We start from the raw sequence: 72089 nt of genomic DNA, 5'->3' as shown, positions 1-72089 counted from the left end.
ATTAGTCATATTTTAGTCATCTCAAAATGTGATCTTTGTCTAGTTGGGGCTTTGCTGTGGTAGATACAGATCTATCAGGTGACGTCCTGTTGATTTGGGGACATTTCTAGGATATGTCCTGTTGATATCATGTCACTTCCTGTCAATTTGGGGACATTCAGGGGTCACTTCCTGTTGAGTTGGGGACATTTCGGGGACACTTCCTGTTGATTTGGGGACATTTCAGAGACACTTCCCATTGCTATCAGGTCACATTCTATTGATTTGGGGACATTTCAGGGTCACGTCCTGTTGATATCAGGTCACTTCTTGTTGATTTGGGAACATTTCCTGGACATGTCCTGTTGATATCAGGTCACTTCCTGTTGATTTGGGGACATTTCGGGGAAACGTCCTCTTGATATTAGGTCACTTCCTGTCAATTTGGGGACATTTCGGGGACACGTGCTGTTAAGATCAGGTCACTTCAGTTGATTTGGGGACAATTCAGAGACACGTCGTGTTGATTTCAGGTCACTTTGTGTTGATTTGGGGACATTTCTGGGACATGTCCTGGTGATATCAGGTGGCTTCCTGTTGATTTGGGGACATTTCGAGGACACTTCCTCCTTCATATGAGGTCACTTTTTGTTGATTTGGGGACATTTTGGGGACATGTCCTATTGATATCAGGTCACTTACTGTTGATTTGGGGACATTTCGGGGACACTTCCTATTGATATCAGTTCACTTCCTGTCGATTTGGGGACATTTCAGGGACACATCCTGTTGATATAAGGTCACTTCCGTTTTATTTGGGGACATTTCCTCGACACTTCTGTTTGATCTCAGGTCACTTCCTGTTGAATTGGGGACATATCTGGGACAGGTCCTGTTGATTTCAGGTCACTTCCTGTTGATTTGGGGCCATTTCGGGGACATGTCCTGTTGATATCAGGTCACTCTCTGTTGGTTTGGGGACATTTCGGGGACAATTCCTGTTGACATCAAGTCATTTCCTCTTGATTTGGGGACATTTCAGTGACATGTCCTGTTGATATCAGGTCACTTCCTGTTAGTTTGGGGACATTTCAGGGACACTTTGTGTTGATATCAAGTCATTTCCTGTCGATTTGAGGACATTTCAGGGACACTTCCTGTTGATATCAGGTCACTCCCTGTAGATTGGGAGACATTTCGAGGACACTTGCTGTTGATATCAGGTCACTTCGTGTACATTTGGGGACATTTCAGGGATATGTCCTGTTCATATGAGGCCACTTCCTGTTGATTTGGGGACATTGTGGGACACTTCCTGTTGATATCATGCCGCCTCCTGTTGATTTGGGGACATCTCGGGGACACTCCCAGTTTATATCAGGTCACTTCCCGTTGATTGGGGGACATTTAAGGGACACATCTTGTTGATATCAGGTCGCTTCCTGTTGAATTGGGGACATTTCGGGGACATGTCCTGTTGATATCAGGTCGCTTCCTGTTGATTTGGGGACATTTCAGGGACACGTCCTATTGATATCAGGTCACTTCCTGTCAATTTGGAGACATTTCGGGGACACATCCTGTTGATATCAGGTCACTTCCAGTTTATTTGGGGACATTTCCTCGACACTTCCGTTTGATCTCAGGTCACTTCCTGTTGATTTGTGGACATTTCTGGGACATGTCCTGGTGATATCAGGTGGCTTCCTGTTGATTTTGGGATATTTCAAGGACACTTCCTCTTCATATGAGGTCACTTTTTGTTGATTTGAAGACATTTCGGGGACATGTCCTATTGATATCGGGTCACTTCCTGTTGATTTGGGGACGTTTCAGGGACACGTCCTGTTGATATAAGATCACTTAGTCTAGAGTTGATACATTTTGGGGGCACTTCCTGATGCATCAGGCCACTTCCTGTCCATTTGGGGACATTTTGGGGATATTTCCTTTTGATATTGGGTCACTTTCTGTCGATTTGGGGACATTTCAGGGATATGTCCTTTTGATATCCGGTCACTTCCTGTCAATTGGGGGACATTTCGGGGACACGTCCTGTTGATATCAGGTCAATTTCTGTTGATTTGGGGATATTTCGGGGACATGTGCTGTTGATATCAGGTCACCTCCAGTCGATTTGGGGACATTTCGGGGACAGGTGCTGTTACAGGTCACTTCCCATTGATTTGGGGACATTGTGGGACCCGTTCTGTTGATATCAGGTCACTTCCGGTTGATTTGTGGACATTTCGGGCATACATCCTCTTGATATCATGTCGCTTTCTCTTGAGTTGAGGACATTTTGGGGGCACTTCCTGTTAAAATCAGGCCACTTCCTGTCAATTAGGGGACATTTCGGGGATATGTCCTTTTGATATTAGGTCACCTCCCGTCGATTTGGGGAGATTTTGTGGACACGTCCTGGTGATATAAGGTCACTTCCTGTTGATTGGGGGACGTTTAGGGGACATGTCCTGTTGATATCAGGTCACTTCCTGTTGATTTGGGGACATTTTAGGACATTTCCTACTGATATCAGGTCACTTCCTGTTTAATTGGGGACTTTTCTGTCCCACCCCTACTTGAAATTCCAATTGGTTTTGCCCAGCATTGAAACAAGCTGAAAATCACAGTAGTACTCTAACCAAATAACTAGCCGACACATAGCATCGTAAAGAAGGGCAACAAGAATTACTGATAGTCTTTGGACTACGTGAGCCTGAAAAGTCAAAGAATTAATGGCTTTGGAGGAAAAAGTATAAGGAGGACAAACCGAACCTTTCCTCCAAATGTATATTTGACAATGTACTAGAAGATGTGCCGAGATGACGGAAATAAAAAAGGGTACAAGGGAAGAAGACAACTTTCCTAAAGTGCAATTTATCATTCTGGCGGCCTGGAAACAAGCGTGACATTGCCGCGGCTCTACAACATTATTTTGTTCTCTCGCTCCTGCCAACTCACTTTTCGCTCCATTTCAGTTTAGTGCTGCGACTGGATCCTAGGAACTGTAAAATAGCGCGTAAGGAAGATCCACTAGTGCTCGACTAAATAGCTTTGTTGGTGCGTAAATATAGAAGCTGGATGAATTAGGATGTTCGATCATTTTTGGGTTGTTGACGCCAATGCTGCAGTCAGGCATGAAAACAAACCCTTATTGTTGTTTGTTGCTCAGGCTCACCTGATCAAGAGTTGGAGTATGATTAGAATGTGGGGGCGGCTGGGAACGCTTGGGTGATGTGACAGTTGCCTCCCCACCGCCTTACCGCACGTCTTTTAATGTAGCACATACATTATACTCCTCGGGGGAGCTTCGACAAGGGGCGGTTGGATGTGCGGCTAGGTAGAACTTCCATGCGGCGGTCCCACTAACCTCAGCCGGGCTTTGCTATTTTAATGCATACACTGCATTACCCTCCCCACACAATCCCATCACGGTGCTGGGTAATGGCTGCCAGTTGAGGACCTGGCAACCATAGTAATAAGGCGGTAGGTAGGTCCCACACTTTACTTTATGGAGTGGCTCCCAGGGCAGGGCCTCATTTTCGCTGAGGCCTCCAGTTGCGGAGGGGTCCGGGGTGTTTTGGACACATTGTGGCTTCTTGGCGCTCTCCTGATTCCGCCTACCCCTCTTTTCTCTACCCAGGTAACCTCCTTGAGCCCCGGCGCAGGTTGCTGGCTGAGTGCCGGTGGGTCGGCGGTGTGTTGCCCAATCTGGGCGTGGATCCTGTCCTGCCACGGGCTGAGCGGGCCGTAGGTGTCCCACGGTATATCAGTTAGGGGTTGCGGCAGTGGTTGGTGGAGCGGGTGGGCGCGGAGGCCGGTGGCGCATCCCCTCATACCTTCCCTGAAGGCCGGTTCATGGGGGCGCGGATGTTCTGGGGACCACCCTGGGTCAGTGGTGGCCCCCTGCCAGAGCTGCGGAAGAAGGGATTGGCCCGCTTGCTCACTTCGCCCCCGGGATTGGCAGGGGAGGGGCTGTGGCCCTGGCGTGGCCCCTGCGCAGCATTTCCACTAGTCTGCAGGACTATCACAAGTCTGATGGGATTCACACAAGACTGGGTGCTATTTGACTCACTATAGTGAAGAAACTGTCAGTCCCAGGACTAGTGATCAGACAGCACAGAATAGGATGTCAACATATCCACGCGTACAAGTGATTCACATAATACTGGGTTCTACACCTCACATTGCTGATTTGTGTACGCTCCACCCCGCCTAATCACATCTCTTTTTGACCCCCTTCCCCACCCCCCACCCCCTCCTCCATTCTGCGCAGCATTTCCAGTTGTCTCCAGAACCATTAGAAGTCTGATGGGATTTACACATGACTGGGTGCAATTTGACACACTATAGTAAAGAAACGGAGCCAGGACTAGCGATCAGGCAGCATGGAATAGGATGTCAACATATCAACACCTACAAGTGATTAGTATAATACGGGGTTCTACACCTCACATTGCTGATTTTTGTGCGCTCCACCCCGCCTAATCACATCTCCTTTTGACTAGCCTCCCCCCCACCCCCTCCTTCATTCTGCACAGCATTTCCGCTTGTCTGCAGGCCCATCACAGGTCTGATGGGATTCACTCAAGACTGGGTGCAATTTGACTCACTATTGTAAAGAAACAGTCGGTCCCAGGACTAGTTATCAGGTAACATAGAATAGGACGTCAACATATGCACACGTACAAGTGATTCACATAATACTGGCTTCTACACCTCACATTGCTGATTTGTGTACGCTCCACCCTGCCTAATCACATGTTTTTTGACCCCCTGGCTCACCCAACTCCCACCCCGCACCCACTCCACCATTCTGCGCAGCATTTCCACTTGTCTGCAGGACCATCACAATTCTGATGAGATTCACACATGACTGGGTGCAATTTGACACACTATAGTAAAGAAACTGTGCCAGGACTAGCGATCAGGCAGCATGGAATAGGATGTCAACATATCTATATGTACAAGTGATTCATATAATATGGGGTTCTACACCTCACATTGCTGTTTTGTGTGCACTCCACCCTGCCTAATCACATCTTTTTTGACCCCCTGCCCCACCCCACCCCTCCTCCATTCTGCACAGCATTTCCACTTTTCTGCAGGACCATCACAAGTCTGAAGGGATTCACACAAGACTGAGTGCAATTAGACTCACTATTGTAAAGAAACTGTCAGTCCCAGGACAAGTGATCAGGCAGCATAGAATAGGATGGCAACATATTCACACGTACAAGGGATTTACATAATGCTGGGTTCTACACCTCACATTGCTGATTTGTGTACGCTCCACCCCGCCTAATCACATCTCTTTTTGACACCCTCCCCCACCCCCTCCTCCATTCTGCGCAGCATTTCGACTTGTCTGCAGGACTATCACAAGTCTGATGGGATTCACACAAGACTGGGTGCAATTTGACTCACTATAGTAAAGAAACTGTCGATCTCAGGGCTAGTGATCAGGCAGCATAGAATAGGATGTCAACATATCCACACCTACAGTGGGGAGAACAAGTATTTGATACACTGCCAATGGGTTTTCCCCACTGTACAAGTGATTCACATAATACTGGGTTCTACACCTAACATTGCTGATTTGTGTACGCTCCACCCGCCTAATCACATCTCCTTTTGAACCCCCCCTACCCCAACCTCCACCCACCCCCACCCCTCCTCCATTCTGCGCACCATTTCCACTTGTCTGCAGGACGCAAGTCTGATGGGATTCACACATGACTGGGTGCAATTTGACTCACTATAGTAAAGAAACTGTCGGTCCCAGAACTAGTGACCAGGCAGCATAGAATAGGATGTCAACATATTGTATCCACATGTACAAGTGATTTACATATGGGGTTCTACACCTCACATTGTTGATTTGTGTACGCTCCACCCCGCCTAATCACATCTAATTTTGACCCCCCCCACCCACCCCCTCCTCCATTCTCTTCAGTCATCAGGCCCCCCACATGGTGTCCACCGCAAATGCAATTAGCTAACGATAGCATCACTATATTCATAGTTAGTGTAGGCGTTTCATGTATTTCTTATTGTTTGATCTTCTCTTCTGTTTCTCGCTCATAAGTAGGTAGAGTAGCCAAAAAAATGACTCAAGTAAGAGCAGCGTTACTTCTAATTAATATTACTGCCACTATTTGACGCCCCTGCACTAAATCCTTGATGGTGTCCGATGAACAGTGCGGATGACGGCGTGCGCCATCAGTGTGTGAATGTGTGTGTAAATGCTTAGATGAAAGAACATTATAAAGCACTTATAGCGCAGTTCAGGTGGAAAGTCACTGCGTAAATGCAGCCGCGGCTCGGTAAGTGAACTCTAAAAAAAAATACAAAAGGATCTTTAAAAAAAAAAAAAAATGAAAGACCGTGATATTACTTTTGCCAATTGAGAAGACTTCAGGCATCATTTGGATCTACTGCGCTTGGATATTCCACTCATTGTAGACTGTGATGAGGAGGGCTGTACTCTTGCTCGTTTAAAAAGTCAATCCATTCAGTGTTGCCGGGTTCCCGCCTTATTTTCAACGACCTGGGGCGGGAGAGAAATGCATTGGGCGGTGTGAAGGATACTTCAGCCACCACCTTTTACTGTTGGAAATCCTTTGCCTTTCCTAAACACATCATTAGATGCCCGAGCACAAAGTGGTGCTAGAGCGCTATTGTAATGCAAAGGATTACAGGTAGTAGTCCCCGGATTACAAACGAGTTCCGTTCCTACAATGACAACGTAAACCGAATTTCTGTGTAAATCGGAATTAACCCTTTAAGTACCCCCTAGAACATAACTATCCAAAAGTCCAAAAGTATTTTGTTTCATGATGGAGGATACAATGCCCTCTGGTGGAAGCGTTGGGTCTGGCTGGACTGTCACCTTATGACTCTCGTCTGTCTAATCCCAAAATGTGAGTTTGAGCAAGTTACAGTAGGTTCTCGTGAGATGATGAGAGGAGGACGATCTGCCACCACCCTGACCTGCGTGCCGTCTGAGTTGCGGGACGTCCAAGTTGCCCGTTCAGTTCTGCTTGCAGGTCTAAATATTATTAGGACCCGGACACCAACTGGCGCAGGAGCCATATTGTAATGCAAAGGATTTTTTTTTTCATGGCAAATGAAAATGGCTAATTTGGCGGCCTTAAAATGCTCGAAAACTCACAAAAATTCGCACATACGTGTGGCTTGCAATCTTGCATAAAAATGTAACAAAATGGCTCAGTGGTGAATTTTTCAAAAATGCCTCTTCTATTAGGTTTTTTCAACGTAGAGCAATGAAATTTGGGGAGTAGATACCTTGTACGAAACGGCTCCAAAAGGTCTCTTGCACTCATATTCCAAACCCAACAGGAAATCGGGTATTTTGGATTCAATGTGAAATCTATATCGAGTTACAGGGTGCATATCTGAGACATTGGTACTGAGGGAGTTTGTTGGATCCTCTTCAAAATCGGTGAGACTGTTCATGTGACATATAAGATCTAAAGTTATGAAAATGGTGGGTTTTCATTCATGGACCTGACCTGGGCAGGGTACTAAAGTTGGCCTTTTTTTTGCAACGTGCCAAATTCAGAAAATGACTGATAACTCCTTGATGTAAGGTTTTGTCTTTTTAATGTCTGGCATGCATGAGAGGTATCCCAGCCTGAACATGACTGCATTGAAATATTACCCAACAGGAAACGCCCTTTTTTTTTACCTGTTGATTTGGGGGCATTTTAGGGTGTTTCCAGTTGATAACGGGTCACTTCCTATTGATCACATGTCACTTCCTGTCAATGGAATGGCGAGTTTGGCCTTTCGAAATTAATGGGAAATTTTATTCATTTGTAATGAACGAGAACGTTTCCGCAAATTTTGGTGGGTCAAACGGTTTTGGCTGGGAAGAGATGCCATCGGAAAAAAACTGAATAATATAGATGTTAGCATTGCATTACATACAATGCTACCACCTTGATAAGGATGCTTGCTCAGTTAAGAGGTCAAACGCGAGTGCTCCAGGACCACTGACGATGAGAATAACTGTCGTGTGACTTGGCCATGTGACCAAATGGCCACTTTCCCAACTGTGCTCCAGTTTTTTCCATTTGGCGCCCATTTTGCCTGTGCCCGACGGGGAGAGCAATTAGCTACCTGGCAGAATACAAAGCTACGACCGAGCGCTCCGGCGCCCCCGCGGACGGAATTAAAGCCTCGCCACTGTGAAACCTCCCCTCCGTAATTGGCGTCGACATCGTAATGAGCGGGGATGAGGCCTCGCTAATCTGTCACAGCCCGCCGATTCCGCTCTTTCGTGCTCAAGCCGCTCGGAGTACGTGAACCCCGCCGCGCCGGTTTTGCGGATCATTTGCATCCGAGTGCTAACCCACCCCTCCGTTCTCAATCGCACTGTTTTCATTTAACGCTCTGCCGGCGAGCCGACTCCCCCGTGACGGCGTCAAATGGTGGAAGGGCCCCGGAGTAAACGAATTGAACAGGAAATGACTCACGGGCAGTCACTATCCCCGACAGTGATGATAAATTCAATTGATATTGTCGAGCGAGGGAAGCAAATTAAAAGGAGATTCACACCTATAATTATCATTTCCATTAGTTGTATCTATTTGTTGTATTTGTTACCACTCACTCCAGTTTACATGACTGGATTTTATTGTCATTGTTCATAAAATGTAATCAAGATGCAAAAAATAATCCAGCATATACTGGCTTCTGGGTCAGAAAGAGCAGCACCAAAACACAACGAATCCAGCAGAACCATTAATACTCGTCCTGCTGGTACAGAAAGCAGCATGTGCAGGATTTCTTCAAACACAAGATTTGATTTTGGGGAGTCTGAGTGACGCTAGTGCCATCTGGTGGAGATTACCGGTTTGAAGCTTCTCGTATCGGCCTTCCGCAAAGAGTTTACTCATCAATTTGAACCGTTTGAGAGACTGTGGTCACTACAGTGGACGTAACTATCTACTTTTGTTTGTATAAAAACATTTATTTTCTTAAATCTTTATTGGGCAAGTGACTATTTTAATGGTCATTTAAAGAAACATATATTTATTATATATAGGTACAAATAAATATATGTACATATGTATGTGTATACATGTCCATATACATATACACGTATGTATACATATACATGTAAATATATGTACATATACACATTAGGGCTGTCAAACGATTAGAATTTTTAATTGAGTTAGTTAAAGCTTAAAAATTAATTAATCGTAATTAATCGCAATTCAAACCATCTATAAAATATGCCATATTTTTCTGTAAATTATTGTTGGAATGGAAAGATAAGACACAACACCGATATATACATTCAACATACTGTACATAAGTACTGTATTTGTTTATTATCACAATAAATCAACAAGATGGCATTAACATGATTAACATTCTGTTAAAGCGATCCATGGATAGAAAGACTTGTAGTTCTTAAAATATAAATCTTAGTACAAGGTATTGACATTTTATATTAAAACCCCTCTTAAAGTTTTTGTTTTAATAAAGTTTGTAAAACGTTCAATCAAAAAATAAACCAGTAGCTTGCGATTGTTGATGTCAATAATAATTATGGTGCTGAAGCCTGAAACCCATAAAATCAGTCGCACCCAAGCGCCAGCAGAGGACGGAAAACACCAAAAAACACAAGTAACAAGTGGAAATGACACTTTGCTGTCATTTTAATCTGTTTGAGCAGGGCATGTGCGTTAAATGCTGTCCATTAACGTGATAATCTTGACAGCCCTAATATATACCGTATTGGCCCGAATATAAGACGACCCCGATTATAAGACGACCCCCTCTTTTTCAAGACTCAAGTTTGAAAAAAGACTTTTTGAACACCAAATTAATTTTTATACAGAAACGACCACGGAAAGCTTTTCTCTGACTGTGAGCATTTTTTAGGCGATCTTTTTGAGCTCTCCATCTCCGTACATTACACTCTGTGACACCATATTTCACAGCCGCTTTGCAGTTGTTTGAAGACACCGCCTCATTTATCACCATCAACTTGAAGTTTGCGTCATAACGTAACGTCTCCTCAGCTGCCGGTGTTCTGCCAAAATATGCTACATCGGCGAAACGTCCTACATTAGTCGAATTTGACACCTAAATTACTACCGTGCGCTCTAAACTTGTTTTGTTTAGATGCATACAGGAATAACGTACTAAAGAAATGCCTGCAGAAAATACTTAAATGTAGTTATATCAAATAAGGACGGTTTAAATACGCTACGTGACTAATGTGGTCAACTGCTTCAAAGCTAACACAAAAAAACACAATGGTTAAAAGTATGAGAGGGTAATACATGCAAAAAGTATCTTTGAGGCTGTGAAAAGGTTCTAAATAACTAAATAAAAACAAAAATAGTGAGTACTCACCGCTTCCAACCGATGTGCGCATGCGTGTGAATGCATACGCAAGCGCCCTGAGCATTGTGTAGGACGTTTCGCCGCGTAGTAAGGAATGGCCGAACACCTGTTAATCTGGCCAATCTTCGACCCACTTTTCTCCAAAGTGTCGCGAAGTTTCTCCATTTTTGGTTATCTCTTCTATTACCGGTATTTTCTTCTCTTTTCCTTCTTACCACTTTCTTCTTCGTGTCAGGGGTTCGCTTTGGCCGCCCGAGTCGCGTTCAGCATTCGATTCATTGATGACTGGCGCCATCCAGCGTCGTGAATGGGTATATGTCTAGGCCGCAGTTTTTTTTTTTTTTTTTTTTTTTTTAGGCCGCAGTTATAAGACGACCTCCTCTTTTTCAATCTTATTTCAGTGCAAAAAACATCGTCTTATATTCGGGCCAATACGGTATATGGGTACAAATAAATATAAATATATGTACATATGTATGTGTATACATGTGCATATACACATGTATGCATGAACATACACATATAAACACATGTAATTTATATACATATGTACATATACATGTGTGTGTATAGATACATACAGTGCTTTGCAAAAGTATTTGGCCCCCTTGAACCTTGCAACCTTTCGCCACATTTCAGGCTTCAAACATAAAGATATAAAATTTCAATTTTTTGTCAAGAATCAACAACAAGTGGGACACAATCGTGAAGTGGAACAAAATTTATTGGATAATTTAAACTTTTTTAACAAATAAAAAACTGAAAAGTGGGGCGTGCAATATTATTCGGCCCCCTTGCGTTAATACTTTGTAGCGCCACCTTTTGCTCCAATTACAGCTGCAAGTCGCTTGGGGTATGTTTCTATCAGTTTTGCACATCGAGAGACTGACATTCTTGCCCATTCTTCCTTGCAAAACAGCTCGAGCTCAGTGAGGTTGGATGGAGATTGTTTGTGAACAGCAGTCTTCAGCTCTTTCCACAGATTCTCGATTGGATTCAGGTCTGGACTTTGACTTGGCCATTCTAACACCTGGATACGTTTATTTTTCAACCATTCCATTGTAGATTTGACTTTATGTTTTGGATCATTGTCCTGTTGGAAGATAAATCTCCGTCCCAGTCTCAGGTCTTGTGCAGATACCAACAGGTTTTCTTCCAGAATGTTCCTGTATTTGGCTGCATCCATCTTCCCGTCAATTTTAACCATCTTCCCTGTCCCTGCTGAAGAAAAGCAGGCCCAAACCATGATGCTGCCACCACCATGTTTGACAGTGGGGATGGTGTGTTCAGGCTGATGAGCTGTGTTGCTTTTACGCCAAACATAGCGTTTTGCATTGTGGCCAAAAAGTTCAATTTTGGTTTCATCTGACCAGAGCACCTTCTTCCACATGTTTGGTGTGTCTCCCAGGTGGCTTGTGGCAAACTTTAAACGAGACTTTTTATGGATATCTTTGAGAAGTGGCTTTCTTCTTGCCACTCTTCAATAAAGGCCAGATTTGTGCAGTGTACGACTGATTGTTGTCCTATGGACAGACTCTCCCACCTCAGCTGTAGATCTCTGCAGTTCATCCAGAGTGATCATGGGCCTCTTGGCTGCATCTCTGATCAGTTTTCTCCTTGTTTGAGAAGAAAGTTTGGAAGGACGGCCGGGTCTTGGTAGATTTGCAGTGGTCTGATGCTCCTTCCATTTCAATATGATGGCTTGCACAGTGCTCCTTGAGATGTTTAAAGCTTGGGAAATCTTTTTGTATCCAAATCCGGCTTTAAACTTCTCCACAACAGTATCTCGGACCTGCCTGGTGTGTTCCTTGGTTTTCATAATGCTCTCTGCACTTTAAACAGAACCCTGAGACTATCACAGAGCAGATGCATTTATACGGAGACTTGATTACACACAGGTGGATTCTATTTATCATCATCGGTCATTTAGGACAACATTGGATCATTCAGAGATCCTCACTGAACTTCTGGAGTGAGTTTGCTGCACTGAAAGTAAAGGGGCCGAATAATATTGCACACCCCACTTTTCAGTTTTTTATTTGTTAAAAAAGTTATCCAATAAATGTTGTTCCACTTCACGATTGTGTCCCACTTGTTGTTGATTCTTGACAAGAAAAATTAAATTTCATATCTTTATGTTTGAAGCCTGAAATGTGGCGAAAGGTTGCAAGATTCAAGGGGGCCGAATACTTTTGCAAGGCACTGTATGTAGTATGTACATATACACGTATATTTGTACATATATGTATACACACACACGTACATAGAAATACATGTGTACATATACTGACATATATATATATACTGTTTGTATATATATATATATATATATATATATTTCATATACGTATATACACGTATATATGTACACACGTACATATACATATATGCGTAAATACAGTAAATGTATACTGTATATTTACATACACACTTATGTGTATACATGTACATACACATATGTATGTATGTACGTAAACATAATGCTTATATATGTACATATACATAATGTATGATGTAAAAAAAAATTATATGTACAAATATGTACTGTACATATGTACATCTACAAATACATATAATGTACATATACAGTAAATGTACATAAACACCTATGTATACATAAATAAATGTGTACATATACACGTATATGTAGGTATGTAAAGTACAGTATATATACTGTACATATATGTACATATACATACGTATATACGCGTATATATGTACACATGTCCATATACGTATATGCGTACATACAGTATATGTATACTGTATATGTAAACATATATGTGTATATATATGTACATACACATATATGAATATACATGTACATAAAATGTGTATATATGTACATAAACATAATGTTCAATCAATGTCAAAATTTACATATACAGTGGGGAGAACAAGTATTTGATAGTTTATCAAATACTTGTTCTCCCCACTGTACATATTGATGTACAAATATGTACATATTTACATCTACAAATACATACAATGTATACGATATATATGTACAGTACATACACACATATGTATACATAAATACATATGTACGTATACACGTACTGTATATGTAGGTATGTAAAGTACAGTATATATACAGTACTTATACGCACATATACGTATAAATACATATGTATAATTATATATGTACATACATTATATGTAGACGTACATACATATGTATCTACATACATACATACATACTGTATATCTTTTCACACAAACAGTATATACATACATACTGTACATACAACATGTACATACATACATATTATATGTACATCTACCCATATATACTTACATATACATATATACACACACACACGTATATATGTACATAAACAGTATATACACATGCGTACATATTAGGGCTGTAACAATTGAAAAAACTCATGATAGGAGTCCTGTAGTAATTCTTGACCCACAATTCCATACACAAAACAATTTTTTGTATGTAATTTTTTTTTTTTTTTTAATTTAAATTACTAAATGAAATATTTTTATGTCAACTCACCTAAAAATGTAGCACTAACCTCACCTGGGAGCAATTTACCACGTCATGAAAACTATTTTCATCATATTTAACTCATTGCATGCCATCAATGTCAATACTTTTTCATTTAAACCGGCAGGACTGGCAATGAACGATCATTTTACAGTGCCACTGACGGCGGTAGACGTCCGATCCATTTTGACGTGCGTTCATTCGCCCTTCCACGTCAAAATGGATCTAGCACCGTCAAATGCAGCCTGTCAGTAAAAGAAGTGCCCCACAAGGTTTGAAAAAAAAAAAAAAAAAGAATCATAATTCATGCATAAAAGGGTTAATGTAATCAGTTTATTCACTAACACAGTACAGCAAAATATCTATTTACATTCTCATACAATTAGTGGTTAATATAGAGAAAGCATAAAAAGTCAAATTTGCAACAACAAAAAAACACCTCTCAGAACTATCATCAACTTGAATGTGACGTTTGAACAGAAAAACAAATTTGTAAGAGGAGACCTCCTTGTCAAGAGTTTGTAAAAACCAAAAAAAAAACTTTGGAATTTGGCTTTTCGTGTAAGGCACATTGGCATTTTGTTGTGTTTTAGTTAAAATACATTCTACCCGTTTTCTCCGGGTAATCCAGTTGATTCCCACGTCCTGAAAACATGGATGGTAGATTGATGGAACACTCCACGAATGAATGAGCGCCAGGTGCCTCATGGAGAAGATCAGAGTGTGTTCACCAGCGGTTACTCAAGGCCGCGACTTCCACGTCCGCGATGCGAGGCAATCTACCACTGGCGCCGCCTTCCAGGTATCCGGACTTGACGCCGGGCGTGTCCGAAGGTCTCCTCTTGCTCTTGTTCAGATCTGGACAAGAAGATTTAGCTTAGATGAAAAGGCGCAACAGCAGATGAAGAATCTGACTATCGTACTTTTTAGTGCTGCAACGATTAATCGGAGCAATTCGATTAGAAAAAAGCTTTGAATCAAATTTTGCTGCCTCGAGGCTTCTTTAAGAGCGGTGTTGTCATGGTTTGTTTTTAAAGTTTTGTTTGATTGATTTGGGTGGATACACTGCCCTCTAGTGGCAACAGTGAATAGGACGTAACACATCTAACATGGCTGGATCCAGCTGCTCCTTGTTAAGACCAACATAAGGCTGTCAGTTTTTGTTTCAGCTAATATGATTGTTGAAATCATTTGCTCCCAAAAACGTATAAATTAGGGTTGTCAAACGATTAAAATTTTTAATCGAGTTAATTACAGCTTAAAAATTAATTAATTGTAATTAATCACAATTCAAACCATCTATAAAATATGCCATATTTTTCTGTCAATTATTGTTGGAATGGAAAGATAAGACACAAAACGGATATATACATTCAACATACGGTACATAAGTACTGTATTAGTTTATTATAACAATAAATCAACATTAACATTATGAACATTCTCTTAAAGCGATCCATGGATAGAAAGACTTTTAGTTCTTAAAAGATAAATGTTAGTACAAGTTACAGAAATTTTGTATCAAAACCCCTCTTCATGTTTTCGTTTTAATAAAATTTGTAAAATTTTCAATCAAAAAATAAACTAGTAGCCCACCATTGTTGATGTCAATAATTACTTACACGATGCTCATGGGTGCTGAAGCCTATAAAATCAGTCGCACTCAAGCGCCAGCAGAGGGCGGAAAAACTCCGAAAAACACAACAAGTACACCTTTCACTGTGCTCTCATTTTAATCTGTTTGAGCGGGGCATTTGTGCGTTAATTGCGTCAAATATTTTAACGGGATTAATTTTAAAAATTAATTACCGCTCGTTAACGATAATTTTGACAGCCCTTGTATGAATATATTCTATTTTTAATTGTTTCAGTGTCCCTTACGTTTTTTTTTAACAAGAGACATCTCTAGGTTCTGATTCAACTTAGCTCCAAAGCACAAAGCTGAAAATCCATTTTAAAGCAATAAAACTGGCCACTGGAGGGCTGTAGCGCATTTGGTAAGACCCCCAACCCTGATTCAACGGAACGAACAACCGGCCACACGGCCGGGGCGCCGGCGGAAGACGACCGAGCAGAACGACTGGGACCACCAGTGCGGCGGATGATGCCGTTGAGGCCGTGCTGGAAAGACTCAAAAAAAGTTTCAAGAAAAGTTTACCCCGGCCGTTGCGGCCACAACAGCGTTATCTCTCAGTTAGTTATGTGTAAATAAATTGTTACTCAGCTATCAAAAGCTCTATTTGTCTTGTTGTTTATGTTATTTTGTAAAAGGAAAACATTATTCAGATGTTTGGGATGTCACAAAAGTGGAAAATAGCTGTGTTAAAGTCAAAGCTATGTTTGAAATGTATGCGTTTACAAAAAAAGCTCAATTTCTGTTTTTTCATCAGGAATTTGAAAATTGCTCAAACTAAGCTATTTTCTAATGCTGATTTCTAAAGAATGGAAAAAGATATTTACTTTTTCTTCCAGCTGAAAGAAGAGAGTCTTATCTTTCTTTTGGTGGGTTCCATGTTTATATAGTAATAGAACAGAATTTTCTGTGGGCCTTGCAAAATCAGTCAAAATCCAGTAAAACTTTTTTTTCTTTTTTTTTTAACCTGTCCTGTTCAGCTGTTTGACACAGAGAATGGAAGTCTAAGTGCCCAGATAGTCTGAACAGTTTTAATGTTTCACATTGAGAGTCTGACATACTCCCTTTGTGATCATTAAACATATCTCATTTATTATGACAAAACAGCGAACAGGAAGGGGTTATGGGGGAACAAAAGAAAAGAAACACAAGAGAAGAAAGAGAAGAAACACAACAACAAGAAATACATTAAACGCCTAACTACACTAACTACCAATATGTTGGTGCTATTGTCAGCTAAATGTATTTCCAGTTGACACCATGTGGGGGGCCTGTTGACCAGGGAAAGAAGGGGAAGAAGGTGGGGGAGTCTATAAGCTAAATGATAGAAAGGAGTAGAGTGTACAAAAATCATCTCTGTGATCTAGAACCCAGTAGTCGTGTGAATCCCTTGTGAGTGTAAGCCCGTTGGCGACCGACCCTACGCCGCCCCATCGCCAATCCCGGCACCGGGACCCCCCGCCCGAGCGTGCCCAATAACATCCAGCCGCACGCGAGCCCCGCCGGGCACGCAGCAGCCACGCAGACGAGCGTAGACGCCACGCAGGCGCCAACACAGGGCCATGCCCCCCACCCAGCCAGCCCGGGGAGGGAGGTCGGGGCCGGAGAGGGGGGGGGCAGCGCAGCCCATCCCTCCTCCCGCAGCCCAGCAAAGGAGCCTTTGTCCCCCCCCTGGAATCCAGGGTGGCCCGCTGGGCCACCCGCGCACCAATCTACCGGCCCTCGGGGATGGCAAGAGGCGGCGCACCGCCAACCCCACGCCTGTCCCCAACCCCGTCCGCCAACCCGGGCCACGAGCCGCCGCCGCAGCCCTCCAGCCGACACGGGGCCCCCAGCGGCCCACCAAGCCATGGGCAGGGTAGGTTCCCTCACCGTAGCAGGCAACATCCAGACGATACTCCGCCGCCCAGCCAGCGATCCGTGGCGGAGCACAAGGCGGATACCCAGTTAGAGAAGAGAGGGGAAGGCGGAGCCAGGAGAATACCGAGGAGCTGCCGTGGGGCGACGTGAGACCGGAGCCCCGACCTCCCCCCCACTCCCGCGGCTGGCAGCCCAGGCAGAGAGGAGGCCACGCCTCGGGAGCCATGACATAGAAAAACGTGAGGGACCCACCTACCACCCTATTACTGTGGCTGCCAGGTTCCCTGCTGGCTGCCATAACCCAGCACCGTGATAGGATTGTGAGGGGAGGGTAGTGCTATGTATGAATTAAAATAGGAGATCTTGGCTTGGGGCAGTGGGACCGCAGCATGGAAATTCAGCCCAGCTGCCCGTCCCACCGCCCTTTGCCAGAGCTCTCCTGTGGAGTATGATGTGTGTGGTGCGTTAAAAAAAGGTGCAGGGATGGTAGGGCCTGCCGTGAGGAGGTAACCGTGAGGCACCCCCCCCACACACACACACACACACACCAGGTCCCAACCATCCCACAACCTTGGTGTGTGATGCATTAAAAACAGGAGGGAGCCAGGCCAGGACTGTATGGTCCCGTCCCAACTCCCCCCGGAGAAACGGATGAGTATGTGAGTACTAGGGTGAAAGAGATTTACATTGCCGAAGTGAGGAGTGTGTGAGTTAAGAGGCAGGCTCCCGAGGGCGTGGCCCCGTCCACCGGAGCAACCGGCCGCAGGAGGAGCTTATTCTATTCGGGTGTGACATGGGCCTGGTGCAAAAAAGGTTGGGGACCACTGGATTAATCGATTAATTAAATAATCAATAGCTACAGCATTATTACCCGAGATGGCTATTAACATCTTGCGTCTGGCTCCGAAGGTGGAGACTCCAACTTCCTTCAGATCTTCATCAGACAGTGTGAGGAACGTGTGGTAGTCGATCTGAAAGAACAGACAGCTATACGTTGGAAGTTTCTGGAATATGGCTTCAGATCCAGACACAGTACTGAGTAAGAACTGTTAAAGTGCACAACGACATTGCCCTTTCTGTAGATAGCGGAAACCCAGCTATGCTCGTTTTGGTAGACGCCACAGCGGCATTTGATACCAGGGGTGGGAACCTCTTGGCAACTCACGATACGATTTACGATACAAACCTCACGATGACGATATCAAGATATGGCGAAACGACGATTATCGGTACATGGGTCAGGAAATCATTCAGGGTTCTTGCACCATTCACTTGTTGTCGGCACCAATTTTTTTGCTCACATCTCTAGTTACTTGCTACTCATTTGGGGACATTCTTGAGTCACTTCCAGTTCAGCAACCCAAAATCAACAGGAAGTGACCCGTAGAAGCCCCAAAATGAAAAGGAAGTGACCCGTAACACAAAATTTCAGGGTGTTTCCTGTTGATAACGGGTCACTTCCTGTTGATCACAGGTCACTTCCTGTCAAATAGGGCCATTGGAAATGAATGGGAAGTTTTGCTCATTGAAATGAATGGGAAAGTTTGGGGCAAAATACGCCAGTTTGGGAGTCACTTTCTGTTGACATTTCTGGGTCATTTCCTGCTGATTTGGGGATATTTCCCGCTGATAACGGGTCACTTTCTGTTGATCACAAGCCACTTTCTGTCAATGGAACAGCAACTAAGGCCATCGGAAATGAATGGGAAATTTGGCTCATTAGAAATGAATGGGAAAGTTTTAGGCAAATTTTGGCGGAACAGTACGTCGGTTTCGGAGTCACTTCCTGTTATCAGGTCACTTGCTTTTGATTTCATTTCAAGGTCACTTCCTGTTGATTTGAGGGCGTTTATGAGTCACTTCCTTTTGATATCGGGTCACTTCCTGTTGATTTGGAGACATTTCTGGGTCACATCCTGTTGATATCGGGTCACTTTCTGTTGACTTGGTGACATTTCTGGGTCACTTCCTGTTGATTTTGGGGCATTTTAGGGTGTTTCCGATTGATAACAGGTCACTTCCTGTTGTTCATATGTCACTTCCTGTCAATAGAACAATAAAGAGGGCCCATTGGAAATGAATGGGAAATTTTGCTTAATAGAAATGAATGGGAAAGTTTTGGGCAAATTTGGGCGGAACCGTACGTCAGTTTGGGAGTCACTTCCTGTTATCAGGTCACTTGCTTTTGATTTCATTTCAAGGTCACTTCCTGTTGATTTGAGGGCGTTTATGAGTCACTTCCTTTTGATATCGGGTCACTTCCTGTTGATTTGGAGACATTTCTGGGTCACATCCTGTTGATATCGGGTCACTTTCTGTTGATTTGGTGACATTTCTGGGTCACTTCCTGTTGATTTTGGGGCATTTTAGGGTGTTTCCGATTGATAACAGGTCACTTCCTGTTGTTCATATGTCATTTCCTGTCAATAGAACAATAAAGAGGGCCACTGGAAATGAATGGGAAATTTTGCTTAATAGAAATGAATGGGAAAGTTTTGGGCAAATTTTGGCGGAACCGTACGTCGGTTTCGGAGACACTTCCTGTTGATATCAGGTCACTTGCTTTTGAATTAATTGCAGGGTCACTTCCTGTTGATTTGAGGGCATTTTTGGGTCACTTCCTTTTTAAATCGGGTCACTTTCTGTTGATTTGAAGACATTTCTGTGTCACTTCCTGTTAATATTGGGTCACTTTCTGTTGATTTTGGGATATTTCAGTGTGTGTCCAGTTGATTAACGGGTCACATGCTGTTGTTCACATGTCACTTCCTGTCAATGGAACATTGAATATGGCCATTGGAATGATTGGGAAGTTTTGCTCATTAGAAATGAGTGGGAAAGTTTTGGGCAAATTAATGGCATAACCATACGTTGGCTTTGGAGTCACCTCCTGTTGATATAAGGTCACTTCCTTTTGATTTCATTTTATGGTCACTTCCTGTTGATATGGGGACATTTCTGCGTCACTTCCTGTTGATAACGGGTCACTTCCTGTCAATGGAACGGCAAATGGGGCCATTGGAAATGAATGGGAAAGTTTTTGCGTTGAACAAATGCATCATTCCAGACATTTTTCCTTTTTATCTGTATTTGTTTTTTCTTTTTTTGTCAAGAAATTTCTTACAATATATCAAATATCATGCATATTGCGAATCTTGGGCCACCTATCGTCATTTATTTTGGCTTTACCTCTTGTTGTTCCAACACATCAATGTACTTCAGCAAGCCCAGCTGGCTGAGAAGCTCTGGCAAGTCGTCCATCATCTGTGGGGAGGAGCTACGCTGACTACAGCTGGACGCCCTCCTCGATAAGCACACGTCGTCAAAGTAGTTGCAACCCGGGAAAACGTCCTCTGTACCAAAAAGTCCAAATCTGAGTACGTATTTGTCCTGATAATTAAAAGTCTGCCGAGGACTTACGGGGTTTGTCGCTTCTGTTTCTGTTGGATGCAAAAGAAGGGAAGTGGGAGGAGGAGGAGGTCGGTGGTGGGGAGGACGGTGAAGAAGAGGAGGAAGAGGAAGACGAGGAGGCGGGCTGGGATCCGCGTCTGTCCCTCCAGTTGTCTGAGTTGCTCCCGTTAGACGCTGTCCCACTCTGATTGGCCCATGACTGCAACAAGAGGAGCCATCTTATTTGATCATGAAATCAACAGGAAGTGACCCCAAAATGCCCCGGATTAACCCGTAATGCCCCCGAATCAAAACTAAGTTACCCTGGAATGCTCCAAACCAACAGGAATTAACCCAAAAAACCCTCAAATCAACAGGAAGTGGTCAAATATCAACAGGAAGTGACCCTGAAATGCAACCATATCAACAGGAAGTAACCGGCGTCTATAGGAACTGACCCTGAAATGTCCCTTTGGCAACAGGAGGTGACCCGATATCGACAGGGAGTGACCGCAAAATGCCTCAAAATCAACAGGAAGTGACCCCAAAATGCCCCGAATTAACACGGGATGCCACCGAATCAAAACTAAGTGACCCTGGAATGCTCCAAACCAACAGGAATTAACCCCAAATGCCCCCAAATGTACAGGAAGTGGCCCAATATCAACAGGAAGTGACCCTGAAATGCAACCAAATCAACAGGAAGTAACCGGCGTCTATAGGAACTGACCCTGAAATGTCCCTTTGGCAACAGGAGGTGACCCGATATCGACAGGGAGTGAACGCAAAATGCCTCAAAATCAACAGGAAGTGACCCCAAAATGCCCCGAATTAACACGGAATGCCCCCGAATCAAAACTAAGTTACCCTGGAATGCTCCAAACCAACAGGAATTAACCCAAAAAAACCCTCAAATCAACAGGAAGTGGTCAAATATCAACAGGAAGTGACCCTGAAATGCAACCATATCAACAGGAAGTAACCGGCGTCTATAGGAACTGACCCTGAAATGTCCCTTTGGCAACAGTAGGTGACCCGATATTGACAGGGAGTGACCGCAAAATGCCTCAAAATCAACAGGAAGTGACCCCAAAATGCCCCGAATGCCACCGAATCAAAACTAAGTGACCCTGGAATGCTCCAAACCAACAGGAATTAACACAAAATGCCCCCAAATCAACAGGAAGTGGCCCAATATCAACAGGAAGTGACCCTGAAATGCAACCAAATCAACAGGAAGAAACCGCCGTCTATAGGAAATGACCCTGAAATGTCCCTTTGGCAACAGGAGGTGACCCGATATTGACAGGGAGTGACCGCAAAATGCCTTAAAATCAACAGGAAGTGACCCCAAAATGCCCCGAATGCCACCGAATCAAAACTAAGTGACCCTGGAATGCTCCAAACCAACAGGAATTAACCCCAAAAAAAACTCAAATCAACAGGAAGTGGCCTAGTATCAACAGGAAGTGACCCTGAAATGCAACCAAATCAACAGGAAGTAACCGGCGTCTATAGGAACTGACTCTGAAATGTCCCTTTGGCACAGAAGGTGACCCGATATCGACAGGGAGTGACCGCAAAAGGCCTCAAAATCAACAGGAAGTGACCCCAAAATGCCCCGAATTAATACGGAATGCCACCGAATCAAAACTAAGTGACCCTGGAATGCTCCAAACCAACAGGAATTAACCTAAAATGCCCCCAAATCAACAGGAAGTGGCCCAATATCAACAGGAAGTGACCCTGAAATGCAACCATATCAACAGGAAGTAACCGGCGTCTATAGGAACTGACCCTGAAATGTCCCTTTGGCAACAGGAGGTGACCCGATATCGACAGGGAGTGACCGCGAAATGCCTCAAAATCAACAGGAAGTGACCCCAAAATGCCCCGAATGCCACCGAATCAAAACTAAGTGACCCTGGAATGCTCCAAACCAACAGGAATTAACCCCAAAAAAACCTCAAATCAACAGGAAGTGGCCCAATATCAACAGGAAGTGACCCTGAAATGCAACCAAATCAACAGGAAGTAACCGGCGTCTATAGGAACTGACTCTGAAATGTCCCTTTGGCACAGAAGGTGACCCGATATCAACAGGGAGTGACCGCAAAATGCCTCAAAATCAACAGGAAATGACACCAAAATGCCCCATATCAACCCGGAATGTCCCCGGATCAACAGGAAGTGACCCTGAAATGCCCAAAACCAACAGGAATTTACCCAGAACCCCCCCTCATCAACAGGACGTTGATTATTAGTTAGATCATTAGTTCACTTCCTGTTGATTCGGGGGATTTCTGGATTACTTCGGGGCAACTCTTCGTCTTGATCACCCTAAAATACCTCTAGCAGTGACACCAAAATGCCCCGAAGTACCCCAGAAATCCCCCGACTCAACAGGAAGTGACCTCAAAATGACTCAAAATTACAGGAAGTGAACCAATTTCAACAGGAAGTGACTCTTGAAATGCCTGAAAATCAACAAGATGGGACCCCAAAATGCCCCAAAACAACAGCAACAACAATTAACCCCGAATACCCCTAAATCAACAGGAAGTGACCCAATATCAATAGGAAGTCACCCTGAAATGCCTCAAAATCAACAGGAAGTGACCCTGTAATGCCCCAAAATAAGATAGAAGTGACAATCCGTGCTGATTTGTACCTGGCTGCTGCTTGTGCTCAAGTAGGGTTTGTAGCTGCGACGACTGATATTGCGCATTTCCTTTACAGCCTCCGCTGGCATGGATTTGGAAAAGCCGAGGCCGCTCCAAGTGTCGGTGGGTGTCCGGACTTCGGTCACCACAGGCTTTCTCTGCATCGCTAAAAGGAAACAATTTTAAAAAATAAATAAATAGTACAGCGAGTGATTTTTTTTTTAAATGACAGCAGACCATATTTACGACAAAAATCCTTTCAAAATAAAAGTCACAGAAAAGGCTTGATTATGAATCTAGAAAATTTGATTTGTGATTTGCGGAGAAATTGCCATGGTAGCTTTGCTGTGATGCTTCATATATATCGGGTCACTTCCTGTTGATTTGTGGGCATTTTCAGTCACTTCCTTTTTTTGCCATGTGCCATTTTTTTGGGTATGTGGCAAAATGAATTTTGGCAAGTGGCTTTTTTTTTGCCATGTGTGTCATTTTTTTGGGTATGTGCAAAATGGATTTTGGCATGTGGCATTTTTGGTATGTGGCACAATGAATTTTGGCATGTGGCAATTTTTTTGCCATGTGGCATTTTTTTTTTTTTTTTTTGTATGTGGCAAAATGAATTTTGGCATGTGGTAATTTTTTGGTATGTGGCAAAATCTATTTTGGCATGTGACATTTATTTATTTATTTATTTTGCCATGTGGCATTTTTTTGCCATTAGGCATTTCTTTGGTATGTGGCAAAATGGATTTTGGCATGTGGCAATTTCTGTTGATATTGGGTAACATCCTGTTGATTGGGGGACATTTTGGGGTCACTTTCTATTGATATCGGGTCACTTCCTGTTGATATCGGGTCACTTGCTATTGATTTTGGGGCATTTCGGGTTCTCTTCCTGTTCATATTGGGTTACTTCCTGTTGATTGGTGGCATTTTAGGCACACTTCCTGTTGATATCGGGTCCCTTAGATTTTAGGGCATTTTGTGTTCTCATCCTATTCATAATAGTTCCTGTTGTTTAGGTGGGATTTATGGGTCACTTCCTGTTGTTTTGGGGCATTTCGGGTTCACTTCCTATTGATTTGTGGGCATTTTACGTCACTTCTTTTTGATATCGGGTCATTTCCTGTTGATTTGGGGACATTTTGCAGTCACGTGTATAGGGTATAGGGTCATTTCCTTTTGATGTCTGGTCACTACCTATTGGTCTTGGTGTGTTCTGTTCCTGTTCAGGTTGGGTCACTTCCTGTTGATTTAGGGGCATTTCGGGTTCACTTCCTGTTGATATCAGGTCACGTCCTGTTGATTGGGGGACATTTTGGGGTCACTTTCTATTGATATCGGGTCACTTCCTGTTGATATCGGGTCACTTGCTATTGATTTTGGGGCATTTCGGGTTCTCTTCCTGTTCATATTGGGTTTCTTCCTGTTGATTGGTGGCATTTTAGGGTCACGTCCTGTTGATATCGGGTCACTTTCTATTGATTTTAGCGCATTTTGGTTTGTCTTCCTGTTCTTATTGGGTCACTTCCTGTTCATACGGGGGCACTGCAGGGTCGCTTCCTGTAGTTCTGGGGTTATTTCAGGGTGACTTCCTGTTGATATCGGGTCCCTTACTATTGATTTTAGGGTGTTTTGTGTTCTCATCCTATTCATATTACGGCACTTCCTGTTGTTTAGGTGGGATTTATGGGTCACTTCCTGTTGTTTTGGGGCATTTCGGGTTCATTTCCTCTTGATTTGTAGGCATTTTTAGTCACTTCCTGTTGATATTGGAACATCCTGTTGATTGGGGGACATTTTGGGGTCACTTTCTATTGATATCGGGTCACTTCCTGTTGATATCGGGTCACTTGCTATTGATTTTGGGGCATTTCGGGTTTTCTTCCTGTTCATATTGGGTTACTTCCTGTTGATTGGTAGCATTTTAGAGTCACTTCCTGTTGATATCGGGTTACTTCCTGTTGATTGGTGGCATTTTAGGGTCACTTCCTGTTGATATCAGGTCACTTTCTATTGATTTTAGCGCATTTTGGTTTGTCTTCCTGTTCTTATTGGGTCACTTCCTGTTCATACGGGGGCACTGCAGGGTCGCTTCCTGTAGTTTTGGGGTTATTTCAGGGTCACTTCCTGTTGATATCGGGTCCCTTACTATTGATTTTAGGGCATTTTGTGTTCTCATCCTATTCATATTGGGGCACTTCCTGTTGTTTAGGTGGGATTTATGGGTCACTTCCTGTTGTTTTGGGGCATTTCGGGTTCACTTCCTCTTGATTTGTGGGCATTTTTAGTCACTTCCTGTTGATATTGGGTAACATCCTGTTGATTGGGGGACATTTTGGGGTCACTTTCTATTGATATTGGGTCCCTTCCTGTTGATATCGGGTCACTTGCTATTGATTTTGGGGCATTTCAGGTTCTCTTCCTGTTCATATTGGGTTACTTCCTGTTGATTGGTGGCATTTTAGGGTCACTTCCTGTTGATATCGGGTTACTTCCTGTTGATTGGTAGCATTTTAGGGTCACTTCCTGTTGATATCAGGTCACTTGCTATTGATTTTGGGGCATTTCAGGTTCTCTTCCTGTTCATATTGGGTTACTTCCTGTTTATTGGTGGCATTTTAGGGTCACTTCCTGTTGATATCGGGTCACTTTCTAAGGATTTTAGCGCATTTTGGTTTGTCTTCTTGTTCTTATTGGGTCACTTCCTGTTCATACGGTGGCACTGCGGGGTCACTTCCTGTAGTTTTGGGGTTATTTCAGGGTCACTTCCTGTTGATATCGGGTCCCTTACTCTTAGGGCATTTTGTGCTCTCATCGTATTCATATTAGGGCACTTCCTGTTGTTTAGGTGGGATTTATGGGTCACTTCCTGTTTGTGGGCATTTTTAGACACTTCCTGTTGATATTGGGTAACCTCCTGTTGATTGGGGGACATTTTGGGGTCACTTTCTATTGATATCGGGTCACTTGCTGTTGATATCGGCTCACTCCTAGTTAATTTACAGGTATCTTGGACTTTCTGTAGATATCGGGTCACTTCCTGTTTATTTCGGGAGCATTTCGGGTTCCCTTCCTGTTTGTTTCAGCCCACTTCCTGTTGATTCGGGGCATTTCGAGGACACTTCTGGTTAATCCGGATTCATTTTGTTGTTACTTCCTGTAATATCGAGTCATTTCCTGTTGATTTTCAGGCAATTTGGACGTCCTGTACATAACAGGTACAGTCCTGTTTATTTTTGGGGCATTTTGGGTTCTATTCCTGTTCCTATTGGCTCATTTCCAGTTGATTTTGGGGCATTTAGGGGTAACTTGCAGTTGATATTGAGTCATTTGGGTTGAAAATAATAGGGAGTGAATGGAAGTTTTTGTGCCATTGAAATGAATGGTGAATAGGGACATTGAAAATCAATGGGAAATTTTGCCCATTAGAAATGAATGGGAAAATTTGGGGTAAATGTTTGCCAAACTGAAATAAAGTTGTATAGTTTTTTGGCAAGACCTACACATCTTTATTGCTCCTTAGCGTCCAGAATTTTTTTATGTAGAAATGATGTAATTTAGGCAAAAACTGTAAACCGAGGAGTATTAATTTGATTTTTTTTTTTTTTCTTTCTTTCTTCAAAAAGCCCACATTTTCAGGCGAATAAAAATTTTTGCATTTCAGAAGCCGCAGTAGAAGAGTAACGAAACATTGTAGTCACTAACCTCTGGTCGCAAGCAATTTCTTTTTCTCATAGTCGTAAACCTGCAGAGCACAAACGGGAAATAAAGTGGGTAAATAATGCATGAAATGGAATCCCTTGTGAGTGCAGGCAGGATAAAGCTCATTTACAGAACTTACAATTATTTATACCACTTCCTGGAAGTATCATAGTGGCAATAGTGTTAATAATTTTTCAGTAACTATGGTGTGTAACATAACAAATGTTAGACAACAGTGCACAGAAATCAGATTAGGTAAGTAGAAATGTCTAAATACTTAACCGTGTCTTCAATGTTTATCACTAGCAGACGTCCAATCCATTTGAAGCGGGAGGGTGGCAGTCGTTCATTCACTGCCATCTCCCCGTCTTCAAAAGGATTAAACGTCTATGGCTGTCAGTGGCAGCCAATGCAGTTAGCTGTAAGTTCATTGTGGGGCATTTCATGTCATTTCCTGTTGGATTTCAGTCACTTCCTGTTGATTTTGGGACATTTACAGGTGACTTCCTGTTGATTTTGCATGACCGAAAAGGAAGAATGTCCCCAAATGAATGGGAAGTGACTCAAAATCAACAGGAAGTAACCTGTGAGTTAATTTGCAGGTGTTTACAGCTCACTTCCTGTGGATTTTGGGGCATTTCGCATCATTTCCTGTAGGATGTCGGTCACTTCCTGTTGATTTTGGGCCATTTACAGGTCACATCCTGTTGAATTTGGGTATCTGAACAAAAAGTGACGCAAGAAATCATTTGGAAGTAGCCTGTGAGTTTATTTTGGGGCATTTCACATCAATTCCTGTTGATTTTCAGTCACTTCCTGTTGATTTTGCATGACCGAAAAGGAAGAATGTCCCCAAATGAATGGGAAGTGACTCAAAATCAACAGGAAGTAACCTGTGAGTTAATTTGCAGGTGTTTACAGCTCACTTCCTGTAGGATTTCGGTCACTTCCTGTTGATTTTGGGCCATTTACAGGTCACATCCTGTTGAATTTGGGTATCTGAACAAAAAGTGACGCAAGAAATCATTTGGAAGTAGCCTGTGAGTTCATTTTGGGGCATTTCACATCAATTCCTGTTGATTTTCAGTCACTTCCTGTTGATTTTGGGGCATTTACAGGTGACTTCCTGTCGATTTTGCATGACCGAAAAGGAAGAATGTCCCTAAATGAATAGGAAGTGACTCAAAATCAACAGGAAGTAACCTGTAGGTTAATTTTTAGGTGTTTACAGGTCACTTCCTGTGGATTTTGGGGCATATCACATCAGTTCCTGTTGGATTTCAGTCACTTCCTGTTGATTTTGGGGCATTTACAGGTCCCGTCCTGTTGATTTTGGGGTATTTATGGGTCACTTCCTGTTTATTTCGGTTTACTGAAAGGGAAGTGACGCAAGAATGTCCCCAAATGAATAGGAAGTGACTCCAAATCATTTGGTAGTAATCTGTGATTAAATTTTGGGTATTTCACGTCATTTCCTGTTGATTTTCGGTCACTTCCTGTTGATTTTGGGCCATTTACAGGTCACATCCTGTTGAATTTGGGTATCTGAACAAAAAGTGACGCAAGAAATCATTTGGAAGTAGCCTGTGAGTTCATTTTGGGGCTTTTCACATCAATTCCTGTTGATTTTCAGTCACTTCCTGTTGATTTTGGGGCATTTACAGGTGACTTCCTGTTGATTTTGCATGACCGAAAAGGAAGAATGTCCCCAAATGAATGGGAAGTGACTCAAAATCAACAGGAAGTAACCTGTGAGTTAATTTGCAGGTGTTTACAGCTCACTTCCTGTGGATTTTGGGGCATTTCACATCATTTCCTGTAGGATTTCGGTCACTTCCTGTTGATTTTGGGCCATTTACAGGTCACATCCTGTTGAATTTGGGTATCTGAACAAAAAGTGACGCAAGAAATCATTTGGAAGTAGCCTGTGAGTTCATTTTGGGGCTTTTCACATCAATTCCTGTTGATTTTCAGTCACTTCCTGTTGATTTTGGGGCATTTACAGGTGACTTCCTGTTGATTTTGCATGACCGAAAAGGAAGAATGTCCCCAAATGAATGGGAAGTGACTCAAAATCCACAGGAAGTAACCTGTGAGTTAATTTGCAGGTGTTTACAGCTCACTTCCTGTGGATTTTGGGGCATTTCACATCATTTCCTGTAGGATTTCGGTCACTTCCTGTTGATTTTGGGCCATTTACAGGTCACATCCTGTTGAATTTGGGTATCTGAACAAAAAGTGACGCAAGAAATCATTTGGAAGTAGCCTGTGAGTTCATTTTGGGGATTTTCACATCAATTCCTGTTGATTTTCAGTCACTTCCTGTTGATTTTGGGGCATTTACAGGTGACTTCCTGTTGATTTTGCATGACCGAAAAGGAAGAATGTCCCCAAATGAATAGGAAGTGACTCAAAATCAACAGGAAGTAACCTGTGAGTTAATTTGCAGGTGTTTACAGCTCACTTCCTGTGGATTTTGGGGCATTTCGCATCATTTCCTGTAGGATTTCGGTCACTTCCTGTTGATTTTGGGCCATTTACAGGTCACATCCTGTTGAATTTGGGTATCTGAACAAAAAGTGACGCAAGAAATCATTTGGAAGTACCCTATGAGTTCATTTTGGGGCATTTCACATCAATTCCTGTTGATTTTCAGTCACTTCCTGTTGATTTTGCATGACCGAAAAGGAAGAATGTCCCCAAATGAATGGGAAGTGACTCAAAATCAACAGGAAGTAACCTGTGAGTTAATTTGCAGGTGTTTACAGCTCACTTCCTGTAGGATTTCGGTCACTTCCTGTTGATTTTGGGCCATTTACAGGTCACATCCTGTTGAATTTGGGTATCTGAACAAAAAGTGACGCAAGAAATCATTTGGAAGTAGCCTGTGAGTTCATTTTGGGGCATTTCACATCAATTCCTGTTGATTTTCAGTCACTTCCTGTTGATTTTGGGGCATTTACAGGTGACTTCCTGTTGATTTTGCATGACCGAAAAGGAAGAATGTCCCTAAATGAATAGGAAGTGACTCAAAATCAACAGGAAGTAACCTGTAGGTTAATTTTTAGGTGTTTACAGGTCACTTCCTGTGGATTTTGGGGCATATCACATCAGTTCCTGTTGGATTTCAGTCACTTCCTGTTGATTTTGGGGCATTTACAGGTCCCGTCCTGTTGATTTTGGGGTATTTATGGGTCACTTCCTGTTTATTTCGGTTTACTGAAAGGGAAGTGACGCAAGAATGTCCCCAAATGAATAGGAAGTGACTCCAAATCATTTGGTAGTAATCTGTGATTAAATTTTGGGTATTTCACGTAATTTCCTGTTGATTTTCGGTCACTTCCTGTTGATTTTGGGGCATTTACAGGTGACTTCCTGTTGATTTTGGAGTATTTATGGGTCATTTCCTGTTTATTTTGGTTTACTGAAAGGGAAGTGACGCAAGAATGTCCCCAAATGAATAGGAAGTGACTCCAAATCATTTGGAATTAACCTGTGAGTTAATTTTGGGTATTTCAAGTCATTTCCTGATGGATTTCGGCAACTTCCGGTTGATTTTGGAGCATTTACGGGTCACTTCCTGTTGATTTTGGGTTACTGAAAAGGAAAAAAGGTCACCAAATGAATGGGAAATGACTCAAAATCAACAGGAAGTAACCTGTTAGTTAATTTTGAAGTACTGACAGGTCACTTCCTTTTATGGGCATTTCATGTCATTTCCTGTTGATTTTTGGGCACTTCGTGTGGATTTTGGGGCATTTACAGGTTACTTCCTGTTGATTTTGCATTACTGAAAAAGGAACAATGTCCCCAAATAATTAGTAAGAGACTCAAAATCAACAGGAAGTTACCTGTGAGTTAACTTTGGGGCATTTCACGTCATTTCCTGTTGTTTTTCGGTCACTTCCTGTGATTTTGGGGGGTTTACTAGTCACTTCCTGTTGATTTGGGGGCATTTACGGGCCAGCTCCTGCTGATTTTGGGTTACTGAGAAGGAAAAACGTCCCCAAATGAATAGGAAGTGACTCAAAATCAACAGGAAGTAACGTGTGAGTTCATTTTGGAATATTTACAGGTCATTTCCTGTGGATTTTGGGGCATTTCACATCATTTCCTGTAGGATTTCGGTCACTTCCTGTTTATTTTGGGGCATTTACAGTCAGCTCCTGTTGATTTTGGGTTACTGAACAGGAAGTGACGCAAGAATGTCCCTGAATGAATAGGAAGTGGCTCAAAATCATTTGGAAGGTAACCTGTGAGTAAATATTGGGCATTACACATCAATTCCTGTTGGATTTCGGTCACTTCCTGTTGATTTTGGAGGATTTACATTTCATTTCCCGTTGACTTTGGGTTACTGAAAAGCAAAAAACGTCCTCAAATGAATAGGAAGTGACTGAAAATCAACAGAAAGTAACCTGTGAGTTAATTTTGAGTTACTTACAGGTCCCGCCCTGTTGAATTTGCGTAACTGAAAAAAAGTGACGCAAGAAATCATTTGGAAGTGAGGTCATTTTTGGGGCATTTCATATCAATTCCTGTTGATTTTCGGTCACTTCCTGTTGATTTTGAGGCATTTACAGCTGACTTCCTGTTGATTTTGGGGTATTTATGGGTCACTTCCTGTTTATTTTGGTTTACTGAAAGGTAAGTGACGCAAGAATATCCACAAATGAATAGGAAGTGACTCCAAATCATTTGGAAGTAACCTGTGAGTTCATTTTGGGCATTTCACGTCATTTCCTGTTGGATTTCGGCAACTTCCGGTTGATTTTGGGGCATTTACGGGACACTTCCTGTTGATTTTGGGTTACTGAAAAGGAAAAAACGTCCCCAAATGAATAGGAAATGACTCAAAATCAACAGGAAGTAACCTGTAAGGAAATTTTGAAGTACTTACAGGTCATTTCCTGTTGATTTTTGGGCACTTCCTGTTGATTGTGGGGCATTTACAGGTTACTTCCTGTTGATTTTGCGTTAATGAAAAAGGAACAATGTCCCCAAATAATTAGTAAGCGACTCAAAATCAACAGGAAGTAACCTGCGAGTTAACTTTGGGGCATTTCACGTCATTTCCTGTTGTTTTTCGGTCACTTCCTGTTGATTTTGGGGGGTTTACAGGCCATGTCCTTTTGATTTTGGGTTACTGAGAAGGAAAAACGTCCCCAAATGAATAGGAAGTGACTGAAAATCAACAGGAAGTAACCTGTAAATGCCCTAAAATGAACAGGAATTGACATGTGCATGCCCTCAAGAATGGCTATGAATGTTCTGGTGTCAATGCCATTGACGGTGCTAGACGTCTTATCCATTTTGACTGTGAAGGGGCAAATGAACGCGGACATGAAAGTGAGCCAAGTACAGTAGTGCACTTGATCACACAACTCGATGGTATTACAATGTCAAACTAAAAGCATGTGATTTTGTGTGTATAGTACAAATAAGCTAAGCGTGTCAGGAAAAAGAAATGTATTTCTATTGTACATTCGACACCCTTGATGTACATTTCTAACAGGGAAATGAAGTTCTCGTGTGATTTTTCGCACCTCCGATTCTGAGACGTCGACGCAAACATCCCGGGACAGCATCACGTCTCTCCTCAGGCTGTTCCTGCGCTCCGTCTTCCCTCGCTCCGTTTCTGCATTCAGCAACCTTGTACATTCAAAAGATAACGCAGACGGACAAGGATTAAGTTGGGGAGAGTTATAAAAGACCTTCCTTCTCTTATAACACAATAGGGAGAAAAGCATTTGTTGTCTGTAAAATTACGGGACGTATACGCAGACGTTGAGTATTCTTTTCTTTTGAGTCACTTTGGGGACATTCTTCTTTTTCAGTAACCTAAAATCAACAGGAAGTGACTGAAAATCAACAGGAAATGACATAAAATGCCCCAAAATTAACTGGTTGCCTGGTATTGGCTGCCACTGACGTCCATTGACGTCCCATTCATTTTGCCTGGATTGGACGTCTAGCGCCATCAATGGCACGTGTCACTTCCTGTTGATTTTAGGGCATTTACAGGTTACTTTTCTGTTGATTTTGAGTCACTTCCTAATCATTTGGTGACATTCTTGAGTCACCTCCTTTTCAGCAACCCAAAATCAACAGGAAGTGACCCATAAATACCTCATAAGGAAAAGGAAGCGACGGAAAATCAACAGAAAATGACGTCAAATAACCCAAAATGAACTTACTAACTGGCATTGGCTGCCACTGACGACCATAAACATCCAGTCCATTAAAACAACTTCAAACGGATTGGGCATCTATTCAGCAGGGTCGAGAACGAAAAGTGGTATTTGATATGTGGCAAAATGTAGTTTTTTTTGTCATGTGCCATTTTTTGGGTATGTGGCAAAATGAAATTCGGCTGAGGCATTTTTTTGCCACGAGGCATTTTTTGGTAAGTGGCAAAATGGATTTTGGCATGTGGCATTGTTATGGTATGTGGCAAATTGATTTTGCCATGTGGAATTTTTTTGGTATGTGGCAAAATGGATTTTGGCATGTGGCATTTTTTGGTATGTGGCAAAATGGATTTTGGCATGTGGCATTTTTTGGTTGTGGAAAATTGATTTTGCCATATGGCTTTTTTTTGGGGGGGGTATGTGGCAAAATGAATTTTGGCAAGTAGCATTTTTTTTTTGCCATGTGTGTCTTTTTTTGGTATGTGGCAAAATGGATTTTGGCATGTGGCATTTTTTTGGTATGTGGCAAATTGATTTTGCCATGTGGAATTTTTTGGTATGTGGCGAAATGAATTTTGGCATGTGGCAATTTTTTTGCCATGCGGCATTTTTTTTTTTTTTTTTTTTTTTTTTTGTATGTGGCAAAATTAATTTTGGCATGTGGTAATTTTTTGGTATGTGGCAAAATCTATTTTGGCATGTGACATTTATTTATTTATTTATTTTGCCATGTGGCATTTTTTGCCATTAGGGATTTCTTTGGTATGTGGCAAAATGGATTTTGGTATGTGCCTTTTTTGGTATGTGGCAAAATGAATTTTGCCATGTGGCATTTTTTTGGTATGTGGCAAAATGGATTTTGCCATGTGGCAAAATTGATTTTGCCAAGTGGCATTTATTTATTTGTTCTTTTTGGAGCTTTTTTTTTGCCATGTGTTTTTTTTTGGGGGGGGGGGGGTTGGTATGTGGCAAAATGGATTTTGACATGTACCATTTAATTTTTTTCTTGCCATGTAGCATTTTTTTTTTTTTCTCTTTGGTATATGGCAAAATGGATTTTGACATGTGGTATTTTTTTGGTATGTTGTTAAATGGATTTTGACGTGGCATTCTTTTGGTATGTGTCAAAATTGATTTTGCCATGTGGCATTTTTTTTTTTTTTTTTTTTTGTATGTGGCAAAATGGATTTGTGTGTGGCATTTTATTTTTGGTATATGGCATTTTTGCAGGCCATGCACATCCATGCTATTGACGGCTATGCATGTCCAAATTTTCCATTCATTTTAAATGGCAGAAAAACATGTGTGACTGTGATTTTTGACCAAACACCTACCATTACAGTGCATTGACATTCAACTGGCACCCAGGTCAGGCTACGCTATTGACGGCTATGCACGTCCAAATTTGCCATTCATATGAAATGGCAGAAAAACATGTGTGGCTGTGATTTCTAACCATACACTTACCATTTCAGCGCATTGACATTCAACTAGAACCCAAGTCAGGCTATGCCAATGACGGCTATGAACGTCCAAATTTTCCATTCATTTTGAATGGCAGAAAAAGGTGTTGTTGTGATTTTTTACCAAACACATTACATTATAGCGCATTGACATTCAACTGGCACCCAAATAGGGCTATGCCATTAACGGCTATGAACGTCCAAACGTGAGTCTCTCCATCTACTAGTGATTAACTCACAGCAGAAGGATGAAAATAGCTTGTTTTTCTATTTATTAGTTGTTATTAGTTGATCCCGATGGTCTGAAAACTCACCTGCATGTAAACGCCTGTCCTGTGGAATGACGTCTAGCCTGGTTGAAAACTTTGATCAACTCTGGACTCTGCAGACTTCCCCTTCGACCCATCAGCGTCGTCCTGAGGCCACCGGGGATGTTCATCGCTTCCTCCGCTGATGTCATCATCATCATATCCTTGGAGTTTTCGTCATCTGATTGGCTGGACTGGTCGTCGTTTTCAAGGATCTAAATAGGAATGACGTTTTTATTTAAGGGTTTTGTTTTCTTTTGAGAGTGACATTTGTTAAACACCTTCTCCAGCGGGCGACTGTCTGTTCCCTTCAGTACCGCCCTGCTTTCTTCATTGGGGGCAGGTAACCCGGGTGGAGGTGATGGACGAGACTTTGTAGCACTTGGAACCTCAGGAACAGGAGAAGGTAAAGGTCCTACATAACGTAGAGGAAATAGCAGACATTTGCACGAGTCACTATGATCCGAGTCACAAGTAGGTCCCGGGTCTTACCTGTTTTGGTCGAGTTGAGTCACTAGTTTATCTCGAGTCAAGTCGAGTCTTGAGGTCATGTCGTGTCGAGTCACAATATTGTTAAGCCAGTCGTGTCAAGTCAAAACCTTGTCGAGTCTCGAGTCATTTCTCACAAGTCCAGTCTCGAGTTTTGCCTCACGAGTCGAGTCCCGGACCATCCTAGCTCAAGTGAGTCAAGTCCGAGTCAAATTGCGACCCCAATTGCAGATGACTTTGTGCCGGTTCTGGCCTCAGCTCACAAGATCCACATAGCAATCAAGCCCGCTGAACGACAGTGCGCCAGATGTGGCCGGGATCAACAATCTTACAGTCCAAATGATAGGTTACGCGCTGTTCCGGGGCGGACCGTGCAGACCGGTTGCGCTCAAAATGTGAAATTTAACGGTCGATTTGTGACGTCACAGCAGCGCGTACCCTGAAGGCGGGCATCTGCGCTGCGACACTAAACAGGAAAACATGCAGGAGTCAGGACACAAATTTTTATGGTAAATTCTTTATTCAAAGTCATAATCTCTTTTGAAGATCCCGCTTGACTGTTGAACAAGTTATTCAGTCGAGCGTTAACGTTACCAAAATATAACTGGAGCGGACTTGGGCCAGATGTACTGCAAATTTCGATCCGCTCCAGTATCTATTTGAACAATGAGCCAAACTCAGTATGGATTCACTCTCCGGATCAGCAAACAGTTTGGGCCAGAACTGGTCCAAAGTAGCAGAAACCACATTAATGAATGGCCCTGATATGGCAAACATGTTACCCATTCTGGGGCAGCACTGGGCCAGATCAAAACCATTTTCAGTATTAAATCAGTGGTCCGTTTTGTTCAATATATCGTTCTGTAATGTGTTTCTATTGTGTTAAAACACTACATTTATGCTGCAAATGTTTCAACGTTTGTATGCATACTGTTAGGGCCCCTGTTCCCTCCTCCTTGTGTGTGTGTGTGTATGGGTGTCACTGCCTTGATTGCAGGATTGGACAGATGGGTGAGCCCGGGATCAGGTGCCGGTGATCATCGTCAGTAGCTTACTCAAACCAGTCCTTTGCCTCACATCAGTGCCAGATCAACAACTCAACTCCATCAGTTTGTGACTCCAGTTTACAACTAACAAAGAATCTTGTAATCCTTATTCAGCTCATTTTTTGTTTTTCTCTAGATCAGGGGTGCCCAAGTCCGGTCCTCTAGCTTGTTTTCCATGTCTCCCTCCTTTAACATACCTGAATCAAATGATCGGCTCATCAGCAAGCTCTCCAAGAGCCTGATAACGATCCTGGTTATTTGATTCAGGTGTGTTAGAGGAGGAAGACATGGAAAACGAGCTGGATCGGGGCTCTCGAGGACTGGAATTGGGCACACTTGCCCTTGATCCTGTACTGCTTGCCTGCCAGAACGCTTGCCTGCTCGTTCACCTGTTCTATCACCAAGCTGCCAGCCGGATTCTTCGGACACTATCTGCCACTTGATCTAACCATCAATAAACTCTTGTTATCACTGCCAGTTTGCCTGGACCAGTTCTGGCCTAAACTGTTTGCTATCTGGGAATATGGACTACATCTGACCCAGTACTGGCCCAGATTGGGTAAAATGTGTGCCATATCCGGGCCATACATTAGTGTCATGTCTGCTACTTTGGACCAGTTCTGGCACAAAACTGTTTGCTGATCCGGCAAGTGAATTCGTGCTGAGTTTGGGTCGGATCCGTTTTATGAAATTGGGCCGAAATTTGCATTACATCTGGCCCATGTCCACTCCAGTTATATTTTGCTATCTGAGAACATGGACTACATCTGGCCCAGATTGGGTAAGATGTGTGCTATATCCAGGCCATTCATTAATGTTTTGTCTGCTACTTTGGACTAGTTCTGGCACAAAACTTTTTGCTGATCCGGCAAGTGAATTTGTGCTCTGGACTACATCTGGCCCAGTGCTGGCCCAGATTGGGCAACGTGTGCCATAGCTGGGCCATACATTAATGTTGTGTCTGCTACTTTGGTCCAGTTCTGACACAAATCTGTTTGCTAATCCGGCAAGTGAATCCAGAGTTTGGCCCAAAAAGACACTGGGGCAGATCCGTTTCACAAAATTGGGCCAAAATTTGCTCAACATCTGGCCTATGTCACTCCAGTTAATATTTTGCCATCTTTGGAGTCATCAAATTTGCGACTCGAATCCGAGTCCCTGTGACTCGAGTCCAGTTGTCTGGGAAATAGTCATGTCAAGTGAATAAATGACATTAGCGCATTAAGAGAATAACTCAAGCTCACCGTGTTCCGAAAGACGCAGCTGTTGCAGCAACATGTTGAGCCAATAGCTGGTCAACTCATTGCTGGCCAGAACGGCATCAGGCGCCACACTGGTTTCCTTTGCGGCATCGCAAGAATCCAAGCCCAACAATAGGCGACGGGCTTCGTAAAGACACTGGATGTTCCTTTCGAGACCTTTCACCACCACGGACTGCAATGAATACACAGTGGTTAAGGACTTTGGGGCTTTACCGTAGGGTTATACATATACATATATATATATATATATATATATATATATACATAAACAACTACAGGATAATCTGTGGCAATCACAGGGGCATTATTTCACTCTCTGTGACAGCCCTGCCCGTTTAATTGTTATTTTTTGAGACTTTCAGTCAGCTGATCTCGCCTCTGCCAGCTGGCTGCTTCCCCTACTACTGTGACGAAAGCTGATCGATGCCGGACGGACTGACGTCGCCGCCGATGATTGGCCACGATGAAAAGGTGCCAAGCTTCTTAAACCTGTCAACACTCTAGGATGTCGCATTTGACAGCATTCGTGCCGCGGTCCTCCTCGCCAGCTGTTTGCTCACCATTCACTCTCGTGTGCGTTTGATCGCTAGTTTGATACACTCCCGCTTTTTCGGTGAGGTCTTTTGTGTTTATTCGTTATTGGGTCGTTTTTGTTCACCACTGTAAATAAGAGCACTGGGCAGTAGGGGTAAGCGGCCATTTCTGTTCAACCCGTTTTCTCCTGTTTTCTTTAGAGTAGGAAGCTAGGGAAGTGGCTGTGTTTTTGTTCTTTCCTTTTTACGATCAGGGTTTAGTTAGCGGGTGGGGATTAAGTGTAGTTCCTTTTGTTTGTTGTTTTGGCCTGGGCTTACCCTGAAGCCGCGCCTCTTCTGCATTTTGCATATATTCATTGCGAGTTTGATTATTGTGAATAAATTGTGTCCACTTGTAAACTTGTGTGGCTTGTTTTATGTTACGCCCTTTGCGAGCAGTCCTTGGGACGTAACACTCTCCAACCCGGGCAAGTTTCTCACCCGGATCCTGCTCACCCATGCTCTTCCTGCCATTAGAAGCACCCACTTTTTCCAGCATCCTGGCTTCATGCCGAGCCACTCCACATTCAACCACATCTCCGCCGTTCGATTGCTGATAGAAAAGACCTATGAATTCTGTAAGGATCACCATCTCTTCTGCAGATTTGTAGATCTTAAGGCTGCCTTCGACACAGCTGTGGACTAGCCTGCTGTCCCATGGACCACCACCTAAGATTGTCTCCTGGTTAAAGCTGCTTTATATCGATGCGCAGAGCTATGTCCGTGAGAACGGCAAAGACTCCAACTGGTTTACCATCTCTAGCAGCATACGTCGAGGCCGTGTGGCTTCTTCAGATATTTTCATCATCAACCATTTGATGTCCAGGGTCTGTGAACAGATCCCTGGAGTGTCCCTTGGCAGCTCCCAACAAACTGACCCAGAGTATGCTGATGACACCACTTGCGCAGGACATCACACAGTCTGCTGAGAGATGCACTGGGCATACAGTATACAGTGAAGAAGCAGAGAAGCTTGGCCTCCATGTGAGCTGGACAAAAACTAAGTTCATGTATGTCATTCATGGATCAGATCCTCCTCTCCCTTGGCTCAGCAATGACTTCTCAGGGCCTGTCAAGAACTTTGTGTATCTAGGGCAGGGGTGGGAAAACCGGCCCTCGAGGGCCGCAGTGGGTCCTGGTCTTTGTTCCAACCAGGGGTCGCGTTAACCGAATATTTTCCGTCGTTGACCGATTTTTTAAAACGGTGACGGAAAAAACTGAAGTCCATCTGTCATTTTGACCGGTTGCAATTCACACCCCAGACCACAGGGTGGCGAGTGAGCATATTAATTAGCTATTGTCTCTCTTGATGCATGACGTCGTTGGCCTTACTCTGAAAAATGTCAAGGCAACTGAGTGTCCAAAGTTTCTTCAAAAAGCCCCAAAACGACAATGGTGTTGATAAAAGAGGTGAAAAAACAGGGACTGTACAAGCGGGCAAGCAATTCAAGTCCATGTGCACCAGGAGGAAAGTGTGAGACTACGTTCAGGCCACAGCAGGTGAACTATTAATTTCATTGTTCCATATGCTACATATGGTAGGCTACCTAACTACTGGGGCCACAGTCAGCTGTTTTTGTCACTGCGGAGAAAAAGTTACATAGTCATCTGCTTGATGTGTGATGGCACGGTGTGGATTCTCTGTTAAGCTTGTTCGGACAGAATATTAATTTTAAATACTATTGAATATGTTGAAGCGGTATGCAATGTTAAGAGTCGTGTTCGCTGTAGGTGCACTATCCTAGACCCCTCACTATCCACTCGTGGGGGCCTGCGCTTGTCAGTGACGTTCCTTATTCTCGCTAGATGATTATACAACTTTAACATTTGTTAATAATACGCTCTGTGTGTAGTATCATCCATCGCTTTTCCTTTTTAAATGGGCACTTATAAGCGAACGCAAGAAGTAACAACGGGAACATTTTTAAACAGGCAGTTCACGGGAGAGCATATCGACTCTTCGGCCAATCATATAGCGAGAGCGAGTGGATAGTGAGGGGACCGCGCGCGGCTCTTAAAGGCTCAAACACACCAGCAACGTGAACGTCGCGTCAACGATCTCGCCGCGATTACGCTTCGAAACGTGAGAGTCAATCAGCCAACGCACACCAGTCGCAGTGCCTCCACGTGTTAGACGCGTCCCAGAAGCGCTAAACGCGACGCACGCGAAAAGAACGGCAGAGTTTGTTTTTTGACGCGAGACAAAACCCCCCTGCGTCAATACTACTAGGTAGGATCGGGCAGGCCGGAAGTCACTCGTGTAAAAATACGGTGGATCCGGTCAATTTTCAAAATGATATGCAACCGTAACTTCCTATACAAATATAATAAACTGAAATGAGCTAAAACACCTGCAATTAATACGAATAATACACAAATCCTGCTACACAATAAACTTAATTCCTGCGTGGTGCCTTAACTTGAGAAAAAAACATCAATAAAGCTTAGAAAAATGTTCATAAGAAAAAAAATGTTAAAATCTTTGTCATTGGGATTGCTTTTTGCTTCAGCACATGACTTCTTTTTTCTTCTTTCAAAAAGAAAGCTCGCCAATACGCGGGGTCTGAAAGGCAAAGTGTTGTTGTTTTATTACCTTTAAATACCCGCTATTCTCGCGCGATCTTGCAATCCTCGCGTGAACAGATCGAGCCGCTCCACAGACGCGCTGCTCGTGAAACGCGTCCTATGGAAATTGACGCCGAGCGTCACTGGTGCGTAATCGCGGCGAGATTGTTGACGCGACGTTCACGTTGCTGGTGTGTTTGAACCTTAAGTGTCTCTGTCACGTGACTGTCGTAGCCGGGAACGCGCTCGGCCAAATGGACACACAAGTACGGAAGGTGAATTATGCCAAACAAAGGGTCACCACAATGTCATTATCATCATTTTAAAAATTTAAGTGACAGGTAAAAATAGATTATGACCGGATTTTTACGACCCTGTCAGTCAAAATGACAGACAACGAAAAAGTCTAGCGCAACCTCTGGTTCCAACTGATTCAGCACAGACAGTTTAACCAATGAGATTTCAGCAGAAAAAAGAAACACCTGACTGCAATCAACTGATTGCACTTGTAAGAAACTAAATTGGTGAAAGGCGGTCCTCGTGATGGGTATGAACAAAAAAAAAAACACCCACTGCGGACCTTTGCGAAATAGTTTGCCCACCCCGATCTAGGGTCTACAGTAACCCTTGAACCAGCAACGGGCAAATAAGGGCATAACAGATACAGGATACCTTCTGACCAAGGAAGCCCAACGCGCATGTCATGCAGCTGACTGATATTGACGCTGACAACGCAAGACAAGCAGGGGATGCCCAAGACATCTACAAGCCCATGTTTGGACCACCAAATTTTGCCATCACCTCTTCTGAGGGCCAACAATGGACCATCCAGAACAATGGTGGTACATCCTGTCTTGCCACAAGCAACGCCTGATAACAAGAAGACTCCAGGGCTGAGAATTTGCTCCTTTTGCTCTAAGCCTGATAAAATCTCCAACTCTGGTTGCCTTGGCAACAGTGATGCATGGGCTCATCGGCCCATCCCACAACAGAAAATAACTCTAAAAAACAACCAAAGACACCTTTCTCCACAGCGGACCACAGCCCTCCTCACCAGCGCCTTCAAAAGACTGAATTCTTTAGCTAGCGCTGTCTTTTCTCGGGATTCTTTTGTTGATGGTGATCTGGATCTAGCCTTCCTCCTCGCCTGGGTCTAGCTGCTGTTTTGCCTCGCTGTATGATTGCTGTCGACTTGGAATAAATTGTCAACTTGTGTTACGAAGCCTTTTTCTAGCTTTTTAAAATGGAGTCAGTACAAGGGGTTAAAACTAAAGCGAACACGTGGAGTTTGGCCATTTGGCCGGATTGTCGGGGTTCCGCTAGCCTGGGTCATTGGAATTGCGTGAGTGCGGTTCCGCCGGTTTGGCTGGTGTGATTCCAGGAATCTAAGGTCAAATAAGGTCAAATTCCAACAGTCTCTGGAAACCACTCTGGCGGCACCAGATCTTCCGTAAGACAAATGTTAGGATTTACAACTCTGCCGTACATTTTATTCTGCTAAATGGCTCGGAAACATGGCCCTTAAATAAGACTCTGGCTGCTAGGCCAGATGGCTTTCACGGCAGGGCCCTCAGGACCATTGAAAACATCAAGCGGCCCCAGGGGATTTCCAACGAAGCGCTCAGAGCCCGTACAAGCCAGCCGAGAGCATCTGCTGGTTTGGTCATGTACTGCGCCTGACTCTGAACCGTCCAACCATTTGACCTAAAGGTCTCTGGCTGGAAAGGACCGCTAGGCAAGCCTCACATTCGATGGCTCGATGGCACAGATGACCTTCAACACCACGGAGTTACTCTGAAGGTTGTAGAACTCCTGGTTTATCTGGTTGGCTTAACGCACAGGGACGGGATGCCGCCCCCACTGCAAGAGTTTATTGATTGATTGGAAAACAACTAGGCGGGACGGTAACCGAGTGGTTACCAGGTCCATCTCTCAGTTCTGAGATCAACAGTTCAATCCTGGGCTCCGGCCTTCCTGAGTGGAGTTTGCATGTTCTCCCCGTATCTGCGGGGGGTTTCATCCCAAAAAGATGCACGGCAGGCTGATAGAACACTCCAAATTGTCCGGAGTGTGAATTGTTGTCTAAATGTGCCCTGCAATTGGCTGGCAACCAATTCAGGGTGCACCCCTGAGTTAGCTACAGCACCTCCGTGACCCTTGTGAAGATAAGCAGCATGGAAAATGAATGGATGAAAAACAACAATGAACTCAAAATACAGAAAACCAAATCAGAGGGAACACAAGAAAATTGAAACATGTGAAATTGTGATACCTTGTTGCTCTGTTTCGCTTTCGGCTTGACGCTAATGAAAACACCAAGGTTTTGCATCATCTGAGCGAGCGTGCTAGGATCTGCCTCAGCATCTTCCCGCATGTCAAACATCAAGCACACTGGCAGGCAGTCCTGTGTGTACACAGAGAAAATAAACAACACATACTTTTTTTGTTACAAATTGCTCGTCCTCACAAGGCAAGTAAGCCTGCAGTCAAACTTTTACAGATAATGACGCTAATCTGCAATGTCAGCATTATTGTTGCAGTGGAAAACTACATCATGCTGAGATCAGATAGACAACCACGGGCAATTCAGGTACAGTGTATATACAGTGCCTTGCAAAAGTATTCGGCCCCCTTGAACCTTGCAACCTTTCGCCACATTTCAGGCTTCAAACATAAAGATATCATATTTTAATTTTTTGTCAAGAATCAACTACAAGTGGGACACAATCGTGACGTGGAACAAAATTTATTGGATAATTTAAACTTTTTTAACAAATAAAAAACTGAAAAGTGGGGCGTGCAATATTATTCGGCCCCCTTGCGTTAATACTTTGTAGCGCCACCTTTTGCTCCAATTACAGCTGCAAGTCGCTTGGGGTATGTTTCTATTAGTTTTGCACATCGAGAGACTGACATTCTTGCCCATTCTTCCTTGCAAAACAGCTGGAGCTCAGTGAGGTTGGATGGAGAGTGTTTGTGAACAGCAGTCTTCAGCTCTTTCCACAGATTCTCCATTGGATTCAGGTCTGGACTTTGACTTGGCCATTCTAACACCTGGATACGTTTATTTTTCAACCATTCCATTGTAGATTTGGCTTTATGTTTTGGATCATTGTCCTGTTGGAAGATAAATCTCCGTCCCAGTCTCAGGTCTTGTGCAGATACCAACAGGTTTTCTTCCAGAATGTTCCTGTATTTGGCTGCATCCATCTTCCCGTCAATTTTAACCATCTTCCCTGTCCCTGCTGAAGAAAAGCAGGCCCAAACCATGATGTTGCCACCAACATGTTTGACAGTGGGGATGGTGCGTTCAGGGTGATGAGCTGTGTTGCTTTTACGCCAAACATATCGTTTTGCATTGTGGCCAAAAAGTTCAATTTTGGTTTCATCTGACCAGAGCACCTTCTTCCACATGTTTGGTGCGTCTCCCAGGTGGCTTGTGGCAAACTTTAAACGAGACTTTTTATGGATATCTTTGAGAAATGGCTTTCTTCTTGCCACGCTTCCATAAAGGCCAGATTTGTGCAGTGTACGACTGATTGTTGTCCTATGGACAGACTCTCCCACCTCAGCTGTAGATCTCTGCAGTTCATCCAGAGTGATCATGGGCCTCTTGGCTGCATCTCTGATCAGTTTTCTCCTTGTTTGAGAAGAAAGTTTGGAAGGACGGCCGGGTCTTGGTAGATTTGCAGTGGTCTGATGCTCCTTCCATTTCAATGTGATGGCTTGCACAGTGCTCCTTGAGATGTTTAAAGCTTGGGAAATCTTTTTGTATCCAAATCCGGCTTTAAACTTCTCCACAACAGTATCTCGGACCTGCCTGGTGTGTTCCTTGGTTTTCATTATGCTCTCTGCACTTTAAACAGAACCCTGAGACTATCACAGAGCAGGTGCATTTATACGGAGACTTGATTACACACAGGTGGATTCTATTTATCATCATCGGTCATTTAGGACAACATTGGATCATTCAGAGATCCTCACTGAACTTCTGGAATGAGTTTGCTGCACTGAAAGTAAAGGGGCCGAATAATATTGCACGCTCCACTTTTCAGTTTTTTATTTGTTAAAAAAGTTGAAATGATCCAATAAATGTTGTTCCACTTCACGATTGTGTCCCACTTGTTGTTGATTCTTGACAAAAAAATTAAATTTCATATCTTTATGTTTGAAGCCTGAAATGTGGCGAAAGGTTGCAAGATTCAAGGGGGCCGAATACTTTTGCAAGGCACTGTACGTATATTCTGGAGGAGAGGTCATGGCGGCAGGTAAATTCCACCCAATGTTGTTTTTGTCCACGATAACGAAAATATTTCGTCAACAAACAAATTTTTCAGGACGATGACAAGACCATAACGAGCTAAAATCGGGCATTGGGAGACTAAAACATAAGGCGAATGGCAGGTTTAATCTGAAGAGACAAAAATGCGCCATCATTTCTATCACGATGTGTGACATTTAATGTGTCGTTCGTGAGAAGATAAATATTAGAGGCTCATTTAATATTTGCTTTTAACAATGATTCATTAAAAATAAAGTCGAGTTGCTGATGATTGATTGCTATGAAGAAATGCTTTAGTGATTGATTGCCAGAAATTGTCAATAGGCATGTTTTTCTCTAAATAAAATTGCTTTATCATTTTCACCCATTCAAACGGGCCTTCATTTCACAGGTCAAACTAAAGCAGAGCTGAAGAAATTTAAGAAATCAATGTGTCGCATTTTATCCCTTGCTAAATCATTTTTGCTACATGGAATGTTTTGACACACGTATGTACAGTGGGGCAAATAAGTAATTAGTCAATCACCAATTGTGCAAGTTCTCCTACTTGAAAAGATTACAGGCCTGTAATTGTCAACATGGGTAAACCTCTACCATGAGAGACAGAATTTGGAAAAAAAGAACAGAAAATCACATTGTTTGATTTTTAAAGAATTTATTTCCAAATTAGAGTGGAAAATAAGTATTTGGTCACCTAGAAACAAGCAGGATTTCTGGCTGTCAAAGAGGTCTAACTTTTTCTAACGAGGTCTAACGAGGCTCCACTCATTACCTGAATTAATGGCACCTGTTTTAACTCATTATCGGTATAAAAGACACCTGTCCACAACCTCAGTCAGTCACACTCCACTATGGCCAAGACCAAAGAGCTGTCGAAGGACACTAGAGACAAAATTGTAGACCTGCACCAGGCTGGAAAGACTGAATCTGCAATAGGTAAAACGCTTGGTGTAAAAAAATCAACTGTGGGAGCAATTATTAGAAAATGGAAGACGTACAAGACCACTGATAATCTCCCTTGATCTGGGGCTCCATGCAAGATCTCACCCCGTGGCGTCAAAATGATAACAAGAACTGTGAGGAAAAATCCCAGAGCCACACGGCAGGACCAAGTGAATGACCTACAGAGAGCTGGGACCACAATAACAAAGGCTACTATCAGTAACACAATGCGCCGCCAGGGACTCAAATCCTGCACTGCCAGACGTGTCCCCCTGCTGAAGCCAGTACACGTCCAGGCCTGTCTGCGGTTCACTACAGAGCATTTGGATGATCCAGAGGAGGACTGGGAGAATGTGTTATGGTCAGATGAAACTAAAATAAAACATTTTGGTAGAAACACAGGTTCTCATGTTTGGAGGAGAAAGAATACTGAATTGCATCCGAAGAACACCATACCCACTGTGAAGCAGGGGGGTGGAAACATCATATTTTGGGGCTGTTTTTCTGCAAAGGGACCAGGACGACTGATCTGTGTAAAGGAAAGAATGAATGGTGCCATGTATGGAGAGAATTTGAGTGGAAAATCTCCTTCCATCAGCAAGGGCATTGAAGATGAGACGTGGCTGGGTCTTTCAGCATGACAATGATCCCAGGGCAACAAAGGAGTGGCTTCGTAAGAAGCATTTCAAGGTCCTGAAGTGGCCTAGCCAGTCTCCAGATCTCAACCCCATAGAAAATCTGTGGAGGGAGTTGAAAGTCCATGTTGCCCAACGACAGCATCAAAACATCACTGCTCTAGAGGAGATCTGCATGGAGGAATGAGCCAAAATACCAGCAACAGTGTGTGAAAAGCTTGTGAAGAGTTACAAAAAACATTTGGTCTCCGTTATTGCCAACAAAGGGTACATAACAAAGTATTGAGAAGAACTTTTGGTATTGACCAAATACTTATTTTCCACCATGATTTGCAAATAAATTCTTTACAAATCAATCCATGTGTTTTTTTTCCACATTCTGTCTCTATTGGTTGAGGTTTACCCATGTTGACAATTACAGGCCTCTCTAATATTTTAAAGTGGGAGAACTTACACACTTAGTGGTTGACTAAATACTTATTTGCCACACTGTAAATCCATCTACATACACACACATAGATGAACAAGTTCAAGGGGTGTCGCCAGCTTGCTTCCCCAATTCCCTTTTAGGGCAAGACACCCACTTGTTGCCAGGGACAACCCAAATAAAAAGAAAGGTCACGGGAGGGGTAGGTTTAGAACAATCTTGGAAACTGTATTATGTAGTCTCGCATTTCATTGTATAGTTCCCTCCAGTTCTCCTTGCAAGTTTCACAAAAAGTTGAGTGCCTTCTCTCCTTATTTTGGGTAATTTTATAGATGTCACCCCAAGGATTTATATTTCAACTTGACATTCATTTGGTCCTTCGAGCCGGATTGCAAAATACCTGGAGTTCCCAGAGGCAGAGTCGACATCAGGCCATGCCAAGTACTGGCCTCACCTCCGCATCTGGGGACCGAGGTTTGTAGCAAAGCCAAAGGACTGAAGGCACCTGTCTGGTTGTGTCGCTCATGTGACATGCTGCGCCCGCCCAAACCCTCAACTTGCTAGTGTCCTCTTCTTGCACACATGCACCCACGGTAAGATTTGTTTTCTTGTCTTGGCCAGAGAGAATATGCAATGTTGCTTTAGCCTGTGCTGAGTGATCATCACACACTAAATCGGTACTTCTCAAATAGTGAGGCTCGCCCCCTATGGGTGGTGGCGCATATGACCTCTGGGAACATCATTTTTTGCCGTACTAGAATAAAGTGTACATGCACATCCACTTAGTGGGGGGCGGTGGCGCTCTCATTTTCAGAATTTGCGCAGTATTTTTGAACCAAAAAAAGAGCACACAGGAAAGAGCACCGGAGATATAAAGCGCAAAGACGATTTTTGTTCTATTGATTTTTGGGGGGGTTTCGGTCAAATTGTTAGGCGTGTTGTCATCATGAGTTAATGTTGCTAATTAAAGATGTCGGGATCGGGTCCGATCACGTCATTTTCAAAGTATCGGAATCGGCAAAAAAATATCGGACATGCCTTTTTAAAAAAAAAATTTTTTTTTTAATTAAATCGTTTTCTAATTGTATTTAATGTTACAGACAAAATGTCTTACATTCATCCAGAGTCTTTAGTTTTGGCTTAAAGTAGGGCTATCAAATTTATCGCGTTAACGGCGGTAATTTTTTTTTTTTTTTATTAATCACGTTAAAATATTTAATGCAATTAACGCATGCGCTGCACGACCCACTCACGCATTGTCGCGTTCAATCTATAATGGCGCCGTGTTACCTATATATAGAGTTAACAGGCAGCGTAAAATGAGTAGAGAGAATTTTGGCAGTCTTCGGAGCCTCTTTTTAATTGGCTAAAGCCTTAAAATCCCCCTCTCAACAATTAGAAATATCGTGGGAAGCAATGTGGGGAAGAACAGTAGTGGTTGATCTTTTCCTTAACACCCTATGTTACTTCCCAATGCAGAGAAGATATATCAATTGGTGCCACTACGCACAGTCATGGTTGCACTTCCCATCATGCATTTGGGCAGAACAGTTAAATGGCTACAGTATCATTTACTGAAAGCTCAACAAATACACTAGATGGCAATATTTAGTCACAATATACAAAGTCACATTTATCCTTTAAGAATTACAAGTCTTTCTATCCGTGGATCCCTCTCACAGAAAGAATGTTAATAATGTAAATGCCATCTTGAGGATTTATTGTCATAATAAACAAATACAGTACTTATGTACGGTATGTTGAATGTATATATTCGTCCGAGTTTTATCGATCGGGATCGGATCGGGAGCAAAAAAACATGATCGGAACAACCCTATTGCTAATCATTTTGAATTTATTATTATTATTTATTGATTTTATTAAATTTTATTTTTCAGTAACAAATGGTCAAAAAATGTACCTCGAGAGTTACAATTGTTACAAACTTTACTGGTTCATCTCTACTTGACAGAGTCAAGCAAAGATGTTTTTACCACCATTTTCAGGATAATCTGCATATCAAACAAACACTGAACAAAGATGGTAGCGACACTTGACCCTTTAGCATTTTATGTGGCCCTTTCTTTGCTCCTGTTTCAGAAAAATCCTAGAACCACCACTGGTTAGAAGCTGGTTGATTCGTTGCCGTGCTTTCAGAGTTATGAGCGAGCTTTAGACACAAAGCCACTCAAGTGTCAAAACATTCTTCGATGGGCTTAAATACATTTATTTAACGGGACCGTTTCATTCACAGAAAACTTACCATGAGTTGCTGCCGGGCCAGACAAACTCCATCGGGGCTACCCTGGATAACTAGCGAGGGGACGTTTTGAGGTGCGCTGAGGTCAGGTAGAATGATCTGGGTCTGTGTGTGGTGCATCACACTCAGGAAGTGAGCTCCGTTCTGCCCCAACAAGAAGAGATGCTGCTGCGAGGTCACGTCCAGCTGGCTGCTCACCACGCTCCCTGTTATATCTGACCCCAGCAGCAGCTCCATCAGAACGCAAGTCGCCTTCTGTAATTAGATCAATTACGGAAGAGCGCATTATGCAACTCGACGTGGTGATCTGCGCGCGTAAGACTCGCCGACCTTGACTGCGGAGGCGTTGCCCTGCAGGCCCCAAACTGTGCAGCAGCTCCCGAAGAAGGCGGGCTGCGCCTGAGGCTGCGGAGGCACGGCTCGGAAACTCACGCTGACCCCTAACGTCTGCGCCACCTGCTGGATGAGAGGCGAGCTGGCGTCCGGCAGGCTCTGGGGAGCCAGACTGACCGGCAGGTCGAACGTCAAAGTCAGCGGCTGTAGATCCTAGCATGGAAAAGGATAGAGAAGAAAAGGAAGACCATGAGCGGATGCCAATAAAACAACAGAAAATAAAGTGGGGCCTTAAAATGTAAAGGTGACCTTCCATGTTCCCCATTACCCCCTGTGTATATATTGCCTTAGTTTCCCTTGTCTTGTGCAGAAGTGTCTTTCATCTAAGGTCAGTCACGTCAGCCTCTCGCCATAGCTATCATAGTTATTCTGTACATTATCCTCCATTTGGAGTGCTTTGTGTTTGTAACTTTTGATCCTAGCCAGCTTGAATTTTTCCTCCTTTTGGAGCGCTTTATGTTTTTGCCTTACCTCCCGTTTGGAGCGCTTTGTGTTTGAAACCTTATTTTGTTTCTAGTCATCCTGACTCATTCCTCCTTTGGAGCGCCTTTTGTTTGTCCTTTTTCTCATCCCCGCATGTCAGCGGAAGAACCTGTGTTTTCAAAATAAAGTTTTGCCTGAACCTCCGCAGCTGAGTCCGTCTCGTCATCTTGGTCTGACAGCTGCAGACTTTGTTCCGCGCCGCCACTTCTCTCTTTTCAGAAATGGCTCCGAGGTCCGGATTTAGTGAACCCTGTCATACAACATAGCAGGGGTATGACACGACGCACAGGTCACGTGCAGGGATTTTTTTGAACGAAAAAAAAGGAAAACTACCAGTCATGGCTGGAGGGGGGGGGGGCCCTGCAACCGGCCGTGGGAAGCGATCAGGGACAAAAGAAAGATTTAGAAAGTAATTTAAAACGCCCAAATACCGTTGGTCTTCAGTCAAATTCGCGCTCCTGATGGCGTAGGCGAGATCTCAGGTCCCTTAAGTCATTGCCATTAGTCGCAGTCTGCCTCGACAGTTCAGTCACCTGCCCCGACAGTTCCGTTACCCGGCGCAAGATAGTATCCACTTTTGTCCATCCTTCCTCGGACCGAACCGTGAGTCCATGGAGCCAGTTCTCGGTCCGAGCCTCGACGCGAACTTCCAATGCCTTGAATCGCACCTTTTGATCAGTGGTCAATTTGTTGATTTCCTTGAAAGCTGCCATCTTGGAAACTTTCCGGTAGAGCAGGGCACCTCCTCAGCCAAGCAGAAGGAACCCCACGACCGTCACGGCAAACAGCCAAATATCCTTGATATCGTCCACGGACAGGACAGTAAGACACGCTGGTTTCCAATGATCCCATGAATCTCTCACGTAACCAGCGGCGGAGGTCCTATCTGGGCAAGACGGCTCTCCTGGAGCACCGTGTCTTGTTGAAAAATCTTGTCAATTGCGCTGATAGACCAACTACACAGATCCATTTTTGTATGAAAGACCAGCGCGGTTGATCCACAGAGGAAAAAAAAGCAGACAGACTGACTGACGAAGATAACAACAAGCAGCAGCTGGGAGGAACAAACACATCCTCCCTCGTCGAAGATAGGAATATTTCATGGGGTGTCCTAATTTTTTCACATGACTGTATAATAATAATCACTCACTCTGATCCTCCTCCTGGCCTCTTCCACTCCCTCGATAGGTCCAGCAATCGACACCTGATAATCAAAACAAGGATGACACAATTTGAAGTTGTAGTTTTTTCATTCATGTTAAGATTGTAGGTATGTAATTCATTCTTTCCAATGCTTTTATTTTGACATTGACATTATTTTAGCTCACTTTGGTGTCTGCAGTTACATTCTTTCATTTCCCTGCTCAATGAGCTTACCTGGTTGCTTTTCTCTCCTGCGGCATTGTGGCGGTTGGAATCTGGGAAATGGATATGACAGGAAGTGACTTCCATCACCTTCTTGATGTTTCCGCCACCTTTGCCAATCACGTGGGAGTGCTCCGTGTAGGCCACGTCCATTTTCAGGGTCACCTTGTTTGCCTGCCATCAGTCAATCTCATTGAAACTTCAATGCAAGTACCATTGTGTACTTAACATTAAAAAAAGCATACCCTGGTTTCTAGAACTTCTAAGATCTTCTTTTTGGCTTCCAAAACATTGTCTTTCTTCCCTTCCACCTTGACATGTGGGTCTGAAAGAGTTTGATATTAAATCTAAAAGGGTTTTTAGGGACTTATACCATGCAACATGAAAAATCTGCCACCTTTCTTTGACTTGGCTCCAATCTTCAACTTGGAAGGCCATTTCACCTGAGTGTCAGTCTCTTTCATCACCTGTAAAGGCCAGAACAATGAAGAAGAGAACAAGCTGCCTGCCACAGTCTTCTGCGAGAATAGACAGGATGTGTGTACACGTTCTAAGAATACAAAGGCTCATTTACACTTCAAAAGCTGTTGTCATGACACTGATGAAACCTGTGATCCAACACAGGATTGCTAACTGATCTGTCAGCCATAAATGCTAACTGGATGTAGTCAGGGTCCTGCATGAGAGTTGGCCCAATCAGTCTTCATGTGTTTTGTGGATTTAGAGAAGGTGTTCGACCGTGTCCTGTTCGGGGCGCTTCGGGGGTACGGGGTACCGAGACCCCTGGTCAAAGCTGTTCGGTCCCTGTTTAACCGGTGCCCGAGTCCGGTCCGCATTGCCGGCAGTAAGTCGAAATCGTTCCCAGTGTGGGTTGGACTCTGCCAAAGTTGCTCTTTGTCACCATGTCTGTTCATAGCTTTTATGGACAGAATTTCTAGGAGCAGTCAAAGCGTCGAGGAGTTCCGGTTTGGTGGCCTCAGCATTGCATCTCTGCTTTTTGCAGATGATGTGGTTGGCTTAACGAGCCGTGATCTCCAACTTTCACTGGAGCGGTTCGCAGGAGTGTAAAGCAGTCGGGATGAAGATCAGTACCTCCAAATCTGAGAACGTAGTCCTCAGTCGGAAAAGGTTGGGGTGAGATCCTGCCCCAAGTGGAAGAGTTCAAGTATCTTGGGGTCTTGTTCACAAGTGAGGGTAAGAGAGAACGGGAGATGGAGATATGGATTGGTGCAGCGTCTGCATTGATGCACAGGTCCGTCGTGGTGAAAAAGGAGCTGAGCCAAAAGGCGAAGCTCTCAATTTACCAGTCGATTAATGTTCCTCCCCTCACTGATGGTCACGAGCTGTGGGTCATGCAGAAAGAACAAGATCCTGGATACAAGCGGCCAAAATGAGTTTCCTTCACAGGGTGTCCGGGATCTCCCTTAGAGAGAAGCTCAGTCATCCGGGAGCCGAGCTGCTGCTACTACTCTGCGTTGTGAGGAGCCAGCTGAGGTGGCTTGGGCATGTGGTTCAGATGCCTCCTGGATGCCTGCCTGGAGAGGTGTTCCGGGCATGTCCCACCGGCGGGAGGCCCAGGGGACGACTCAGGGCACGCTGGAGAGACTATGTCTCTCAGCTGGTGTCTTGGGATTTCGCCAGAGGAGCTGTTTCAAGTGGCTGGGGAGATAGAAGTCTGGGCTCCCCTGATAAAGCTGCTGGCCCTGCGACGCCACCCCGGATTAAGTGGTAGATAATAGATGGATGGATAGGTAGCCGGCAGATAGATCACTATATTCCAGCTCAGGGCATCATCTTACCTTTCTGTTTGACCTTCCCCTCGCCCAACCACGCCCCTTATGCCTGCAAACCGGGCCCCCTAAAGGTCCGGGTGCAGCCAGGTACTGGGGATATACGTATTTTAGTGCTTAGAAAACTATATTACAGCTCCGCGCATCATCTTACCTTTCTTTTTAACCCTCGCCTCATCCAATTATGCCTCCTCTACACCAATAAACCAGACCCCTAGAGGCCCAGGCTCAGGTTCTGCCATGCTTCAGCATTCCCCTAAGCTCCGCCCCCTGCCCCTGGGTATTTACTTAACTTTAACACAATGCCAATGTGGTCAATATATGGAGTTTCAAGTTTTTGTTTCTTAACTGTCTTATGGTAACTCTTCTTCATCCTCATGGATGGAAGCCGTCAAATTCCTCTTTTTGCATGTTCCTAGAGCAAATTCTTGAGGTCGCTTGGCAACATTGTTTAATGTGAAAGCCAAGATGGCTGCAGGACATGCACAGTCGCAGTTTTGGCCGTGATGTCAGTCTTTATTTCTTCCTTGGGTAAATGTTGTTTGTAAGGACTATTTGTCTGAAGTACCATCCATCCATTACCTACTGCTTAGTCCGGGGTTGGGTTGCAGGGGCAGCAGCTTTTGCAGGGAAACCTAGACCTAGAAGAAGGTATTCCCAAGCCAGCTGAGAGACATAAACCCCTTTCAGACTTATATCCTGGTAAATTCCAGTGTAAAGTGACGTGGGATTTACCCACGTCATTGCTTTCACACATGGAGCGATATCCCGGGTATAAAACGGATTGGACACTTTCACAGACTTGCCCCGTATTGCCGACTTGGCGCTCTCTGTGCGGGAAGGGCGGCTGGTGCAATTTTATAACCCGGACATTACGTAATTTTTTGGTCGGCATCGGCACAATGTTGGTCAAATCGTGTTTTTTTTCCGGAGGGAGCGTTCCCAACATCGCAACTGCAGCCAATTCAAGCTCATTAAGACTGTATTTAAACCCTGGCATTGTGTAATTTCCCGTTTTCAGTGACTGCATGTAGTTTTCTATTTAATAAACCATTGAACGCATCCCTCCGTCCCGTCTCCCCACGCCTCAGGCCCCGCCGAGTAGGGAGGCGGCCACGGTGCGCACGGAAGCCTTGGGCGGGTGGAGCTGCCGCGGGTGCAGATCTTGGTGGTAGTAGCAAATATGTACAGTAATTAATAAACCCTTGAACGGATCCCTCCGTTGTTTTGTGCTTTGAAGTACAACCTTGTTTCCGTAGCAGCAAAAGTAGAATAGTAGAGGAATTGATGATCGGCCTGCCATGATATTTACGTCATCAGCCATCGTGCTGTGACCTGGGAATTTAACGCCTGTTTCATGCACACCGCTTCCCAGGAAAGTCACGGACATGATACTAAGATGCGACTCAATAAATGTCCGCGTCATCTCTGTATCAGTCGACCCGGGAAATTGTTTTCACATAATACTTATGTTTGCTGTTTTGGCGTGTGTGAAAGGGGTTTTAGTCTCTCCAGCATGTCATTAAAAATCCATCATGAAAAAAGTGGCCGCCGTCACTAGCTGCCACTGGCTAGCTGACTGCCACCGCTAGCTGCCACTAGGTTGCTGGCCGCCGCTGCTGCTAACCGCCACGAGGTTGCTGGCCGCCACTGCTAGCCGCTACAAGGTTGCTGACCACCTCCGCTAAGAGGTTGCTAACTGCCTCCGCCAGCCGCCACTAGGTTGCTGGCTGCCGAAGCTAGCAGCTACTTGGTAGCTGGCCGCCGCCACTAGCAGCTACTTGGTAGCTGGCCGCCGCCACGAGCAGCTACTTGGTAGCTGGCCGCTGCCATTAGCAGCTACTTGGTAGCTGGCCGCCTCCACTAGCTAGCTGGTCGCCGCCACTAGCTAGCCGGCCAGCGCCGCTAGATCTCCACTAGCTAGTCGGTCGCTGCTACTAGACCTCCACTAGCTAGCCGGCCGCCACTAGATCTCCACTGTGGTCGCCGCCGCTAGACCTCCACTAGCTAGCCGGCCACTAGAGCTCCACTAGCTAGCCAGCCGCCGACGCTAGACCTCCACTAACTAGCCGGCCGCCGCCGCTAGACCTCCACTAGCTAGCCGGCTGCCGCCGCTAGACCTCCACTAGCTAGCTGGCCACCGCCGCTAGACCTCCACTAGCTAGCTGGCCGCCGCCACTTGCAGCTACTTGGTAGCTGGCCGCTGCCACTAGCAGCTACTTGGTAGCTGGCCGCCTCCACTAGCTAGCTGGTCGCCGCCACTAGCTAGCCGGCCAGCGCCGCTAGATCTCCACTAGCTAGTCGGTCGCCGCTACTAGACCTCCACTAGCTAGCCGGCCGCCGCTAGATCTCCACTGTGGTCGCCGCCGCTAGACCTCCACTAGCTAGCCGGCCGCTAGATCTCCACTAGCTAGTCGGTCGCCGCTACTAGACCTCCACTAGCTAGCCGGCCGCCGCTAGATCTCCACTGTGGTCGCCGCCGCTAGACCTCCACTAGCTAGCCGGCCGCTAGATCTCCACTAGCTAGCCAGCCGCCGACGCTAGACCTCCACTAACTAGCCGGCCGCCGCCGCCGCTAGACCTCCAATAGCTAGCCGGCTGCCGCCGCTAGACCTCCACTAGCTAGCTGGCCACCGCCAGATCTCCACTGTGGTCGCCGCCGCTAGACCTCCACTAGCTAGCCGGCCGCTAGATCTCCACTAGCTAGCCAGCCGCCGACGCTAGACCTCCACTAACTAGCCGGCCGCCGCCGCCGCTAGACCTCCAATAGCTAGCCGGCTGCCGCCGCTAGACCTCCACTAGCTAGCTGGCCACCGCCGCTAGACCTCCACTAGCTAGCTGGCCGCCGGTGCTAGACCTCCACTAACTAGCTGGCCGCCGCCGCTAGACCTCCACTAGCTAGCCGGCCATGGGATACCTCTCCAGGGAGGTGTCCAGGAGGCATCCGAACGAGTTACCTGAACCACTTCAGCTGGGTCCTCTCAATTCGGAGGAGTAGCGGCTCGACCTGAGTCCCTTCCAGATGACTGAGCTTCGCACTCTATTTCTAAGGGAGAGCCCAGACACCGTGCAGGCAAAAGCGTCTGGTGGCCGGGCCTGTATCCATGAGGCCTGGCCGGGCACCGACCAAAAAGGCAACGTGGGTCCCTCATCCAATGGACTCACCACCTGTGGGAGGGGCCAAAGGGGTCGGGTGCGTATGGACTTGGTACAGCCAAAGGCGGGGGCCTTGGCAGTCCGACCCCCAGCTACAGAAGCTAACTCTTGGGACATGTCTAAAGTACAGAAAGTATTTTTTGTTGTTGTATTTTTTATATTAGACATTTGTAGACGATTTTGAGCTTATAGTTAGCATACATAGCTAATGCTAAGTTGTATCCTTTTTTTTCCAGTTTTACAAAAGTCTAAACTATATACGCGAGTATATACGGTAGCTTTTACGCTTGTGTTAGCAGTGGCGGCTTGTAAACAGTAAATTCCATTTCTTTTCTTAAAATAAATGTCTCGCAGTTGATGTTTGACTTACTCTCTCAAAAAACTCTTCGCCTGTCATCGCATCTCCAGTCTTCGGAGCTGAAATGAAGAGTTAAACACAAATAAACGTTAATAGGTTGGAACACTTCTGCACTAAAGAGACCTTAAAAAAAGCCATTTTTTAAAAACTGCTCTACATAAACTCTGGCAAAGTCATGACCACTTTATATACAGTACAGTAAATAGATGTTAACTTAGCAACGAGCTAACAAAAGGAATGACAAATGGCTTGGAATAAAAACTATTTTAAATGGCCGTGGCTCCACTGTGACATTTACATGGCTTTCAGCGCTCGAACCCCCGACAGCTTCGCCTCCCACTCCCTCGTCATCGCTATGGGTAACCCTGGCTCGGGCTGAGGAATGGGTGGAGAACAGTATAGGGTGGAGAGAGAAGGTGGTGAAGAGAGGCCACAAATTAGCCTGCAAATGGCGAATGACGTCGACGGCGGTGAGTGATGCAAAGACTTCCCGCTAGACCCTCAAAATTTGAGCACAACGACAAATTTAAGAGGTATTGGATAGGATAATGTACACAAGCAACTCGATAAGATGGATATATACTGCTGTGATAGAGCAGCCTAAGTCCAGCTGTAAATATTCTGTGTCAACATTACACTTGGTAAGAGTTGTCTGATGACTTTTTAACTGATAACTAGGGGTGAAAGTGAGCCAGAACAGTCAGGAACGCAGTTCCGGTATAAGATTCAGGCCCGGAATGCTGTTCCACTACACGGCGCTTTGATTCCAAAAATATGACGGCAACTGCCAAAACACTATGTAGAGAAAAAAAATGCTAAGCTGCCACACATGCATTTCATCTCCACGAAGAAAACAATCTACCAACGTACGTACATATATATGAAGATATATATATATATATATATATATATATATATATATATTTTTTTTTTTTTTTTTTTTTAAATAACCAAAAATAGGCACTTGCCCTAAACTTTTCTTGAATGTTATATATATATATACATATTAGGGGTGTCAAAAGATTAAAATTTTTAATCGAGTTAATTACACCTTAAAAATGAATTAATCGCAATTAATCGCAATTCAAACCATCTATAAAATATGCCGTATTTTTCTGTGAATTATATATACATTCTGTAAAATAAATTGTTGGAATGGAAAGATAAGACACAAGATGGATATATACATTCAACATACGGTACATAAGGACTGTAGTGGGCATTTCACTCTCCTGTCATTTAAATCTGTCTATGCTGTCCTCACTCCGAAGCATCTACTTTTTCCAAAGCTAGACAGCTAGTGAACGACGCCTTAATAATCAGACTTCTTCCTTTTTCATCTGATTTATTAATAAAATGGCCTTAAACCATTGTCCTCTTTAGACCGTCGTAAAACTATAAAAAAAAAAAGTACACAAGCATTGCATTAACAACAACGTTAGCTTAGCACGCTATACAGGTTCACTAAACATAAACAAAAAGCGTCTCATTCAAAAAATATAACATTTTGCTTACTAACATAATTTGTACATTCTTTACAACAACCATACTTACGGACAAATCTTGTCCAAGGATCATATAAGCACAACATTATCAGCCCGAGACGTCGTGCAGCCATATTGAAGTGGCAAGAAAACAATAAACCATGTCGCAAAGCGACCACAAGAGTTCGCTGTTAGACAGCACAAAAAGCCTTGCTGTAAATCTTACCAAAAGGCAGAATACTGTCTGAGCGGGACATGTGCGTTAATTGCGTCAAATATTTTAACGTGATTAATTTAAAAAATTAATTACCGCACGTTAACGCGATAATTTTGACAGCCCTAATATATATATATATATATATATATATATATATATACACACACACACACACATATATAGTGTATATAGTATACATTTGTAGATGTAAATAAGTACATCTTTGTTTATATATGTACATTTTTACATTGTACATTATATATACGTACATATATACACATATGTTTATGTACATATATACATACAGTATATATATATGTAAATATACAGTATATATATATACTGTATGTACGCATATACACACAGTGCCCTCCATAATTATTGGCACCCCTGAAAAAGATGTGTTTTTTAGCTTCTTGTTCTGCCAACAAAACAAGGTCTGGGGACCAGAGGTTGCGCTAGACTTTTTTGTTGTCTGTCATTTTGACTGACAGTGTCATAAAAATCCGGTCATAATCTATTTTTACCCGTCACTTACATTTTTAAAATGATAATAATGGCATATTCAATAGTATTTAGTTTTCATTCATTTGTAATGAATATTCTGTCCGAACAAGCTTAACAAGAGGCAAACAGGCAGCGGAGTGCACCAATCAGCGACGGACAGACGTGCCGTTAGCAAAGCGACGAGGGCAGGACGAGGGACTTGCGCGCGGAAGTAAACATACGAGGAGAACGGAGTTTATTCAACATGACTAGCGCGAGACAGACTGTTGTCAATGACTCGTGTCGATGTGTTTTAGCTCATTTAAAACTGAATTTACTGCGGACTGGAACATATTCTCGGCTCTCCCGTTCGCCATCCGTGTTGTTGTAGAGACGACTTTCGGCGCGCAAGAGTGACGTTGCTCGTGAAGAACACGTCAGGCAAATAAACAAATCTGATTTGTCGATTGATTTTGTACCTACTCGAGAGGCTGTGTCCCAGACTTTTCTCTCAGTGTTTGAAAAATACAGGGAGAACAGTCTGGCCGTGCCAGGCAAACACTCAGTTGCCTTGACATTTTTCCGAGTAAGGCCAACGACGTCAAGCATCAAGAGAGACAATAGCTAATTAATATGCTCACTCGCCACCCTGTGGTCTGGGGTGTGAACTGCAATCTGTCAAAATGACAGATGGACTTCAGTTTTTTCCGTCACCGTTTTAAAAAAACGGTCACTGACGGACAATATTCGGTTAACGTGATGGCCATGGGAGGAGCTTGATTTTGTGTCTGGTGAACCATTTCTGTGTAGATTTGGCCATAGGTTTAGGGTCATTGTCTTGCTGAAAGATCCATCTTCAGCTTTCAAGCAACAGATTTGGATTTCAAATGTCCTGGTATTTCAAAGCATTCATGATGCCATGCACCCTAACAAGGTTCCCAGGGCCTTTGGAAGCAAAACAGCCCCACAGCATCACTGACCCACCCCCATGCTTCACAGTGGGTATGAGGTGCTTTTCAGCATGCGCATCTTTCGCGGCACGCCAGACCCACTGAGAGTGTTTGTTGCCAAAAAGTTCAATCTTGCAGACGGTCCCAGGCTTCAACTGGGACCGTGTGTTTTGGTCAGATGAGACCAAGATTAAGTTCAAATGTGCATTTTTTCTGGAAGAGCAAAAAAATATATATATAAAAAAAAAGGTTGTTTAATTGATGCGACAGAAAAAGGGCAATGCAACATAAAATTGATCAAATCTTTAAGAGCAATGAAAGAGCTGAGGAGGCTTATTTGTCATATTTAGTTTTATTTGCTCTGAAGGGGATGTTCAGAAATCTTAGCTGTCAATGTGCACTTTGGACTGAATTTTTGTTCTAGGGCTGTCAAAATGATCGCGTTAAAGGGCGGTAATTAATTTTTGTAACTAATCACGTTAAAATATTTGACGCAATTAACACACGTGCCCCGCTCAAACAGATTAAAATGACAGCACTGTGCAATGCCAACTTGTTACTTGTGTTTTTTGGAGTTTTGTCGCCCTCTGCTGGCGCTTGTGTGTGACTGATTTTATGAGCTTAAGAACCCATGAGCATTGTGTAAGTAATTATTGACATCAACAATGGCGGGCTACTAGTTTATTTTTGGATTGAAAATTTTACAAATTTTATTAAAACGAAAACATTAAGAGGGGTTTTAATATAAAATTTGTACTAACATTTATCTTTTAAGAACTACAAGTCTTTCTATCCATGGATCGCTTTAACAGAATGTTAATAATGTTAATGCCATCTTGTTGATTTATTGTTATAATAAACAAATACAGTACTTATGTACCATATGTTGAACGTATATATCCGTCTTGTGTCTTATCTTTCCATTCCAGCAATAATTTACAGAAAAATATGACATATTTTATAGATGGTTTGAATTACGATTAATTAATTTTTAAGCTGTAACGAACTCGATTAAAAAATTTAATCGTTTGACAGCCCTAATTTGTTCATTTATGTTAGACTTTAAAAAAGTCAATGTTTGATCTTCAAAATATATTCCATTTCACTCTGCATAATATGTCATTTGTACTTATTTTTCTGAATGTATGTTACTTATGTCTTTATTATTCAAAAACAAAACAAAAAGTAAATGTTTACATTAACTTCAATTTAAATATACATCCTATGTTTTTAAGTAGTTAAAATTGAGATTTGGCATTTTGTATGTGAGGAAATGAGGGAAAATAAAAATTAAGAGATATAGGTTTGGGTTATTGCTGTTTTTGTTAACTTTTATTTGGCAAATCATTGAAAAAATACAATTTTGAATGAAAATCAGTTTTTGTAAGTGTTATACAAATAACTGACCAAAAAGAGTTTTCTTTGCATTTCAGTAGTTTAACAGGTTTGAGAGAGACAGCGAGAACCAAAAGTGGTTTTTGCCATGTGGCAAAAATGTTTTGCCATGTGGCATTTTTATTTTATTTTTTTGCCATGTGGCAATTTTTATTTGTTTACCATGTGGCAATTTTTTTTTGCCATGTGGCATTTTTTTTTTTGCCATGTGGCATTTCTTTTTGCCATGTGGCAAAATATTTTTGCCATGTGGCATTTTTTTTGCCATGTGGCATTTTTTTTTTTTTGCCACGTGGCAAAATATTTTTGCCACACGGAAATATTTTTGTCATTTCCTATTGATATTGGGTCAATTCTTATTGATTTGGGGGCATTTCGAGGTCACTTCCTGTTGATATTGGGACATTTTGGGGTCACTTGATGAAATTAGTTCAATTCCCATTTGATTTTGGGGCATTTCGAGGTCACTTCCTGTTGATATTGGGTCACTTCCTATTGACCTGCGGCATTTCAAGGTCACTTCCTGTTGATTCAGTGGAATTTCGGGGTCACTTCCTGTTGATTTGGGGGCATTTCAGGGCGACTTCCTGTTGTTAATGGGTCACTTCCTGTTGATTTCTGGGCATTTTAGGGTCACTTCCTGTTGATATCTGGTCACTTCCTGTTAAATTGGGGGTATTTAGGGATGAATTCCTGTTGATATTGGGTCACTTCCTGTTGATTCGGGGGCATTTTTTGTTTAACTTACTTCCTGTTGATATTGGGTCACTTCCTGTTGATTCGGGGGCATTTTTTGTTTAACTTACTTCCTGTTGATATTGGGTCACTTCCTGCTGAGTTTGGGCCTTTTAGGTTGGTTCAATGTTGATATCTGGTCACTTCCTGTTGTTTTGAGGGTATTTCGGGGTCAATCCCTGTTGAAATCAGGTTACTTCCTATTGAATTTGGGGCATTTTGAGGTCACTCCCTGTTTACATATGGTGTCTTCCTGTTGAGTTTCAGACATTTTGGTTGATATCAGGTCTTTTCTTGTTGATTTGGGGCATTTTAGGGTCACTTCCTGTTGATATCGGGTCACCTGCTATAAATTGGGGGCATTTCAGGGTCATTCCCTGTTGATTTAAGGGCATATCAGAGTCACATCTTGTTGATATTGGGTCAACTCCTATTGATTTGGGGGCACTTCGGGGTCAATTCATGTTAATATCTGGTAACTTCCTGTCCAATTGCTGGCATTTCAGGGTCACTTCCTGTTGAAATTGTGTCCCTTTCTGTTCCATTGTGAGCATTTCACTTCCTGTTGATAACAGGTAGAATGTACATTTTTGCTAGTCTGGATTGGTGGAACTGTCAGTGAGTCAAAGAGTTTTGGCTTGGAAGGGAAAAAAACGGAATATTGTCGAGGTGATTTATTTTATTGTGGTCTGCCTACGTGCTGTACAACATGTCTAACAATGACTGCCGCCGGTTGCCGCCATCTATGTCGTGTAGTCACGCCATCCAATGATTAATGACATCCAATTGATAACTTTTCCACGCCTGTCTGGGATGAAGGGGTAACTGCCGCCGTTAGTTATTTCAGCCTGGCAGCTTTATGACGGATGCCTCCACTATGGAGACCCGTTGTGTCACATGCCTGCATCTAATGTTTGCACAAGTGGTCACTGAGTACAAATACTTCAGTAGATCTTGTCAGGTCTTTGTACTTTTTTGAGTAGCTACTTTTATGACGTATTTATCGTTTGTTATCTTAGCATTGTATTAGCATGCATGTAATGTGGGCTCTCTTTAGTTTGGCACCTCAAAAATGACCAAAACAGTTTTTTGTGTGTGAAAAATTTTCAAATATCAACAGGAAGTGACCCAATATCAACAGGAAGTGACCTAATCTTAACCGGAAGTGACCCCAAAATTTCCCCAAATCAACAGAAAGTGACCTCCTATCAACAGAAAGTTACCCGATATCAACAAGAAATCACCCCAAAATGTCCGCAAATCAACAGGAAGTGACCCGATATCAAGAAGAAGTCACCTTGAAATGCCGCAGGTCAATAGGAAGTGACCCAATATCAACAGGAAGTGACCTCGAAATGCCCCAAAATCAAATAGGAATTGAACTAATTTCATCAAGTGACCCCAAAATGTCCCGATATCAACAGGAAGTGACCTCGAAATGCTCCCAAATCAATAGGAAGCGACCCTTAAATGCCCCCAATTCAATAGGGCACTGATTTCAATCCCGAAATACCCTCAAATCAACAGGAAGTGACCAGATATCAACATTAAACCAACCTAAAAGGCCCAAACTCAGCATGAAGTGACCCAGTATCAACAGGAAGTAAGTTAATCCAAAAATGCCACCAAATTAACAGGAAGTGACCTCGAAATTCCCCCGAAACAACAGGAAGTGACAAAATATCAACAGGAAATCATGCCTAAATACCCCCAATTCAATAGGAAGTGACCAGATATCAACAGGAAGTGACCCTGAAATGCCTCAACTCAACAGGAAGTGACCCCGAACTGCCCCTGAATTAACAGAAAGTGACCCCTAAAATGGCCCCAAATCAACAGGAAGTGACCCAATATCAACAGGAAGTCACTCTGAAAGTCCCCAATTTCAATAGGAAGTGACCCAATATCAACAGTATGTGACCCTAAAATGCCCCCAAATCAACAGGAAGTGACCCAATATCAACAGGAAGTGACCCAGAAATGCCCCCAACTCAACAGGATGTGACTCAATATCAACAGGAAGTGACCCTAAAATGCCCCCAATTCAATAGTAAATAACCTGAGAGCAACAGGAAGTGACCCTAAAATGCCCCCAATTCAATAGTAAATAACCTGAGAGCAACAGGAATTGACCCCGAAATACCATCATATCAACAGGAAGTGACCAGATATAAAGATGAAACCAACTTAAAAGGCCCAACCTCAACAAGTGACCCAATATCAACAGGAAGTTAACCCAAAACTGCCCCCAAATCAAAAAGAAGTGACCCAATAACAAGAGGAAGTCATCCCTAAATACCCCCAATTTAACAAGTGAGCCCTGAGTTGCCCCCAAAACAATAAGAAGTGACGAGATATCAACAGGAAGTGACCCCAAAATGCCCAGAAATCAACAGGAAGTGACCCATTAACAACAGGTAGTCACCCTGAAATGCCTCAACAGGAAGTGACCCCGAACTTCCCCCGAATTAACAGGAAGTGACCACTGAAATGGCCCAACTCAACAGGGAGGAACCCAAAATCAATAGGAAGTGACCCTAAAATGCCCCCAAATCAACAGGAAGTGACCTCTGAAATGGCCCAACTCAACACGGAGTGACCAGAAATCAATAGGAAGTGATCCTGAAATGCCCAACTCAACAGAAAGTCACCTCAAAATGCCCCAATTTCAATAGGAAGTGGTCCAATATCAACAGGAAGTGACCCTAAAATGCCCCTGAATCAACAGGAAGTGACCCAATATAAACAGGAAGTGACGCAGAAATGCCCCCAAATTAACAGGAAGTGACCCGATATCAACACCCTAATATGCCCCCAACTAAACAGGATGTGACTCAATATCAACAGGAAGTGACCCTGAAATGCCCCACAATCAACAGGAAGTGACCCGATATCAACAGGAAGTCACCCTGAAATGCACCAACTCAACAGGAAGTGACCCCGAACTGCCCCCGAAATCAATAGGAAGTGACCCTGGAATGCCCCAACTCAACAGGAAGTGACCTCAAAATGCCCCAATTTCATTAGGAAGTGACCCAATATCAACAGGAAGTGACCCTAAAATGCCCCCAAATCAACAGGAAGTGACCCAATATAAACAGGAAGTGACCCAGAAATGCCCCCAACAGGAAGTGACCCGATAGAAATGCCCCCAACTAAACAGGAACTAATTCAATATCAACAGGAAGTGACCCTGAAATGCCCCCAAATCTACAGGAAGTGACCCGATATCAACAGGAAGTGACCCTGAAATGCACCAACTCAACAGGAAGTGACCCCGAACTGCCCCCGAATTAACAGGAAGTGACCCTGAAATGGCCCAACTCAACAGGGAGTGACCGGAAATAAATAGGAAGTGACCCTGAAATGCCCCAACGCAACAGGAAGTGACCTCAAAATGCCCCAATTTCAACAGGAAGTGACCCAATATCAACAGGAAGTGACCCTAAAATGCCCCCAAATCAACAGGAAGTGACCCAATATAAACAGGAAGTGACCCAGAAATGCCCCCAATCAAAAGGAAGTGACCTAATATCAACAGGAAGTGACGATGAAATGCCCTTAAATCAATAGGGAATCGCCCCAAATCAAGAGGAAGTGACTCGATATCAACAGCAAGTGACCCCAACATGCCCCTAAATCAACAGGAAGTCGCCCGATACCAACAGGAAGTGACCCTGAAATGCCCCCAAATGAATGAATGAGATTATAAAACCGTATTTTCCACAATAAAAGGCGCACCTTGATACAAACATTGGCTTATCATGGCATGACATTCCCTCTAGCGCAGCTCCACCTAGTGGATGCATAACGCAACCCAACCACTACTTTTACTGTCCCTTGATAATGCGGTGCACCCTTTAAAATAGGCCATTCAATAAAGGGGCACCTTATAGTGTGGAAAATACAGTAATAATTGCTCATTTTGAAGTTTTTTATATGATCAAAACTAGTCAGTTTCACTATAAGTTGTGCCTCACTCCAAGTGATTTCAAAACAAGAAGCCAGGCGGACTCCGAAGACCAGTTTTGTGTCTGTGGACTCACCGTACAACATGCTCTCCAACTTCTTCCTATTAATCCTGAACCTCTCCTCCACCCACTCCGGATTGCCACTCTGACCCGCGGCGTCTTCCTCTTCTTCCTCATCCTCTCTGTCACAAGGGGCCTCGCTGGGCTCGGGCTTCTCCGCCGAGCCGGGTTCTACGCTACTTTTTGGGTCAGACTCCGCCGGCGCTACGGCGCCCTGGGTGGGAGAGCTCTCCTCGGGGCTGCTGGCGTTGGCCATCGCGGGACTGAAGCCCTCGTCGGTGTAACGATATGTGTGTATGTGACCAAGGAGATGAGAGGAGCGGAGATAAAGAAAAAGGGGGGAGCTAGTGACACCCTCTTGAGTCCCCCACCCCCTTAGTCCACTAATTTAACCTCTCTCACTCTCTGTGTTTCTCTTTTTGAGCAGTGTGAGGCCCAACAATGTATTGACTAAGATGTGGAATCGAGGACAGTCGGTCAGCACAGGTCATCTTCTCTAGCCGAGGAGCTCCAAACACGAAAATCTTAAAATCTGAGTCATCTTTATGTCAGTGTTCTGCTAGTCTGAATTGTGATAAGATCCACATCTGTTTGTATTACTCTAACACACCCAATATAAAATAAATAGCATTTAAATCATAGTTTAAGAAAGCAAGTCAAATATATTTGATATTATGAGTAGTTGGACTTGGAGTGACTGGAATTTGCAGCACCAAGACAACGGGCAGATAAGGGCATAATAGATACAGGTTGCCTTCTTCTTCTATCTGCATTCGACGGGGGCGGACGTGGTTCCTCCCTGCTCCTGCTACAGTGTATCACAAAAGTGAGTACATCCCTCACATTTCTGCAAAAAAATGCCAAATGGCAAAAAAAATATGCCATGTGGCAAAATCCATTTTGCCACATGGCAAAAAAAATGCCACGTGGAAAAAAATTTTTTGCCACATGGCAAAAAAAAACATGGCAAAATCCATTTTCCCACATGGCAAAAAAAACGCCTCATGGCAAAATCAATTTTGCCACATGGCAAAATAAAAGCCACATGGCAAAATACATTTTGCCACATGACAAAAAAATGCCACATGTCAAAATCTATGTTGCCACATGGCAAAAAAAAAACACATGGCAAAATCCATTTTGCCACATGGCAAAAAAATGCCACACGGCAAAAAAATGCCACATGGCAAAATCCATTTTGCCACATGGCAAAAAAATGCCTGATGGCAAAATCCATTTTGCCACACGGCAAAACGCATTTTGCAACACAGCAACATCTTTTTTGCCACATAGCAAAAAAAATGCCACATGGCAAAAAAAATTTTTTGCCACATCGCAAAATACATTTTGCCACACAGCAAAATCATTTTGCCACATAGCAAAACAAAAATGCCACATGGCAAAATCTATTTTGCCAATGGAAAAAAAATGTTTTGATGTGTGGCATAATCCATTTTGCCACACCGCAAAATCAATTTTGCCACGTAGCAAAAAAATGCCACATGGCAAAATCCATTTTGCCACATGGCAAAAAAATGCTTGGCAAAAAAAAATTTGCCACACAGCTAAATCAATTCTGCCACATAGCAAAAAAAAAAATGCCACATGGCAAAATCCATTTTGCTACATGGCAAAAAAATGCCACGTGGCAAAAAAATATGCCACATGGCAAAATCCAGTTTGCCACATGGCAAAAATGCCACTTGGCAAATAAATATTTTGCCACAAGGCAAAATCCATTTTGCCACATGGCAAATACCACTTTTGGTTCTCGGCCTTGCTGAATATATATGTTTTTGTAGCCTATTGTAAAGTACTTGATACGTAGAAAACATTTGTAAAGAATAACATGGGAAGTTTTTTTCCTCAGTATTTTCTTTTCTCCAAAGCAATTCGGTGCCCCCTTCATTAGATGGTGCCCTAGGCAACCGCCTAATTCGTCCTAGACACAAACACAGCTTTCTCACAACAGGGCTCACAGCTAACAAAATAATCATTGTGTTTTTAACCTGATGTGCGCCATGTCAGCTGACCATTTTCCCCTCACACTGAGTAACAAGTTTCAATGTACGGGAAGACCCCGGCTTAGAGTTCCATTCCTACGCTGGTGAGTTGGAATTAACCCTTTTAGTACCCCCAAAACAACGATCCAAAAAGTCCAAAAGTATTGTATTTTGTTACATGATGGATACACTGCCCTCTGGTGGCAGCGTTGGGTCTGGCTGGACTGTCACCTTGTATGACTGAGCAGCAGACTCAGACGTCTGACATGAATTAAGGATAGCTGCGCTCTGGTTTGGCCCACATGAGGCTGTAAGTTGTTTCAGCTAATATATGCTTGTGTATTCATTTTTAACCAAGTTTACAGCTACAGTTCATGGAATTACGTGTGATTCGTAGCATTTAAGCTAGCGGACTTAATCAACTAAATTTATAGTTGGACGTTTGAACACCACTTGTTTTGTGTCAAGAGTTTTATTAATAAAATGCGTGTGATTTTGAACATAGGTATACGTTTGTGTTTTTACACCTTTACAAATTGTCAAAAGGAAGTCAAAAGCTTCAAAAAGCACAATTTCCTTGTTTGATGTCTGTCAAGCTGAACAACTTCACGTTTAGTGAGGAGTCGAGGACAGAACATGTCATTAATAAAGTAAAAAACAAGATAGCGAGGTACAATAAGGCAGGGTTTTTCAACCTTTTTTCATAAAAAAACCCAAGACACTCCGCTATCAAAAAATGTAAAAATGAATGTCAACTATATTAACAATATCTAACTGCTATTAGCTGGAAGCCGTCACCGCTAGCTGGCCGCCCCCGTTAGCCGCCACTGGCTAGCTGGCCACCGCCGCTAGCCGCCACTGGCTAGCTGGTCACAGCCGCTAGCCGCAACTGGCTAGCCGGTGGTGGCTTTTTTTTTTTTTTTTTAGGCGGATAAACAGCACCTTATTACAGTGTCTTTCAACCACTGTGCCGTGGCGTAGTGTCTGGTGTGTGTGCCGTGGAGGGGTCATCCTCTTTCACTTAACTGATGTCAAAATGTTTTTGGAAAATGAATCCGCAAATGGGCAAAATCCAATGTCTGTGATGTCCAATGGTCGGTAATCATGCTCAATCAATACTCTTCCTTGTCAACATGTGTCAATAGGTAGCTAATTACTTTGTTTAGTGCTGCGGAAGGGGTTAGAGTGGCTCTGGGTCTGGTGGTGGCCAGCTAGCTAGCGGCAGGGGCCAGCTAGCTAGTGAGGGCCAGCAGCGGCGGCCAGCTAGCTAGCGGCCATGGCAAACCAGCTAACGGCCAGCTAGCCAGTTGCGGCTAGCGGCCAGCTAGCGAGTGGCGGCTAGCGGCCAGTTAGCGAGTGGCAGCTAGCGGCGGCGGCCAGCTAGCCAGTGGTGGTTAGCGGTGGCGGCCAGCTAGCCAGTTGTGGCTAGCGGCCAGCGAGCGAGTGGCGGCTAGCGGCCAGCTAGCAGTGTCCAGCTAGCGGCGGCCGGCTAGCGGTGGCAGCCGCCAGCTAGCGGCTAAATTTTGTTAATTTAGTTGACATTCATGTTTACATTTTCTGACAGCGGAGTGTTTTGGGTTTTTTAATGAAAAAAGTGACCGCCGTCACTAGCTGCCACTGGCTAGCTGCAGCTAGCAGATCTCCACTAGCTAGCCGGCCGGCGCCGCCAGACCTCCACTAGCTAGCCAGCCGCCGGCGCTAGACCTCCACTAGCTAGCTGGCAGGCGCCGTCAGACCTCCACTAGCTAGCCGGCCGCCGGCGCTAGACCTCCACTAGCTAGCCGGCCGGCGCCGCCAGACCTCCACTAGCTAGACGGCCACCGCCACTAAACCTCAACTAGCTAGACGGCCACCACCGCTAAACCTCCACTAACTAGCCGGCCGCCGCCACTAGACCTCCACTAGCTAGCCGGCCGCCGGAGATAGACCTCCACTAGCTAGCCGGCCACCGCCACTAGCCTCCACTAGGTAGTGCTGACGCTAGCCGCCACTAGCTTGTTGGCCGCCGTTAGCTGGCTGACCACCGCCGGCCCACCGAAAGCCCCAGTACCACTCTAACCTCTTTTGTAGCACTAAACAAAGTAATTAGCTACCTATTGACATATACCAATAAGGAAAAGTATTGCTTGAACATGATTACCGACCATTGGACAGCAATTGCAGATTCATTTTCCAAAAACATTTTGACATCAATTAGGTGAAAGTGGATGATTTTCCACGGCACACCAGACACTACGCCATGGCACAGTGGGGTGTTGCGGCATAGTGGTTGAAAAATACTGCAATAAGGTAGTTTATCAGAGAAAAAAAAAAAAAAAATGACTGGATACAAAATGGCGGCCGAGACTCCGGGGTCGTAAAGTCGAAATCGCATACGTTGAGTATGTTGTAACCCAAGGTGCTACCTGTAGTTTTAAAAGCAATGTTTATTGCACATGCGTATGCATAATGGTTACGAAATTCATGGTCCGTACTGCTTCCTCACAAAGGTCACGGGGGTGCTGGACCCCAACTGGTTGCCAGTCAATCATCCGTTTCCATGGTGATGATAGTTTCCAGCCCCTCCCAACATGTTAAACTTTACCAGGTCACGAGATTTACTGTATAATCACAACACGGGCCTCCACGTAAACCTGACTTATTGGCTATTATCCAACCCCTACCATCCACTGGCAGGATTTTCCCTCCAAACTTTGGGAATGGAAATGAGTGGAGGAGGGCGCAGGGGCCACGTCCATGCACCCGGTGCTCCACGAGTGAGCCAAGAAGGGAAGAGCGACCGAAGGACGATCGGCCAGAGAGAGGAGAGGCCGCCGGAGGTCCCGGTCCGACACGGGGAAACACGGAGAAGAACGGATAGAACGCAACACTGCAAGAAACAGAAGGAAGTCAGACACTCACAGATCAGCCACATTTTCACATGCACTTTCACTCACCATCCGTCTCAACGGAAGCCGTCAGTAAGCGCCGGGCCTCTCTGTTGCCCGCTTGAGCAGCTCGTTTGTACAATTCAATTGCTTTTCTCAAGTTCTGCCGAACCCCGAAGCCACTTTCATAGCACTGACCCAACAGGAGTAGAGCAGTATCATCCTAAGTGGAGACAAGAGGGTTGAAAAACCGGTGGTGGAATGTAACGCAGTAAAAGTAAGTACCGTATTGGCCTGAATATAAGACGGATATGAACGCCTATTTACTAACGTTTGATCATGGACGGACATGTAGAAAAGTTCTCCTCAGACACATCCTGCCATGTTAGCTGCACAACATCTACACGCCACTCTCTCACCGCTTACACCTTCACCTTGTAGTAAAGCATTATTTTACGCCATATTTGTGTTGACCATGTGGCAGCTACGCGCTCCACCGACGTCGGCCAGTTTGTCCAGCTGCTTCCACAGCTCTCCTGCCCGCAGCACTGGAACGAATCTGACGAGCTGTAACTTGCTCGCCGCCGGGCTGGTTGCCGATCGGCGAAGACAATCGACAACCCAGCCGCCGTGTGAAATGATCCTGGGTAGTTTTGTGTGATTTTTCGCTTTGAAAGCCGAGAAAAAGAATTTGAAACATCACTCTGCTCGGGTTCGCATGTCGGGTAGCTGTCACGCGTCATGGTTTGTTTACGCTCTCCGAAGCCGGGCAGGGAAATGACAAAAGCCGTACCAACTCCGGTGGCAGAA

General features: G+C 43.8%; 2 protein-coding genes across 2 annotated transcripts in view; both read right to left on the bottom strand.

Annotated features, from left to right (window-relative positions):
* Positions 1-14267: 14267 nt before the first annotated feature.
* bicc2 (bicaudal C homolog 2) lies at positions 14268-67075 on the bottom strand. Its single transcript, XM_057850433.1, has 19 exons — positions 66425-67075; positions 57124-57170; positions 52205-52274; positions 52053-52132; positions 51820-51981; positions 51593-51646; positions 49897-50112; positions 49570-49821; positions 43293-43424; positions 37866-38055; positions 35368-35501; positions 35093-35301; positions 32671-32776; positions 27128-27167; positions 23428-23585; positions 20787-20976; positions 20556-20719; positions 18238-18337; positions 14268-14731 (listed from the first exon to the last, which is right to left on the bottom strand). Exons 1-19 carry the CDS (start codon positions 66663-66665, stop codon positions 14601-14603), a joined length of 2676 nt encoding a protein of 891 aa, XP_057706416.1. The 5' UTR covers positions 66666-67075; the 3' UTR covers positions 14268-14600.
* A 2574-nt stretch (positions 67076-69649) lies between these two features.
* The window catches only part of dele1 (DAP3 binding cell death enhancer 1), a 16138-nt gene continuing 13698 nt past the window's right edge, over positions 69650-72089 (bottom strand). The window contains exons 11-12 of the mRNA XM_057851270.1: positions 71349-71502; positions 69650-71281 (exon numbers count right to left, since the gene is read on the bottom strand). Of these exons, the coding sequence (XP_057707253.1) occupies positions 71061-71281; positions 71349-71502 (375 nt within the window). The 3' untranslated portion in view covers positions 69650-71060. The remainder of the gene's footprint in view (positions 71282-71348; positions 71503-72089) is intronic.

Source organism: Corythoichthys intestinalis, chromosome 11, assembly GCF_030265065.1.
Source record: "Corythoichthys intestinalis isolate RoL2023-P3 chromosome 11, ASM3026506v1, whole genome shotgun sequence".
NCBI classification, from domain to species: Eukaryota; Metazoa; Chordata; class Actinopteri; order Syngnathiformes; family Syngnathidae; genus Corythoichthys; species Corythoichthys intestinalis.
This window is presented reverse-complemented; position numbering and strand designations above follow the sequence as displayed.

What these genes read in the sequence shown, in the direction of transcription:
- bicc2 (XM_057850433.1), bottom strand. Translation starts at nt 66,665, where the DNA reads ATGGCCAACGCCAGCAGCCCCGAGGAGAGCTCTCCCACCCAGGGCGCC. An exon ending in GCTGCGTCTTTCGGAACACG is followed by an intron (nt 35,502 to 37,865) that starts GTGAGCTTGAGT and finishes TACGTTATGTAG; the next exon opens with GACCTTTACCTTCTCCTGTT. An exon ending in ATGTGTTGGAACAACAAGAG is followed by an intron (nt 18,338 to 20,555) that starts GTAAAGCCAAAA and finishes CTGTTCTTTCAG; the next exon opens with ATCGACTACCACACGTTCCT.